The sequence below is a fragment of the Aegilops tauschii genome, chromosome 6, assembly GCF_002575655.3.
Source record: "Aegilops tauschii subsp. strangulata cultivar AL8/78 chromosome 6, Aet v6.0, whole genome shotgun sequence".
NCBI lineage: Eukaryota > Viridiplantae > Streptophyta > Magnoliopsida > Poales > Poaceae > Aegilops > Aegilops tauschii.
In genome coordinates, this window is record NC_053040.3 from 454,351,776 (window position 1) to 454,423,864 (window position 72,089).

Sequence of the window (72,089 nt, forward strand, 5' to 3'; positions counted from 1 at the left end):
CGTTCTTTTTGCTTTTTCTTTGGATGTTTATTTGATTGCCTCTTTGTTGAAACTTTGAAAATCCTTTATCTCTGCTTCTCTTTGCCTTCTTTGAGAAAAACCAAAAATTCCAAAATCATTTCTGTATGTTTCTCTTAGTTCTTCTTTGCCTTTTATTTTTTAGAAAATCCAAAAAATTTCTCTTTCGTTTCTCTTTTGTTTTTTCTTTGTTTTCTTTTGATTGTTCTTCTTGGCGTTTTTTTGTGTTTTCTTTTTGCTGTTTCTTTCGTCTTTGTGTTTAAGTTGCATACGTTAAAAAAAGTTGCAAACCCAAAAATTCCATAAAGATTTCTCGTTTGAGTCTTAAGTGTCTGTAGTGTTTTTTTGCTTCCTATTGTTTCTTCCTTTTTTGTTCTTTGCTTTTAAAAGAAACCCCAAAAGATTTCTTTGTCCTTTTGTAGTTTTGTTCTTTTGAAGTTCTTTGAGAAAATAATAATATATTTCTTTGTTCTTTTTGCTTTTCCTTTGGATGTTTATTTGATTTCCTCTTTGTTGAAACTTTGGAAATCTTTTATCTTTGCTTCTCTTTGCATTCTTTTTGCCTTATTTGAGAAAAAAATACCAAAATTATTTCTGTTGTGTTTCTCTAAGTTCTTTGCCTTTTATGTTCCAGAAAATGCAAAAATATTTCTCTTTCGTTGTTCTTTTGTTTTCCTTTGTTTTTTTCCTTTTTCTGTTGTTTCCTTTTTGTCGTTTGTTTTGTCTTTGCGTTTATTTAAGTTGCAAAAATTCCAAAAAGATTTCTCGTCTTAAGTGTTGAGGGTGAACGAATTTCTGATTGGCTCGTATGTGCTTTATTGTTGAACTAATGAAAAGACTAAAAATATTTCCCTTGTCTACTCTTTTGTACAAATTGTTAGTAGTAAAACCTGCAAAACCTATCGATGGAGAACCAAAAGAAGCAGCTAGCAGACACTGAAGTCGCGTAATCTCAAGTGTAGTGAGGGGCTCAACTGAAGAGGTTGACGAAGAAGCACAAGGCTATGAATAAAAACTAAAAGAAGTAGGTGTCGAAGTCGTGTAATCTCTGTTCCTCCTCGATCCGGTTTGGCGTCCTTCCCCTGGTTGCAGGTTTTGTGGCACGAACTTGATGTTGCTTCCCATGTTCCCTTTGGTGGCCCTTGGCCCCGGTGGCAGGTAGCGTCGTGCACACATCCTGTGGGTTAGACTAATGTTGAGTAAATCGTTAACTGGTAACTGCTCGCTGAGCTTGGGATTAGTGATTAATCGTTGAATCGGTTTATTAACTGGATTAATTGGTCAACCACTAGAAGCAAATTTTGTATGGAGGAAAAATCTACATTGCAAATAGGAGGCAAATGGCACCATTTTCTTTTCTCAAATGATCACAAATCTTTATACAATAACAATCATCCATGTGGGCATCAAAAGTCATCTATGTATACAACCACATTTTTTTGCTAATTTCTGCCTGTGTCGCAACTTTGAGAGATGGTGGCCACACGATGGCGACAGATAGAGGGAAGGTGACGGCCTCCGCGCTGGGCATCTGAACGGGTCGGTTGCCGGAGGTGGTAGGTCATGAACGAGGGGAAGTAGCGGCGTGTAGAGGGAGAAGAGGAAGCGGCGACACACAGGGGAGGAGGGAAGTGGCAGCACACCGACGAGGACCTGGTCAGTCGTCATCTAAGTCGGGAGGGGATGAGAGGAGCAGGAGGGGTTCTAAACCCTAGCTATTTAGGAGCGGGAGGGTTTATGGGCCAAATAATTAGGCTTTGTTTGCCCACAAGTTAACAGGCCAACAGCGATTAATCAGCTTGACAACAGATTAGTCGGTCTAATCGACCATTTAATCGGCCTGGCAAGTTAACGCGATGAATATGTGTTATTCGAGTCGGCCACCCGATGAGTAGCGATTAACTGATTAATCGGGTGAATTCTTGGGCAGTTGGTTAGACATTGCGGTGCCGACTGCCCCTGCTCTTGCTTCGTCGATAGATGGTGCTTGAGCATTCGGCTATGGCGCCCACCAGGGGAAGACGAGTTGTGGGATTGATACAGCGACAGAGCAACTCGTAGCCAGACAAAAGATGCTCAACCGGACTGACAGGGAGCGGAGCGTGCACGAGGGGTGTGGTGGAGGGGTGAAAAAGCCGTCGAGAGCGGACCGCCACCGCCATTTAGCTTTTGGACCTGGAGTTGAGCGGTGAGGGGATGGCGACAGGGGAAGCGAGGAAGGCCGGAAGAGGGCACCGAGAGGAGAAAGGCATCATCCACCCTACACTTGTGCGTTAGCCGCGACTGCGGGCGGTTGTGGGCAGATCCGGTGTCTGCATGTGGATCTGCTACTTGGGATGAGATGACATGCTTGTTGAGTGAGGTGTCACAACTATTGGGCCGTGTGGGTGGGTTTGGAGAGTCTGTGTTGTGCTTCGGTTAAGCCTTCATGAAGAAACGGACCAAGTGTAAATCAAAAGGCACATATTGAAGAGTAATAATATGATCCTGCACTCTGGAGTGCATGAATGCACGAACGAGGCATGAACATTAATATGCTTGGTGAGCTCATGCTTCATATAGTGAGGTGCAATCCTGATAACATATACTGTATGGTGTGACAAGAGAAGAGTAATGTAGTGATAGAAACACCAAAATCCTCAAGGTCGTTAATGAACTACACTGGGTTTGGAGAGAGAAGGAAGCCGTGTGATGTGCTCTGTCTGAGTCTTTGTGAAGAAATGGACCAAGTGTAAATCGAAAGGCACATACTAAAGTGTAGTCTGTTTCTTCGTCTTCCGGGCAGTGAGAAAACCATCAAGAAAACACAGTAAGTAGAAAGGGACGAGCGAACTTGAGCATAGGATTAAGAGAGAGACGGGGAGAGGTAGTTCCACAAAGATTTCGTAGAACAGGGGGGAGGTGACTTAAGTGGATGAAAGTGGGAGCAGAGACAAACTGACTTAGAACAAGAATGTGATATGAAATGTCTGGACGAGTGACATCTAAATAGACAAGACTCCCGACAAGATGACGACAACGCATCAGATACAACAAAGGCTCATTGTCGGAAGCACAAAGGTGGACGTTGAGCTCCATGGGAGTGTCAACAGTGACCTTATCACTAAGCGCATCACAAGTAAGAAGATACTGAATGTACTTCTCTTTGGGAAACAAAGAAGCCATCAGAGGCAGAAGAAACCTCAATTCCAAGGAAGTAGCGAAGAGGACCAATATCAAACATAAAACTATTCACTAAGACGAGCCTTCAAAAAGGCAAATGCACTTAGAGTTGTTGGCAGTGATGGTCATGTCATCGACATATAGAAGCAATGTTCGACCTTGAGCTGAAAGATGGATGTACAGTGTAGATCATGAGCATTTGGCAAAAACTAGTTGCAGTCATTGCTGAAACAGAACACTCAAATCGGACGATACAGGCTAAAGGCATAGAGATAGCGACGAAGACGCCAGATCGTGCCATCAGGAAAAAGATATCTAGGTGGTGGCTACATGTAGACCCTCTCATGCAACTCACGATTAAGAAAGACATTCTTGACATCAAGCTGAGAGACAGATCAGTGGCGAACAAATATCACAGCGAGAAGTGTGAGAAGAGTGGTCATGTGGGCCATATGAGAAAATGTTTCATCTTAGTCATAGCCATGATCCTGTTGAAAGCCACGGGTCACAAGATGAGCTTTGTTACGCAAGAGAACCATTAGAGTCTAAATCTTGTAAACCCACTTACAAGACACAAGTGATGGGATGAGCATAGGGAAGAAGGGAAATGAGATCCCACGTGTCGGTGCGTTCAAGAGCAGCAATCTCCTCTGCCATCGCATGTCGCTGTTCGGGATGAGCATGGCGTATGCTGAAGCGGGCGAGCGTAGAAGCCATAAGTAGGTTGAGCTAGAGGCGGTGCATTGCCAACAGAAGGAGATATAATAGTCGTGGGAGATGGCTCATCGAAAGATGACACATTAGAAGAATCCGCAAGATGCGGACGACTAGTGCAGTAAAGAAGAGGATTGGGTGGAATCATCGGAGAAGTATTAGGGAATGAATGAGGTGGGGAAGCCGCAGGTGATGATGACGTGGGGTCTACGACAGTAGTACAAGAAGACACATTGGAATGGAAGAGGGCAATACGTGAGTGATAGGACGCGTCAACACCATTATGGTTGGTGAGTTCATGCTTTTCATGGTTGTGCGCAATATTGGTAGCATTTGTACTGTCTGGCAGATGGACCCCTGAGATCATATTGAACAAGGTCGGAAGGACGACGAGACACTGTCTCGCTATGAGTATAAGGTAATTGGACCGTGGATTAGAGAGATCATCGGAGACGGATCCAAGAAGACCAAGTCGAACTAAGGATGAGAGATAACAAGTGATCCAAGGGGATGATGCCAATCCTGAAAATAACTGGTAGACAAGGCAACAGAGGTAGAGACTGGCGATGGTGGCAGCAGAGGGACTTGATCCAGCATCCCGTGTGCCTATGCACTCTTCGTACCCCACCGATCCGGCTTGGCGTTCTTGTCCTGTGTGCGGGTTCTGGGTCACGCACTTGATTAAGCACCCCAGGTTCTCCTACTGCGCCCTTGGCCTTGACTTTAGGTAGCGCCTGTCCTCGGCTCGTCTCGTGCATAAACCAGGTACGCGTCGACTGTCCGAGCTCCTGCTCACCATTGGTGGTGCTCGAGCGTGCGGTTATGGTGTCGCACATAAAGGGAACACGGGATGTGGGATTGCGACAGTACTCATAGCAGCCTGCAGCAAGGCAAAGAATGCCCATCCAAACTGGTAGGGAGCAAAGGTGGGCACAAAGGTGGACGTTGGCTCTAGTCTCAGACTCTCAGTAGTGCGCTCATCAATAAGAGCAGCATGAGCAAGATCCTAAATGTACTTCTCTTGGGAAATAAAGAAGCCATCAGAGGTAGAAGAAACCTCAGTTCCAAGTAGTGAAAGGGACAAAGATCAGACAATAAATCTATTCACTAAGACGGGCCTTCAAAAAGACAATGCACTCAAAGTTGTTGGTAGTGATGATCATGTCATCGACATATAGGAGCAAAGCTTGACCACGAGCTTAAAGATGGATATAAAGTGCAGAATGATGAGCATTTGGCAAAAACTAGTTGCAGCCATCGCTGAGACAAAAAATCTCAGACCATGCACGAGGGCTAAAGGCGTAGAGAGAGAATTGACGTGGATAGAAAGGACGAGGCTCATCAAGAGCAGCACGAGCAAGAAGATACTAAATGAATTCCCTTAGGAAATAAAGAAGCCATCAGAGGTAGAATAAACCTCAATTCCAAGGAAGTAACAAAGAGGACCAATAGACATAAAAACTATTCACTAAGACGAACCTTCAAAAAAGGCAATGCACTCAGAGTTGTTGGCAGTGATGATTATGTCGTCAACATATAGAAGCAAAGTTTGACCCTGAGCTGAAAGATGCTATAAAGTGCAGATCATAAGCATTTGGCAAAAACGAGTTGCAGTCATCGCTGAGACAAACACTCAAACCAGACACGAGAGGCTAAAGGCATAGAGAGAGCGACAAAGACGGCAGATCGTGCCATCAGGAAAAAATATCTAGGTGGTGGCTACATGTATACCTTCTCATGCAACTCACCATTAAGAAAGACATTCTTGACATCAAGCTGAGAGACAGACTAGTGGCGAACAAATATCACAGGAGAAGTGTGCGAAGAGTGGTTATGTGAGCAACATGAGCAAATGTCTCATCGTAGTCATAGCCATCTTCATGTTGAAAGCCATGGGTCACAAGACAAGCTTTCTAACGCAAGAGAACCATTAGAGTCTAAATCTTGTAGACCTACTTACAATATACAAGTGATGGGATGAGCATGGGAGGAAGGAAAATGAGATCCCACGTGTCGGTGCGTTCAATAGCAGCAATCTCCTCTGCCATCACATGTCGATGTTCGGAATGAACATGGCGTCACGGTAAGTGGTATTGAGAAGAGCAATGCTAGAATACCCATGGCGATCAATAAGCGGAAGCGGGCGAGCGTAGAAGCCATAAGTAGGTTGAGCTGGAGGAGGTGCGTTGTCAACAGAAGGAGACATATTAGTCGAGGGAGATAGCTCATCGAAAGATGACGCATCAGAAGAATTCACAAGATGTGGACGACTGGTTTAGTAAAGAAGAGGATGAGGATGAATCACCTGGGAAGCCTTAGGGGACGAATGAGGTTGGGAAGCTGCAGGTGACGATGACGTGGGGTCTACAACAGTCGTACAGGAAGACACATTGGAATGGATGGATAAGGGCAATACATGAGTAATAGGTGTATCGGCAAAAGCCAGGAAAGAAATATCCTCAATGAGAGAGGCCGAAGGAGAGAATTGACATGGATAGAAAGGACGAGGCTCATCAAAAGTCGCACCCCGAGAAATGCTTATCCGCCGATCGATACGATCCCAACACTGATAGCCCTTGTGCTCATCAGCGTAACCTAAGAGGAAACGTTCAATATACTAAGCAACCAGTTTGAGGGGCAAGAAGAAGGTATTAAACGCAACAAAACAAACGAAGCGTTGTGTAGCCATGCATGAGAACGACCAAAAAGACACTCGAGAGGAATATCACCCTGCAAAGGAAGGTTGACTGTTGATCAGGTTGGTGGATGTAGAAACAACCTCAACCCAAAAGTGACCTAAGAAGACACATTCAATATACTAAGCAGTCAGTTTGAGGGGCAAGAAGAACGTATTAAACGCAACAAAACAAACGAAGCACCGAGTAGCCATGAGAACGACCAAAAAGACACTCGAGAGGAATATCACCCTGCAAAGCAAGGAAGGATGACTGTTGATCAGGTAGGTGGATGCAGAAACAACCTCAACCCAAAAGTGAGGTGGAAGAGATGCGTTGATCTTCAATGCACAAGCTGCCTCAAGAAGGTGACGATGCTTAGCAAACAATTTTGAGCATCAGGACCATGACAAGAGAACTGAGAAAGTGCGTCCTGCTCAGCAAGGAATCCGCGCAATAAATGATTGATAAACTCGCAAGCAAAATCTGCATGGAAGACACAGGAAGGAGTGGAAAACCGGGTATGAAGCGTGGTGGCAAACTTCTTACTGATAGATAAGACCTCACTAGAAGAAAAGCATAAAATATATCCATGTGTGTTGAGAGAAATCATCTATAAAGATGATATAATAGCGATGTCCTCCTTTTGAGGCAAAGGGACCTGGACCCCAAACATCGAAGTGAACAAGATCAAAAGGACGACGAGACACAATCTCGCTATGAGGATAATGTAACTTAACCTGTCTGCTAAGCCAACAAACTGACAGCCTAAAGACACACCGCCAGAGACAGATCCAAGAAGACCACGTCGAACTAAGGATGAGAGACTAGAGCCACACAAGTGACCAAGACGATGATTCCAAAAGAACAGGTAAAGAAAGTAACCGAGGCAGAGAGACTGGCGGCGGTGGCAGGAAAGGGAAGGTTAAGCTAGATAAGCACCCAGAGGACCTGGGAATTACAACTTCGAGGGCCAACACCAAGTAGAGCATCCGTGTAAGGATTCTAATCAGAACATGAACATGAGAATCTGGAGGTCGAATGGCTGACAAACTGGAAGAAGTTATATGAAAATACATCCAGTACCAAGGATCCATGGAGATGTACCTGGTTGTGTAAAAAGTGGTCACTCGGTACAAGAAAAATTAGTAGCAAAACCTGTTAATGTTGAACCAAAAGAAGCTGCTAGTAGATCGCCTAACCTTCGGTGTAGTCAGGTTCTCAACTGAAGAGGTTGACAAAGAAGTACTGGGCAATGAAACTAGAAGTAGGAAGTAAATGTTTTGTTAAAGATCGAAAACCCAAATGTATTTCTCATTCTTCTTGTTTGGCTTCATTTGGTTTTTGATCTCTTTCTTTTGTGTTCTTTATGGTTCATTTCCTTCTTATTGTTTCTTTTGTTTATTTGTTTGCTTTTACAAGAAAACACAAAATATTTCTTTCTCCCTTTTTTCTTTTGAAGTTCTTTGAGAAAACAAAAAAAATATTTCTTCGTTCTTTTTGCTTTTTCTTTGGAAGTTTATCTGATTGCCTCTTTGTTGAAACTTTCGAAATCTTGTATCTTTGCTTGTCACTTTGCATTATTGTTTGCCTTCTTTGAGAAAACCAAAAATTCCAAAAATACTTCAGTGGTGTTTCTCTTAGTTCTTTGCCTTTTATATTTCAAAAAATCCAAAAATATTTCTCTTCCATTTTTCTTTTGTTTTACTTCGTTTGCTTTTGATTGTTCTTATTGGCTTTTCTTGCTGTTTCTTTTTGTTGTTTCTTTCGTCTTTGTGTTTAAGTTGCAAAACCCAAAAAATCCAAAAAGATTTCTTGTTTGCATCTTATTGAGTCTCGAGTGTTCAAAGTGTTCTTTTTTTCTTTTTTCTTCCTAATTTTTCTTTTGTATGTTTCTTTGTTGTTTTCTAGAAACCCCAAAAGATTTCATTGTGCTTTTGTTCTTTTGATGTTCTTTGAGAAAACAACAAAGATATTTCCTTGTTTGTTTTGCTTTTTCTTTCGAAGTGTATTTTATTGCCTCTTTGTTGGAACTTTGAAAATATTTTACTTTGCTTGTCTTTACATTTTTCGTTGCCTTCTTCGAGGAAAAAAATTCCAAAAATATTTTTGTTGTGTTTCTTTAAGTTCTTTGCCTTTTATCTTTTCGAAAATCCAAAAAGATTTCTCTTTCGTTGTTCGTTTGTTTTCCTTGTTTTTTTGTTGTTCTTTTTGGCTTTTCTTTGCTGTTTTCTTTTCATCGTTTCTTTTGTCTTTGTGTTTAAGTTGCAAAGCCCAAAAATTCCAAAAACATTTCTCTTTTGCCCTTATTGATTGTCAACTATTTGAGGTATTCTTTTGTTTTTTTCTTCCTATTTTTTTTGGATGTTTGTTTGTTGTTCGCGGAGGGCGAGGTGACGCAGAATCGGAGGGTGGACAGCGGCGAAGCACAAATCTTCTCGGCAAAGGAGGCGGCGGCCGAAAGAATGGAGAGCTCGCCTCCGACGTCGGAGCTATCAACGGGGAAGATGAATCCCCAAGCGCTGGGTTGTAACAAGAGGTTAGTGAAAGGCAACTTGCATCACATCATAGATTCAGGGATTTAGGAAGTAAAACTAGTCATGACTGAAGAAATCCTACAGTTAGAGCAAGTGCTGATTGGTCTCTGCATTCAGAAAAAAACATGCTATACTGTGCTTGCAGGCTGATTGCTCTCTGCATTCAGAAAATTCATGCTATGTGCCTGTGTTTTGCAGGCTGATTGCCCTCTACATTCAGAAAATTCATGCTATATGTGCCTGTGTTTGCAGGCTGATTGCTCTGTGTTCTGAAAAATTATGCAATATGTGCCTGTGTTTGCAGGCTGATTGCTCTGTGCATTCAGAAAATTTATGCAATGCATGCCTGTGTTTGCAGGCTTAGGATTGGTGCTGCCGCACCGAGCAGAACACCGCACCCAAGTTGAATCAGCGCACGATCGAGAAGGCTGTCAGGTGTTGCAGAGAGAACCCAACTGAAAACGTGATCACGCCGGTCCTTGGTACTACTTTCGACTTTTTGGGCGAAGCATACGACTTGTGTGTACATGTAGGTGAATATCATCCGGAAAGCATGGTGAAGCAGGTGTGTCATCCTTGTGTACCATTTGAGATGATGTTATGTCGTACTTCAGCGAGTCAGCAGATAACTGCTTCTGTATTGACACCTTGTGCAAGAATGAGAACCAGAGTCTGCTTGACATGAAAGTCATAAGTTAGCACAGATAAAGTGCGTCAAATGAAATCAACAGGAATGATAAGCTTAGTTGGGAGCTTCAAACTAGAGAGTGACGGGCTTACTGAGAATTCAGGTTCGATGGGGTGCCTCCAGCTTAAATAAGGGTTTTTGGTTTCTGCTTCATAATCAAGTTGAGCAAAACGGCGGAAAAACCAAGGGCATCAGTTCATGACCAATTATTCTGTTGCCGACAAGCTGGTCCCTAATTGTATAGCCTGTAATCCGAACGAATCTTGGCTCCTCGTGAACAATGAAGTTGCTGCATTGTCGGGGACATCTTTGTTAGTGCGGCCAAAATAAACAAGCTGAGGGTGATGGGTTAGACTAGTGTAGTGATGCGCATGAATACCAGGCTAGCTCACTGTCTGGTGCATCTATGAACTGCTCAAGGAGTTCAGCAACACTAGCTTATTTCCTTCAAAGAGGACTGTGATCTCAAACTTTTTATTTATGTCTTCAGTCTCTGCCTATTTTAGTTATTCCCTTCATTTTTTGTCTGACCATAGTATCTTAGGCTCTAGTTCATTTCTATTTATTCAGTCACCCATTTCTGTTAGTGTTCAGTTTTTATGTTCATTGCTCTATCTGCAATTTACATGAGCTAACTCTCTCAGTCATCACTCTTTATTCATTAGTCCATGTTGAGTCCCTCAATTTTTCCTTTTTCTTTTTTGGCAGTCTATGCTGCATGCTCGTCAGTGACCCTGTCAACAGGAAAGGGAGAGAGTAGAAGTTGAGCGGTAATCTCTTCATTCAGATGTTTTCCTTGGCAATCGTTTGACGCAGAGCGTTCTTGTCTTTGGATTTTATGGACGTTGCAAACTAACATGCATGATTCGAAAAGGGACTACTTAACGGCTGGCATTCAGTAAACTTTCTGTCGAATTGTTAGTAAACTTTTGATACAGAGCCTAGATATCAGGTTTTTTTTTTCTATTTTAGATTTCTTTTGTTTAATTCATTGTTCTTCTTTTAATTCATTGTTCTTCTTTTAATTCATTGTCATTTCTTCAGTCTATATTCAGTTTATGTGTTTTCAGTCAGTTTTCAGTCTATTATTATCATTTCAGTTTTTAGTCTTCATTTTATTTTCTTCATCATTCAGAACCCATGGATTGAATGAGGTTTCAGTGGCGTCGAATCGCACCATGATCAGATACATGCTGTGAAATCATATTTTGCGTGGGGGCGCCAACAAGCCTGCCGACAGCGATGTCACTTCCAGAGTTCTAGTGGTTGTAGCAGCCAAGAAGGAACTGCCTATTGCCGGCGGGGCTCAAGCGGTGTCACTTTCAGTGGCTATAGCAGCCAAAAAAACCAAAACCCCTCTATATTCTGATGGCAAATCTGTAAGCATCTCACTAATGAAAGAGCTTATCACCATGACGTGCACGTGTGCGTTTTAAAAATGTGAGGCTAAGGTCAACCATCAACCCAAAATGTTTCTCTGTCACTAACCACCTGAAATTTATGTACAACTTTTCAGTTTTTATTGATTGATTGATGGCTTTGTTCTTGACAATCCTTTACGAATCTACTCTGCTTTTGCGGATAGGCGAAAAAGATTGTTTTTTAGTATTTTTTCTTCAGTAGATTATTGAACGAGGTTTCAGAGCAGATTGAGAGAAAAAGAGAAATGTTAGTTCATGCTTCAGTACATTATTTTTCTTCATTACTCTTTTCGATATTTCTTGCTTCAGTACATTATTTTTCTCTTACTACATTTCTTTGTTCTTTTCATTCCGAAAAGGCTACCTTAGCAGCACAACTACGGTCTTTTTTTTTTTTTTTTTTCCTTTTCAGCTCTCAAACTGCAGCCTAGTTTTGTTGTCAGTTCTCTGTTTTTGATGGATCTGATATGGTTAGCCCTATCTAGTTTTCCTGTATGTGCTACGCCTAGTTATAACTACTTCCATCTTTTAACAGCTGTCCTAGTTTTGTTGCTCACCGGCTGGCACCTTCTTTTTCTTTTTCTCTTTTTATCAGATGTATGAATTGCACGTGGCATCACATAAATTACCATTCGAGATAAGTTCCAGTCTGCAGATTTCGGGGGACAGTATGGCTGGAATACGCTTGGTAACAGGGAGCATTACCACTGCTGTGTACAAGACCCCTAAGTAAGACCAAATCAAATTTAAGGAGGGATGGAAGGAGTTTATTATGGGGAAGGACCTAAGGTTTGGCAATGCTATACTAATCACTTTCAGATGCAGCGCATTTGAGGAGTTCATAAGGATAATGATCATCAACAAGATTTAAGAGTTGCTTGAGTTCAGTCAGGAGGATGAGGATGTGATTTTCGGAAGTATAATTCGTTCGCGGCACAACAGTTTTTAATTTGTTATTGTTGTCAGTGGAACAATGAATTATCAGTGTGTCCGTATGTATATGTTTGCTAAGCTACTGGAACCTTTGTATGAACCATCTGTTTTCAGTATATTTTTCTTCAATCTGCTTTCATGTATGTATTGTCAATCAATGGACAAGCTATGCTCAATAACATCAGTCTTTTCTCAATCATCATCAGTCATTGATTCTAATCTTTCTTTCAGCCGATCGGCAGATGGTCAACACGATAATGGGCCCAAAAAAAAGAACCCAAGTGAAAGTCAGACGTCTGTTTGTTAGACACTCCCTAAAAATATGAGGGGTTAAAAATAACTAGAAGTAGTGTGAGCCATGAAAAACCAACGACTACCTTGTGGAGTGAGAGAACGTTCAGAGATAACAATGACTACACACTGATATTTTTAAGATACGGCTGAAGCTGTGGCTGGGGACGTCCATGAGCTGGTTGGATCTCTGCTCGGCTGCCGCCGTCCGCGAAATTGTGATCGCGCCTGTATCTCTGGTGAAGGGAAGCGGATGGGTGCACGGCTAGAGGCTGGTGCAGCACGTACGGCTGGGGCTGGGACAAGTCGTGGCGAGTGAGCTCCGGCAGGTAGGTGTCCGTGGATCTCAAAAACTGACACAACCCAGCCTGCATGAAGCATATTGATGTTCAGAAAGTGGATCCGGCTGTGGAAAATGATTTTTGCTGCCAATGAAATTTTACATCTTTTCTGACGCACTTGTAGAAGCGTGGTCCGCCTTGGGAGATGAAGGTTGGGCAAGGAATCAGCGGGAGTACCTCGTCCGGCTGGGATGAAGAAGATGAGGTAGTCATCGTTCCCGAATCCCGATCTGCTTCCTGCCGACGAGGTTGAGGAAGATAATGAGAGGGGGGCAGAGGGGAACGAATCTTCCGGTGGATTAGCTGGCGTCTGATCCGTAGCCCAGGACGGGTCGGCCCGTCTGAGCCTCCTCGCGGCCTCGCGGGGGATGACGGCCGTTGCATTAAAAAAGGGGTAGTGCGAGTATACGGCTGCAAGTTAAGACATTAAGCTATAGCTTATTTTCCTTTTATTATTTTCTCTGTAAAACTATGTCATTTCAGTTTGGGAAACTAGAACTCTTAGTGACGGCAGAAGCTAAGAGTTTAATGGTGAAAAAGGCAGACACTATCTACCTGCTTGTAATATTGCCATATAGTAGCACTTTTTACACATCATATTTTCTTCAACATGAGAGACTTGATAAATGTGTGTCATACAAAAGTGGTATATTAGTTCTTTTATTTGAGAGAAGTACATATTCGAATCCTCAACGTTCAATTTTTTTGAAGAACAAACCCTAAAATTTTATTGTTATATTTTTTTAAAATCGGACTTCCGTTTTTTCTACGTAACAAGGGGCTGAATATGTATTTTTCTTCTGGTTTTTAATATTTTTTTGCAATGAAGTTTGAAACTTTCTTAGAACGAGCACCATGTTAATGTTGATTTTATAGGATTTTTTACACATTCAGTTTTGTGGCGTGGCATCTGACTAAGCGACTGACTGGACGGTCAAAACCACTGCAACTCATCAAAAGCTAGTTTGAGGAGAGGACATGGTTAAAACGTGCCGGTACTGATAGTTCGGAGTTGTAATATGTGCTTTTTCTATTAACCGGTTGCAATATGGACCGATTTAAAACGAGCAACATTCGCAATACGATTCTTGACTCCTGTGAAATAATTAACTCTCAACATGCCGTAGTGGTATAAAAACAATTTTGGCCTAATTTTTTTGCCTTTGACCTAAGTTCATTTTTTTTTCATTCCCATAATAACACGTCAGTACGTCACAGGTTTGCTTTCTTTGTCCTATTTGTTTATTTGCCTAATTTTTGCGCGTTAGTAAGTGGAGTAGTGTGAGAAATGCACAACGGTCGTAAGTTTGCTTTTACATACACTGTACTAGCTAGTGCGGCCAGGGAGTACGGCGCTCATCAGGCTTGATTCTTTCAAAACGACACCGAGGGAAGTGGGGGCGGGCAACCGGGCAAGCACCAACTGGGGGAGGCTGCATCTCTCCATCTCCTGTCGACCGTATAAGCCAGAACTTTTTATTTTGAATGAAATGACCCATGCAGAACTTTGGTTACGAATAGCACAGAACTGGATGGAGTCGAGCAGGAGAGGGTAGGCTGACAGGGACTGTGAAAAACGTTCCATCGCAGCACTTTATGTTTACGTGCGCAGTGATTTAGTATGGCAGTACGAAGAACTTTATATGGTTGAGTATTTAAAACGTGCAACTAATTAATTAAGAAAGCTTGGTAATAAAAAAACATCTACGTGAACAAAGTGTGGTAAACTGCGTACCTAACAGCTACAGTTAGCAGTCTGAGTGTGTCCAAAGGAACGCACCGTGCATAGGCATGGAGGCAAGTGGATGGCATGTGCACAGGGGAATCTATAGACATGGACCCACTAGATGTCACGTCAGAGGGAATACGGCTTTCATTTAAAAGAGTGAAATATTTGTTTGGCGTTCCTATACATCGAATACACTAGAGGTCTGCCAGCACTGTGGGTCCTAATGATTTGACCATGCGCTGGACATGCGGTCTGGATACGAGTTGAGCGCGCAACATGGTCAAGTGCAATAGGCCCGTATTCGGGGAGATATGACTACTATCTCTAAAGTTCTTTGTGCTTGACCATAAGAGCACCGCAACTAAGTATATAAAGTGCGCATCGACGGTTGTATGCGTAGTAGTGTCTAGTGATGATTATATCACGATAATTATAGGATTTGTATCACATGAACCATAATGATAGAACTTATCCATCAATATTACATTAAAGTTCTTCATGGTCAAGTGCAAGAGACCCGTATTCTGGGTACATGTGACTACAATCTCTAAAGTTCTTCGCGTTCTTCGCGCTTGAGTATAAGAGGGCCGCTACCAAAGATAGAAAGTGTGCATCGATGGTTACATGCGACGTAGAGTCTAGTGATAACAATATCAAATATAATTATAGGGTTTGTTTCCCAAGACCTCGAATGAAAAAACTTACCGATCCATATAACATTAAAGTTCTTCATGCTCAAGTGCAAGATGCCCATATTCGGGTACATATGGCTACTTTCTCTATAGTTCCTCGCACTCGACCATAAAAGGACCACAACAAATGATATAAAGAGTGCACTGACGGTTGTATGGGACTAGTGCCTAGTGATGACAATATCACGATAATTATAAGGTTTGTTTGCCAGGAGCCCGAATGGTCAAGTGCAAGAGGCCCGTACTCGGGTACATATGGCCACTATTCTCTAAAGTTCTTCGCGCTCCGCCATAAGAGGACCGCAACCAAGGATATAAAGTCTGCATCGGCGGTTGTATGTCACGTAGTGTCTAGTGATGACAATATCATGATAATAGGGTTGGTATCTCAGGAGCCGGAATGAAAAACCTTACCGATCCATATAACACTAAAGTTCTCCATGGTCAATTGCAAGAGGCCCGTATTCCGGTACATATGGCTACAATCTCTAAAGTTCTTTGCGCTTGACCCTAAGAGGACCGCAACCAAGGATATAAAGTGTGCATCGACGGTTATATGCGATGTAGTGTCTAGTGATAACAATATCAAAAATAATTGTAGGGTTCGTTTCCTAATACCCCGAGTGAAAAAACTTACCGATCCATATAACATTAAAGTTCTTCATGGTCAAGTACAAGAGGCCCGTACTTGGGTACATATGACTATTTTCTCTACAGTTCTTCGCACTCCCATAAAAGGACCACAACCAAGGATATAAAGTATGCATCGACGGTTGTATGCGACGTAGTGTTTAGTGATGACAATATCACGATAATTATAATGGGGTCCCAGGTGCCCGGATGAAAAACTTACCGATCCAAATAACATTAAAATTCTTCATGGTCAAGTGCAAGAGGCCCGTATTCGGGTACATATGGCTACTATCTCTAAAATTCTTCACGCTCCACCATAAAAGGACCGCAACCAAAGATATAAAGTGTGCATCGACAGTTGTATGTGATGTCGTGTCTGGTGATGACAATATCACGATTATTATAGGGTTGGTATCCCAGGAACCCGAATGAAAAAACTTACCGACCGATATTACATTAAAGTTCTTCATGGTCAAGTGCAAGAGACCCACATTTGGGGTACATATGGCTACAATCTCTAAAGTTCACCGCGCTTGACTATAAGAGGACCGCTACCAAAGATATAATGTGTGTATCGACAGTTATATGCGACATAGTGTCTAGTGATAACAATACAAAAAATAATCATAGGGTTTGTTTCCCAAGAGCCCGAATGAAAAAACTTACGAATCCATATAACATTGACATTCTTCATGGTCAAATGAAAGAGACCCGTATTCACGGACATATGACTACTATCTCTAAAGTTCTTCGTGCTTGACCATAAGAGGACCGCAACCAAGGATATAAAGTGCTCATCGACGGTTGCATGTGTCTACTGACGATAATATTATGATAATTATAGGGTTGGTATCCCAGGAACCCCAATGAAAACACATGGATCCATATTACATTAAAGTTCTTCATGGTCAAGTACAAGAGACCCGTATTCAGGGTACATATAGTCATGTTGAATCAAAGTCATGTTGAATCAAAGTCCTTCGTGATTGAGTGCTTAAGCACCGATCATATTGAATCAAAATCCTTCATGATCGAGCGCTTAAGCACCGGGCATGCTGAATCAATGTTCTATATCCGGGGGACTAGCTTCGTACTAATGTCCTACATAGGTCCAATTGAAACAACGAAAACTAATATATCAAAGTGATTTGGCAAGAATAATGTGTAGTTGAAATAAATGTGTTAAGTACTTTGGGGGGGGGGGGGGGGGGGGTTATGTACCACACATTGCTTCAAAGTGCTAAAAATGTCCAATTGAAACGCGGATAGCATCTAAAGTCCTTCATGATCGATCGCTTAAGCACCGGCAATGTTGAACCAAAGTCCTTCGTGATCGAGCGCTTAAGCACCGGCCATGTTGAATCAAAGTCCTTCATGATCGAGTGCTTAAGCATCGGGCATGTTGAATCAAAGTTCTTTATCTGGGGGTCTAGCCTCGTACTAATGTCCTAGAAAGTTCTAACCGAAACATGCGTATCATCTAAAGTCCTTCGTGATTGAGCACTTAAGCATCGGGCATGCTGAAATAAAGTTCTATATCCGGGGGACTAGCTTCGTACTAATATCCTACAAAGGTCCAGTTGAAACACCGAAAACTGCTATATAAAAGTGACTTGGCAAGAATCATGTGCGGTTGGAGTAAACTTGTTAAGTCCTTCAGGTTCGTGGGCGAAATTGGTTCACAGTGCTAAAAAGGTCCAGTTGAAACACAGGTAGCATTTAAAGTCCTTCGTGATCGAGCGCTTAAGCACCGGTCATGTTGAATCAAAGTCCTTCGTGACCGAGCACTAAAGCTTCGTACCATTGACCTACAAAGGCCCAATTGAAACACAAAAAACAAATATATCAAAGTGATATGGCAAAAATCTTGCTAAAGTCCTTAAGTTTCGAGGTAAGAAGACTATTGGACTTTCTCAGTTGCTTTGTAATGTACTTGCGATAGTGGTTTTTTCTATTTCTAGACAGCAGTACATCGCTTCTGATAGTGTTCTCGGTGTAAAAAAAATGAATTACTAATGTGCCCACTATTGTTGTTTCATGATGCCCAACTGAATAATGTCGTCTGTTTTACAACAATGTGTCTATTTCTGCTGCTTTATATTATGTCATTCAGTTTGCACAAACAGTTTCTACGACAAATGAAGAATTTTTGGTAAAAAGATAATTTGATAGCAACATCATAATATGAACAACAACAAGCATAAGTAGATTTTGCAGAAATGAACATCAAAGGTTCAATTTGAGTTGCACTTGTACTAAAATAAGTACCACGGCTAACTTTACACATCCACATAACATTTCCGATTTTACATATTCACTACTTCGCCACGAAATGACCTAATTTCCGACAACAAAAGAAAGCCTACAACACCAATTTAATCTTTCGAAACAGCACAACAAAAGAAAGCCTACAACATCTTTCATAACACCAATTTTTATCTTCCAACAACAAAATGAACATTCTTATCGAGCACGAAATTCTCTCATGGCCTGCAAGGCTGCACTTAGTACACTTTGGGACTTTCCTTTTGTGTCTTTTGTACACCTCCCTTTGAGGGGTATCAGGATGCGATGTGGCCCTTACCTCTGCAAATAGAACAAAACTTTGATCTTGGCTTGCTGACATTCTCATAACCTAGCTTTGCTCTTGCGTTCATTGGCTTGCTTCGATCCCTCTTGCGTGGTACTACATTCATTGAGCTTGATAGAATAGTTGCTCCTGGTATGACAGGCATATCTTGGTCATGCAGTTCAGTTGAGGCCTGATCTTGTAACCCAAGCCACCCTGCAACCATCAACTGCCAATAAGTTTCCTTTACCAATTTCTACACATACAATTTCATGAGTCAAAGACCCTGCATATTTCGGAGTTTTTTTTACGAGAAAACTTCCAATCTATTCATTTTCGATCATGGCAATACAACGAACACCAGAAATAAGACCAGCGCAGCAGAACAACAACCGCCGTCGATGAAGAGTAGCGTAGATCGGAAGGATCCAACCTGAAGAAACACAAACGTAGACGAACTACGACCAGATCCGAGCAAATCCACCAAGGATAAATTTGCCGGAGACACACCTCCACACGCCCACCGATGATGCTAGACACACCATCGGAACGGGGGCTAGGCGGGGAAGACCTTATTCCATCTTCAGAGAGCCGCCGCCGTCTCGTCTTCCTTAGCAGGACACAAACCCTATCAAAATTCGAAGAAACATCTAAAAACGAAGCCCTCCCGCCGGCAAGGGCTGGGATCCACCACGCCGCCATGGCCCTAAGGCCACCGAAGACGAGGCGGACCGGCGGCGGCGCCGACGGGAGGCAAAGGAACCCTAAGCTTTTCTTGGGGAGGAGGCTGCTCTAAACAAAATTGTGTTCTCTGCATATTTCGGAGTTGTTAACAATAATGCAAAGAAAAATTATTCTGGAAAACATTGTCAGAATGTGCACATCACTCTGATGTGGGTTCAGAAGTACTTGCTTTGCACACAACAAAGAAAATTTGCTCCAAATAATATCAATTTTCTCCAAAGAATACACCTTTTAGAAGAAATAACTGATCTCTCCGTAAATTGTATAGCTTTACATGTCAATTCTGAAAATTAGTAATCAACAATGCTAAAAAAAATTGGACTATAAGTTTGACTGAAAACAAGTAGTTGCTAGCGACTATATATTTGACTGAACAGAAACGCCAAGTTGAATGATTCCTGGGCACAATTAGAAATTTGAATCATGTATTGTTTGCCATCCTCGACGACCCCATACTGTGTACAATTACTATTTATGATCACTGATAAGCGACATATTTTGTAACATCATGGGCACATGCTATGCAAATTCGTATGTTGCTGCCAATGGTCTTGAAATCTATCCAACTACTCCGCAATAACGACAATCTGCTCCAAAGAATCAAACTTTTGACAGCAATAAGTAATCACTATATCAAATTTCCTTGCTGTGTACTCCCTCCGTTCCAAAATAGATGACTCAACTTTGTACTAACTTTGTATTAAAGTTAGTACAAAGTTGGGTCATCTATTTTGGAACGGAGGGAGTAGATGTTAAGGCCCATGGAAAATTTCAATTGATAGTGCTGAATTAATCTTCAGACTACTATTTTACTGAAAACACTTGCCTAGTCGAATCATTCCTCCACACAATTACTGTTTACTGTACAAGTCAATGTCCATTATACTCCCTCCGTTCCAAAATAGATGACTCAACTTTGTACTAACTTACAAAGTTGAGTCATCTATTTTGGAACGGAGGGAGTAATTTCCAACTGGGAAAGCTTACAAAATTCGGGTCTAGGCTACTATTTTACTGAAAGCACACACCCAGTTCAATCGTTCGCCAACACAATTTGATATATTTAGGACGCATCTATTGCCGCTGGGGGGGGGGGGGGGGGGGGGGGGGGGGAGAACGTGGAGGAACACTCGCCGCTGTCTTCCTCATTTGGCGATCTCCGATCTGGGATGCACTCCAAGGGTTATGAACAAAAGCTGTCCATGGACACAGCACGAGAGATTGAAGGCTTTGCCCGATCCGCATAATTTCTCATGGCCTTCTCCAAAGCACTTTCCTTCGCGATAATGAGGCGCGGCGGTCGGGTATCTTGCCAAGTCGGACCCTACATATATTTGAGATGTTAACCGCAATTGGAATGAAAACAAAACTGTCTAATATAGTCAAAATGTGCTCATCACTCTGACTTTGATTCAGAAGTAGTTGCAGTGTTTTGAATACTGTATGCATAGATATATGTAACAACCAATGCTCCAAAATAATTAAATGTGTAGCATCAATAGGTATGCTGCTCATAAAATTGTCATAATGCACATGTCAATGCCTAAGCCAATATTGACAGTATAAATGCCTGCAAAAAAGGCGGCAAAGTCTGACTATAAAATGTACTATAACCAAGAGCCGAGTTTATGATTCCTTGACACAAATCAAAAATTGGATCATATACGGCACCCAAAATAGACATGTTTATGATAGCTGATCATAACAGGATGTCTTGTAACATCAACCGACAACTCCTCAATAACAAAAATTCTGCTCCAAAATAAACAAACTTTTGACAGCAATCAACTGAACACGATAAAAAAAATCTCCTGCTCATGTAAGTTTACGTGTACAACACGGGCCTAGATGTCCACGTTCATTAAGCCCAAAACTAGAAACTGAACACGTCACTGACCACTCTAATTTCGGGCTGCCCAGAATCCTCAAATCTTCATCAAGCCAACAACTTTACTGAAAAAAGAGGACTACTTTACTGAAAGTTGTAGGTCGATTGAGCTAGTACCTTTGAGGCCAATTCAGATGGGGGCTCACTGTGACTGCCGGTGTTGTCAATATCTGGGGGAAACATTGAAAAAATCTTCCGTGTCTTGAACTTGAGATGTAGAACTTGAGGAACGATAATCGGTAACACCATATTTCTCTCCATCCCCGCACTCGTCGTCGTCCTCCCCTTCCTCTAGCAATGCCAGATCTGGGACGCCCTCGGTTGCGACCGGCTGGGAACAGAAGTTGCCCATGACCAGGAGAAGATGAAGACTTGAGGATTTGCTGGAGAAGACAAAGAAAGAAGAAGAGGATCTTGTGAGAAGAGAAACCTGAACAGGAGATCCGTGAAGATGCTGATTTTTCCTAACCTGTTGCGCGTGGAAGTGGATTTTCGGGACAGGATGCGGATTTTCCCCCACCGCGATTCATTGGTGAATCGTAATGAAATCTCGAGATCGAGGTGCCGGCGATGGAGAGGGCGTGGTTCCGCCGGTCGATGCAGCTGCGTCTGCCTGATGAGATTCGAATTTTGAACTGCTTCCGGCTTGGTCGATGGGGCATCCTGGTCACGGGGTAGTGGACGGGGGAGTAGGCGAGTACGGGCTAGGCGCGATCGTAGGTAGGAGGCCAGATACGATAGGACATGGTATTCGCTTCGTATTGCACTGAGGCCTCTCCCAATGCTCCAATCTGGATCGGTGCTAAGCTTGCCACGTAGGAAAAAATCAGACGTGGCTGGTTAGTTAAAGAAGAGAGAGAGCGAACCAGTAACCCCAGGAAGGAACGACTCCAAGCGCACGACCCCAGGCAGAAAGCAGTTAATTCGATCCCGTGTGAAGCGCCGCATCGTTCTCCTATTCTCCTTTTTCCCTTTCGACCCGAGCGGCGCCCTCGCCTCCTCGCCGTGCGCCGCCGCCCCAGCGCAGCCACTTCGTCACCGCGCGGTGCTGCCACGCCTCACAATCGCCGCCTCGGCCGTCGTTCCGCCTGTTTGTGGAAGCCTAGCTCCGGCGGACCCTCGAGGCTGCATGGACCGCGGGCAGGAGAACGAATTACAGACACCACTGGCGCCACAAGCTCTGTTCGCCGCCGCTGATAGCTCAAGGATAATGAATTCTCTTCACAAAAGCAAAGCTGCTAGTTTGTTTCAAAACGTGTCCGTGTTCTGTGTTCAATTCACCCCGTGCTTGGCTCTCTCCCATCCATGCTTATATGAGTTTTTTCTCTGCTTCTTGCTAATTGATAGTTTGAACAGTATGTAATTGATAGACTGAACCATAAGATGGAGAGTCTAATCTGAATAGCATGTGATCTGAACCATAGATAATTCATAGTCTGAAGTCTGAACTATGGGCAATGGAGACTCTGATATAAATAGTAGTATGTGATCTGAACGCCATCGCCTAGTCCCAGATTCTTGCAACTTTGTCATAGAAACTACAGTAAATGATCTCTTTTGCACTTCGCCCATCTAATTAAATATTACAAAACGTACTGCTATTTGATTGTAATCTTGGTAATTGAAGGAATGTAGTACTCCCTCCTTCCGAAAAAGCCTGTCCCTCAAATGAATGTATCTACCACCAAGTTAGTGCTAGATACATCCATTTGAGAAACAAGTTTGGGACAAGCTTTTTCGGACGGAGGGAGTATGACAATACTGGCAGCATTGATGCAATGGACACTGCTAGTATCAGGATACTACAGAACTATCTCCTAAGTGTTGATGCAGTGTACAACTAGCTAGAACTAAACTGTGCCACAAAAACTAAACAGCTTGCTGAAGATTAATGAATTCCCAGCTGAGAAGGGCATGCTGATCTCTGTATTCCTGAAAAGATATTAACAAGAATCTCTTGCGGGGCAACAACAGTTAGAAACGACCTATATTCTGTAAGTTTAGTAGATAAAACTACTGCATATTTCGCTGCTTACGGCGAAGCTTCTGTTTACTTGTGTTTTTATTCTTGCATCATTGTGCTCCCATTAAATTGAATAAATATATTATGCATTACTAAATATATTTGCTTAATAGTGGCAGAAATAGGCCACACAGTAAACATACTACAAAAGATCCTACAGCTAATTAAATGAAGAGAGCTTAGCTACAGGGGAGTTTGGTTGCTAAGCTATTTAATATCCTTAGCACCTCATCTAAGCACCTGTGCATTGGAGTCAGCCTGAGAAAACTGAAATCGTCAAATCCGGGTGGGGCCATGTGAGCCAGGCTCGCGCGAATCCACAAGGCGCAGCGACGGCTCCGATACTGGTTGCACGCGCAACCAGTTAGGAAAGGCCTTATTTGCATGTACATCTGCGAATACAGAGAGATATACCTGGAGTGGGGCGAATCTAGGTGAAAACAGACGATGAAGATATGAGCTCATCTGAGCTCGAGCTCAGAATAGGACTTTCGCTTTGTTTGTGCCTTTTGGTTTTGTGGGCTCTTTTGTAGTTGCAGGGACAGAGGCACTAAGCATCTTACTCTAAAAATTATCTTGTTTGTGCAGTTGCAGGGTAACTATCTGAACGCAGTGCAGAGTTTAGGTCAAATATGTCGGAGTAATTGGCCACGGGTAGCCTCATCGCCCCCCCATGGCATTTTAAGACATCGGGGCCGGCTACGCCCCTCAAGAATAAAAGACAAAAGCACCGCCTTCTTGCGGCCGACTGGTCCAAGCGGCCGGCTGCCAGAAGACGGCCAGGACCAGAAGACGGCCCCGAAGTGGGCCGGCTCCTAGCAGGCGGCCCCAAGTACCCTCAAAGTCTGCACCCATATAAGTATGATGAGACGGGGCATGGCTACGGTACGCCCTGCCACCCCCAAATCCAGGGCCAAGCGTGGCCACAGTGCGCCGTACCAGACGGAGATCTCCTGCCCGGCGCGGCACTGTTGCCACTCTGCCCATGACATCACCCACGACAGGGGGAACCATGCCCCCACGACGGGCTGTCGGTACGGCCCGCGTGCAGTGGGCCCTACTTGTCCGCGAGGAGCCAAAAGGCGGCGAGCCCTGACCAGTCGGCTCGTGGAGAGGCCGGCCCCTAACCAGGCGGCCCTCCCCTCCTTGGAGTTTGTGCGCCATTAAACCAGAAGAGACGGGGAGTGGCTACAGTGAACGCCCGCGAGGCGGCGGTACTGTAGCCACGCCTCCCCTGACAAAGCATTGCATCATTAGCAACACGGCTACAGTGCTGAGCAGCTGGCAAGACCTGCAAGCGGCGGGTGCGGCCTGTCGGCCAAGTACGAGACAGCCAGTAGGGCCCACCAGGCGGCGGGACCCAGCGGCAGGCGGAGAAGCCGGCGACCGTAGACACTGATAGCCGGGTCCTACTCCCGGCCAGATTACCTTTGTACCCCTGGGGGGTAGGCCTATATAAACCCCCCAGGGCACCCATGCAAAGGGGTCAGACTTTAGTCCATCCACCCACACACATAGAGAGACGAAGTTAGGGCTAGCCTTGTTCTTCTTCCTCCTCTAGAGAAATAGCTCAAGGAGCAAGCTTGTAGCCACCATTGTTGCTTGAGTGATCATGCGGAGACCCCACAGAGCAGGAGTAGGGGTGTTATCTCCTAGGAGAGCCCCGAACCTGGGTAAGATTCGCCGGCGTGCATGTTTGCGCCTTATCCCGTTTCCTGGCACCGGCGACATATTATTAGCCCCCTTCATGATAAGCCATCCCTTGGCATATGTCGCATGACACCCCCGACATTTGGCGCCCACCGTGGGGCTAGGTGCGCCGTCGTTCAGAGATCTGTTCTGGACGGGAACATTGTTCCTCCCTAGCGAGCGCAGCCAGTCCGGCACGCCTGATGGCGTCGACGCTGGCGCGTTGCGTGACGCTGAGCTCGCCTGCGCGGCGAGCTGCCTCACTGACCTCATCGGCGAGATCCACCTCCCCGACGATCCCGCGCCTGACGTGGGAGCAGCCAGCTCCGAGAGCTGCCTTGTCGACCTCCTTGGCAAGCTCGACATCGCCAACGAGCCGGCCTCCGACCTGGAGTCGATTGGCTCCACCGACCCGATGCTTGTCGACTCTGACACGGCATCACTTGACGCCTTCCCCACCAACGTGGTGGTCATCGACGACCCTCTCCCTCGCGCCAACAGCGGCGGAAGCACCGTCACGGAGGTGCTCGTCATCAGTCACGACGGAGCCTCTGGTGGAGGTGCCCAAGACCCGCTGCAGGCGGCGCTGCGGGATCTGTCTGCACCCATTGCAGAAGACGCCGACGCCGAGACGCTGGAAGCTCACCGCGTCTCGCTCGTCGGAAGCGCCAAGAAGTTGGCTACCATGAGACGCCTCTCGAAGGCTTACCAGCGTGAGATCGACCGCGCTGTTGGCGGCACACCGGCTGCTGGCGGGCCCAGCCGCATTGGCACGGGCCGGCAGCGCGGCGCTACCGTCGCCAGCATGTTCGGGGCAGACCGCCCTGTCTATGCCATGCTCTTGGAGAACCTACGAGCTTCCCAGGCGGCAGCAAACGAGCTGGACCACCTTGAGGGCGATGAGCGTCGCTGCATGACGGAGCACGTTCAGCAGCTCATTGACGCGCCTACCGCGCTGCAAGAGGCCGGCTGCCGCGCAGAAGATCCCGGCCAACGGGTTGAAAATCCGCTTCCTTGCCGAGAGCAAGGCGTGACCTCCCAGACGCCGACTGGCGGCGTCCGCGACAAACGAGACAAAGAGCCGGCTGCTAGCCCCAGCCGCACACACATCACCATCGAGCGCGACCAAGATGGCCGCCCACGAGCAGTGGAACGACGGGACGACTACCCGCCGCCTCCTCCTCCTCGCAGGGAGAGGCGCGCCTCCCCGCCGCCTGTTGAGCATCCGACGCTCCGCGGCCCAATCGGAGAGAATGACGCCCGCCACCGGATTGATCGCCTCAACCGATTCCTGGCGCTAGAAGAAGAAGACGCAATGGGCCCGCCTTGTTTCGGCCCCTGCATCCGCGACGAGTCCTTCCCCAAAGGGTTCTCGCTCCCACGAGACACGTCCAAGTATAACGGCTCCATAAAGCGGGAGGATTGGTTGGTTGACTACTCCACTGCAGTCAGCATAGCAAACGGCAACAAGCGCGTTGCCGTGAAGTACGTTCCGCTCATGCTCCAGGGCACGGCCCGGACATGGCTGAACTGCCTGAAGCCCCGCAGCATCAACGGCTGGGTAGATTTCACTGAGGTCTTCGCCCGCAACTTCACCAGCACCTACAAGCGGCCTCCCAATCCCCGCCAGCTCTCGCTGTGCGTTCAAGGCCCTGACGAGTCCACCCGCGACTACCTGACGCGATGGGCAGAACTGCGCAACTCCTGCGAAGGGGTGCATGAGGTCCAAGCAATCGAGTAGTTCACTGCCGGGTGCCGAGAGGGCACCTTACTCAAGCACCGACTCCTCTGCGACGAGCCGGCCACACTCGACGAGCTGCTGATCATAGCAGACAAGTACGCCACTGCCGACTCCTCCATGAAGTCGGAGCTCCGAGTGGATGCTTCTGGGAAGGTGCTCCCTCCGGCTCCTCGAACGTCGGCTGGAGGCAACAGTCGGTGCCAGCAGCCGAACGACAACAAGCGCAAAGCCCCCCAGCCGGCTTCCACCAGCCGGCAGGTGGCGACAGTTGAGGATCAGCATCCTGAAGGACAACCACTCCCCAACCGCCAGAAGGGCGGCAAGCTAGCCTGGTTGCCCGCCTTCTCTTTTGAGCAGACCCTCGATGCCCCCTGCAAGTTCCACAGCGGTGTGAAGCCATCCAACCATACAACTCGGAAGTGCCACTGGCTTGTCCGCATTGCCAAGGGAGAAGGACTGCCTCCTCCGCCTGCTGGCCCACCGGCTCCGCCTCCCCAGCAGCCGGCCGCCCGTCCAGCAGTCGGAGCAGTCCAAGATGATTACCCTGAAGAACATGGTGCTTATGTTGTTTTCACTAGTGTGGCCAGCGACCGACACAGTCGACGTCAGCAGCACCGTGAAGTAAATGCAGTTGCCTCAGCTGCTCCAGAGTTCATGCATTGGTCTGAGAAGCCTATCAGCTAGAGCCGAGCTGACCACGCGGAAGTGATGCCTTCTCCGAGTTCCTATGCCTTGGTGTTGGATGCTACCCTTGCAACCGAGAGGCGAGTTGTTCGCTTCTCTCGAGTCCTGATAGATGGCGGCAGCAGCATCAACATCCTCTACTGCGATACCATGGAGAAGCTGTGCATCAAACAAAAGCAACTCCTGCCCAGTCGGAATGTGTTTCATGGCATTGTGCCCGGCCTTTCCTGCTCACCAATCGGCAAGATCAAGATAGATGTCCTCTTCGGAGACAAGAATCATTTACGCCGTGAGACAATTTGGTTTGAGGTGGTAGACCTGGAGAGCCCTTACCACGTGCTGTTAGGCCGGCCAGCTCTAGCCAAGTTCATGGCAGTGCCACATTATGCCTACCTCAAGCTGAAGATGCCAGGTACCAAGGGTTATCACGATCAATGGAGACTATGAGAAGTCGTCTGCCTGTGCTACAGCTAGCAGCCGGCTGGCCGAGTCCCTTGTGATTGCTGCTGAGAAGAAGCTCCTAGACCAGGTGGTGGCTATGGCCGGCAAGCAGCCGGACATGTTCCCAGAGCCCAAAGAGTCAGAAACCCAGGGCTCCTTCCAGCCGGCCAAAGAGACAAAGAAGATTCCCTTGGACCCTGAGCACCCGGAGAGGCACGCTGTCATAGGTGCCAACCTTGATAGCAAATAGGAAAGCAAGCTCGTCGATTTCCTCCGTGAGAATCGGGACATCTTTGCATGGTCTCCCAAATACATGCCGGGTGTTCCGACGGATTTTGCCGAGCACAAGCTACACGTCAGAGCAGACGCCAAGCCCGTCAAGCAACCCCTCCGTCGACTGTCGGAGGAGAAGAGAAGAATTGTCGGAGAAGAGATCGCCCGCCTGTTGGCAGCCGGCTTCATTATGGAAGTTTTCTTCCCAGAATGGCTTGCCAACCCAGTCCTTGTACTAAAAAAGAATAACAAGTGGCGCATGTGCATTGATTACACTAGTCTCAACAAAGCCTGCCCCAAGGATCCGTTTGCATTACCCCGGATTGACCAAGTTATAGACTGCACAGCCGGATGCGAGCTGTTGAGTTTTTTGGATGCTTACTCAGGTTACCACCAGATCAAGTTGAACCCGGCAGACCGCCTGAAGACCGCCTTCATCACACCATTAGGAGCCTTCTGCTACCTGACCATGACATTCGGCCTGAGAAATGCCGGTGTCACGTTTCAGCGTTGCATGCAAAAGTGCCTCCTCAAGCAACTCGACAGAAATTCCCACGTCTATGTAGACGATATTGTGGTGAAGACGGAGAATCGCGGTACCCTCTTGGAAGATCTCAAGGAAACTTTTGAAAATCTGCGCCGGTTTCAGATCAAGCTCAACCCAGAGAAATGCGTCTTCGGAGTACCAGCCGGCCAGCTCCTTGGCTTCCTGGTCTCAGAGTGCGGCATCGAGTGCAACCCTGTGAAGATCAAGGCCATCGAGAGGATGGAGAAACCCACCCGACTAAGAGACGTCCAGAAATTCACCGGCTGTTTGGCATCTATCAGCCGCTTCATCAGTCGGCTAGGCGAGAAGGCTCTTCTCCTGTACCAGCTCATGAAGAAGACCACTCATTTTGAGTGGAATGACAAGGCAGATGAAGCTTTTTTCTAGTTGAAGAAAATGTTGACCACGCCGCCTGTCCTGGCGGCTCCGACTGCTAAAGAGCCCATGTACCTCTACATCGCCGCCACCAACCGAGTGGTCAGCACAGTCATGGTGGTAGAATGCCCGGAAGACGGCAGAGCATAGCCAGTCCAGAGGCCTGTGTACTATTTGAGCGAGGTGCTGTCAACCTCAAAGCAGAACTACCCTCACTACCAGAAGATGTGCTACGGCGTGCACTTTGCCGCCAAGAAGCTGAAGCCATATTTTCAAGAGCACCCAATCACGGTTGTCTGCACTGCCCCACTTGCCGAGATCATTGGCAACAGAGATGCATCTGACCGAGTGGCCAAAATGGGCTATCGAGTTGGCCACCATCTTCTACCTGCCACGCACCGCCATCAAGTCCCAAGCACTGGCCGACTTCCTTGTCGACTGGGCCGAGACCCAATACCTGCCGCCAGCTCCGGACTCCACTCATTGGCGGATGCACTTTGATGGCTCAAAGATGCGCAACGGCTTGGGAGCCGGCATTGTTCTCACTTCTCCCAAAGGCGACAAACTCAGATACACATTGCAAATCCACTTCGCTGCCTCCAAAAATGTAGCCGAGTATGAAGCACTGATACAAGGCCTCCGGTTGGCCAAAGAGATCGGCATCCGCCGGATCCTGTGCTATGGCGACTCCGACTTGGTGGTCCAACAGTCGTCCGGTGACTGGGACGCCAAGGATGCAAATATGGCGAGCTACCGCTTTCTCGTTCAGCAGCTCAGCGGATATTTTGAGGGGTGCGAGTTCCTTCACATACCACAGAATGAAAACGAGCCAGCTGATACCCTGGCACGGATCGGCTCCAGCCGTCAAGCAATACCAGCCGGTGTCTCCCTTCAGTGCCTCCGCAAGCCGTTAATCAAGCCTTCTCCAGAATATGAGTCCATCTTCATGCCGACTCCTCCCGAAGCAGTCAGATCCGACTCGGGGGCTGCAGCAGCCGGCCTGGGGACTTCAGCAGGCGGCGCGGGGACTGCGGCAGTCGCACCCGGCCCGGGGACTTCACAACCCGGCCCGGGGGCTGCAGCAGTCGGCCCAGGGACTTCACCAAACGGCTCGGGGACTGCAGCAGTCGCACCCGGCCCGGGCACTTCACAACCCGGCCCGGGGGCTACAACAGTCGGCCCGGGGACTTCAGCAACGCAGCAAGCGGCAATCGACTCCAAGCCGCCGCCTCCCAACCCAACCGCCCTAGTACAAGTGGCCATAGTGGCAGTAGAAGAAATTCAAGCACCTTCATGGGCACTGCCCATCCTCAAGTTTTTGGTGAACAGAGAGCTGCTGACCGATGAGATCTTGGCCTGGCAAGTGCAGCCCCGAGCAGGAGCCTACACGATAGTAAACAAAGAGCTTGTCAGGCGCAGCGTGACTGGAGTCTTCCAGCGCTGCGTAGAATCAGAGAAGGGCCAAGCAATCCTCAAAGATATCCACCAAGGCGAGTGCGGCCACCACGTGGCCTCCAGATCCCTTGTCGCCAAAGCCTTCCGCCATGGTTTCTTCTGGCCGACTGTTTTGGAAGATGCCAAGGAGTTGGTCAAGCATTGCAAAGGGTGCCAGAAGTTCAGTTCCAAGCAACATTTGCCGGCTTCTGCACCCAAGACTATCCCCATCACTTGGCCCTTTGCCGTGTGGGTGCTCGACATGGTGGGACCATTCAAGACAGCACGCGGCGGCATGACCCATCTGCTCGTCACTGTAGACAAATTCACCAAGTGGATTGAAGCAAAGCCAATCAAGAAGTTGAATGGTCCGACTGCTGTGACCTTCATTGCAGATATCACCACCTGGTACGGCGTACCACACAGCATCATCACCGATAATGGCACGAATTTTGCCAAGGGAGCCTTGGCCCGTTTCTGCGCGACGCAGGGCATCCGACTGGACTTAGCGTCTGTTGCCCATCCGCAGTCAAACGGCCAAGTCGAGCGAGCAAACGGCCTCATCCTCTCTAGCATCAAGCCCCGACTGGTCGAGCCACTGGAGCGGTCGGCCGGCTGTTGGACCAACGAACTGCCGGCCGTCCTCTGGAGCCTCCGCACCACTCCGAACAAATCAACCAGCTTCACTCCATTCTTCCTCGTGTACGGTGCCGAGGCCGTCATCCCAACTGACATCAAGTTTGACTCACCTCGCGTCACCATGTACATGGAAGCGGAGGCAAAGGATGAAGGAAATATGCCCTAGAGGCAATAATAAAGTTGTTATTTATATTTCCTTATATCATGATAAATGTTTATTATTCATGCTAGAATTGTATTAACCGGAAACTTAGTACATGTGTGAATACATAGACAAACAGAGTGTCACTAGTATGCCTCTACTTGACTAGCTCGTTGAATCAAAGATGGTTAAGTTTCCTAACCATAGACATGAGTTGTCATTTGATTAACGAGATCACATCATTAGAGAATGATGTGATTGACTTGACCCATTCCGTTGGCTTAGCACTTGATCGTTTAGTATGTTACTATTGCTTTCTTCATGACTTATACATGTTCCCATGACTATGAGATTATGCTACTCCCGAATACCGGAGGAACACTTTGTGTGCTACCAAACGTCACAACGTAACTGGGTGATTATAAAGGTGCTCTACAGGTGTCTCCAATATGGTACTTGTTGAGTTGGCATAGATCGAGATTAGGATTTGTCACTCTGATTGTCGGAGAGTTATCTCTGGGCCCTCTCGGTAATGCACATCACTATAAGCCTTGCAAGCAATGTGACTAATGAGTTAGTTGCGGGATGATGCATTACGGAACGAGTAAAGAGACTTGCCGGTAACGAGATTGAACTAGGTATTGAGATACCGACGATCGAATCTCGGGCAAGTAACATACCGATGACAACGGGAACAACGTATGTTGTTATGCGGTTTGACCGATAAAGATCTTCGTAGAATATGTAGGAGCAAATATGAGCATCTAGGTTCCTCTATTGGTTATTGACTGGGACGTGTCTCGATCATGTCTACATAGTTCTCGAACCCGTAGGGTCCGCACGCTTAACGTTCAATGACAATTTGTACTATGAGTTTATGTGTTTTGATGTACCGAAGGTAGTTCTGAGTTCTGGATGAGATCGGTACATGACGAGGAGTCTCGAAATGGTTGAGACGTAAAGATCGATATATTGGATGACTATATTCGGACATCGGAAAGGTTCCGAGTGATTCGGGTATTTTTCGGAGTATCGGAGAATTACGGGAATTCGTATTGGGCCTCAAAGGGTGGCCGCACCCCTCCCCATGGACTGGTCCGAATTGGACTAGGGAGGGGGGGCCTTCCTTCCTTCTCCTTCTCCCTTCCCTTTTTCCTATTCCATGTGGGAGGAGGAATCTTACTAGGACTAGGGAGTCCTAGTAGGATTCCACACTTGGGCGCGCCCTATGAGGGCCGGCCTCCTCCTCCCTCCATCCTTTATATACGTGGCCAGGAGGCACCCCATAGACACACAAGTTGATCTGTGGATCTCTCCCTGCCGTGTGCGGTGCCCCCCTCCACCATATTCCACCTCGGTCATATCATAGCGGTGCTTAGGCGAAGCCCTGCGTCGGTAGCAACATCATCACCGTCATCACGCCGTCGTGCTGACGGAACTCTCCCGTGAAGCTCTGCCAGATCGGAGTTCGCGGGACGTCATCGAGCTGAACGTGTGCTGAACTCGGAGGTGCCGTACGTTCGGTACTTGGATCGGTCGGATCATGAAGACGTACGACTACATCAACCGCATTGTGCTAACGCTTCCGCTTTCGGTCTACGAGGGTACGTGGACAACACTCTCCCCTCTCGTTGCTATGCATCACCATGATCTTGCGTGTGCGTAGGAATTTTTTTGAAATTACTACGTTCCCCAACAGTGGCATCCGAGCCTGGTTTTACGCGTAGATGTTATATGCACGAGTAGAACACAAGTGAGTTGTGGGCGATACAAGTCATACTGCTTACCAGCATGTCATACTTTGGTTCGGCGGTATTGTTGGATGAAGCGGTCCAGACTGACATTACGCGTATGCTTACGCGAGACTGGTTCTACCGACGTGCAATGCACATAGGTGGCTGGCGGGTGTCAGTTCTCCAACTTTAGTTGAACCGAGTGTGGCTACGCCCGGTCCTTGAGAAGGTTAAAACAACACTAACTTGACGAACTATCGTTGTGGTTTTGATGCTTAGGTAAGAACGGTTCTTGCTCAGCCCGTAGCAGCCATGTAAAACTTGCAACAACAAAGTAGAGGACGTCTAACTTGTTTTTGCAGGGCATGTTGTGATGTGATATGATCAAGGCATGATTCTATATTTTATTGTATGAGATGATCATGTTTTGTAACTGAGTTATCGACAACTGGCAGGAGCCATATGGTTGTCGCTTTATTGTATGCAATGAAATCGCCCTGCAATTGCTTTACTTTATCATTAAGCGGTAGCGATAGTCGTAGAAGCAATAGTTGGCGAGACGACAACGATGCTACGATGGAGATCAAGGTGTCACGCCGGTGACGATGGTGATCATGACGGTGATTCAAAGATGGAGATCACAAGCACAAGATGATGATGGCCATATCATATCACTTATATTGATTGCATGTGATGTTTATCCTTTATGCATCTTATTTTGCTTTGATTGACGGTAGCATTATAAGATGATCTCTCACCAAATTTCAAGATAAAAGTGTTCTCCCTAAGTATGCACCGTTGCCAAAGTTCGTCGTGCCGAGACACCACGTGATGATGAGGTGTGATAAGCTCTACGTTCATCTACAACGGTGCAAGCCAGTTTTGCACACGCAGAATACTCGGGTTAAACTTGACGAGCCTAGCATATGCAGATATGGCCTCGGAACACTGAGACTGAAAGGTCGAGCGTGAATCATATAGTAGATATGATCAACATAGTGATGTTCACCATTGAAAACTACTCCATCTCACATGATGATCGGACATGGTTTAGTTGATTTGGATCACGTGATCACTTAGATGATTAGAGGGATGTCTATCTAAGTGGGAGTTCTTAAGTAATATGATTAATCGAACTTTAATTTATCATGAACTTAGTCCTGATAGTATTTTGCAAATAATGTTGTAGATCAATAGCTCGCGTTGTTGCTTCCCTATGTTTTATATATGTTCCTAGAGAAAACAAAGTTGAAAGATGATAGTAGCAATGATGCGGACTGGGTCCGTGATATGAGGTTTATCCTCATTGCTGCACAGAAGAATTATGTCCTTAATGCACCGCTAGGTGACAGACCTATTGCAGGAGCAGATGCAGATGTTATGAACGATTGGCTAGATCAATATGATGACTACTTGATAGTTTAGTGCACCATGCTTAACGGCTTAGAATCGGGACTTCAAAGACATTTTGAACGTCATGGACCATATGAGATGTTCCAAGAGTTGAAGTTAATATTTCAAGCAAATACCCAAGTTGAGAGATATGAAGTCTCCAACAAGTTCTATAGCTAAAAGATGGAGGAGAATAGCTCAAGCAGTGAGCATGTGCTCAGATTGTCTGGGTACTACAATCGCTTGAATCAAGTGGGAGTTAATCTTCCAGATAAAATAGTGATTGACAGAATTCTCTAGTCACCATCACCAAGTTAGTAGAACTTCGTGATGAACTATAGTATGCAAGGGATGACGAAAATGATTCCTGAGCTTTTCATGATGATTAAATCGATGAAGGTAGAAATCAAGAAAGAGCATCAAGTGTTGATGACTAACAAGACCACTAGTTTCGAGAAAAGGGCAAAGGGAAAGAAAGGGAACTTCATGTAGAATGGCAAGCAAGTTGTCACTTCCGTGAAGAAGCCCAAAGTTAGACTAAAGCCTGAAACTGAGTGCTTCTACTGCAAAGGAAATGGTCACTCGAAGCGGAAATCCCTGAATATTGGGCGGATAAGAAGGATGGCAAAGTGAACAAGCTATATTTGATATACATGTTATTGATGTGTACTTTACTAGTGTTTATAGCAACCCCTCGGTATTTGATACTGGTTCAGCTGCTAAGAGAAGTAACTTGAAACGGGAGTTGCAGAATGAACAGAGACTAGTTAAGGGTGAAGTGACGATGTGTGTTGGAAGTGGTTCCAAGATTGATATGATCATCATCACACACTACCTATACTTTTGGGATTAGTGTTGAACCTAAATAAATGTTATTTGGTGTTTTCGTTAAGCATGAATATGATTTGATCATGTTTATTGCAATACGTTTATTCATTTAAAATCAGAGAATAATTGTTATTCTGTTTACATGAATAAAACCTTCGATGGTCATACACCCAATGAAAATAGTTTGTTGGATCTCGATCGTAGTGATACACATATTCACAATATTGAAGCCAAAAGATGCAAAGTTAATAATGATAGTGCAACTTATTTGTAGCACTGCCATTTAGGTCATATTGGTGTAAAGCGCATGAAGAAACTCCATGCTGGTGGGCTTTTGGAATCACTTGATTATGAATCACTTGATGCTTACGAACCATGCCTCATGGGCAAGATGATTAAGACTCTGTTCTCTGAAACAATGGAGCAAGCAACAAACTTGTTGGAAATAATACATACTGATGTATACGGTCCGATGAGTGTTGAGGCTCGCGGCGGGTATCGTTATTTTCTGAGCATCACAGATGATTTGAGCAGATATGGGTATATCTACTTGATGAAACATAAGTCTGAAACATTTGAAAAGTTCAAAGAATTTCAGAGTGAAGTGGAAAATCATCGTGACAAGAAAATAAAGTTTCTACGATCTGATCGCGGAGACGAATATTTGAGTTACGAGTTTGGTCTTCAATTAAAACAATGTGGAATAGTTTCACAAATTCGTGCCACCTGGAACACCACAGCATAATGGTGTGTCCGAACGTCATAACCGTACTTTATTGGATATAGTGCAATCTATGATGTTTCTTACCGATTTACCACTATCGTTTTGGGGTTATACATTAGAGACAACTGCATTCACGTAAAAAAGGGCACCATCTAAATCCGTTGAGACGACACCGTATGAACTGTGGTTTAGCAAGAAACCTAAGCTGTCGTTTCTTAAAGTTTGGTGTTGTGATGCTTATGTGAAAAAGTTTTCATCCTGATAAGCTCAAACCCAAATCAGAGAATTGTGTCTTCATAGGATACCCAAAGGAGACAGTTGGGTACACCTTCTATCACAGATCCGAAGGCAAGACATTTGTTGCTAAGAATGGATCCTTTCTAGAGAAGGAGTTTCTCTCGAAAGAAGTGAGTGGGAGGAAAGTAGAACTTGATGAGGTAACTGTACCTGCTCCCTTATTGGAAAGTAGTTCATCACAGAAATCTGTTCCTATGACTCCTACACCAATTAGAGAGGAAGCTAATGAGGATGATCATGTAACTTCAGACCAAGTTACTACCGAACCTCGTAGGTCAACCAGAGTGAGATCCGCACTAGAGTGGTACGGTAAGCCTGTTCTGGAGGTCATGTTACTTGACCATGACGAACCTACGAACTATGAGGAAGCGATGATGAGCCCAGATTCCGCAAAATGGCTTGAGGCCATGAAATCTGAGATTGGATCCACGTATGAGAACAAAGTGTGGACTTTGGTTGACTTGCCCGATGATCGGCAAGCCATAGAAAATAAATGGATCTTCAAGAGGAAGACGGACGCTGATAGTAGTGTTACTATCTACAAAGCTAGACTTGTCGAAAAAGGTTTTTGACAAAGTTCAAGGTGTTGACTACGATGAGATTTTCTCACTCGTAGCGATGCTTAAGTCTGTCCGAATCATGTTAGCAAATTGCCATATTTTATGAAATCTGGCAAATGGATGTCAAAACTACATTCCTTAATGGATTTCTTAAAGAAGAGTTGTATATGATGCAACCAGAAGGTTTTGTCGATCCTAAAGGTGCTAACAAAATGTGCAAGCTCCAGCGATCCATCTATGGACTGGTGCAAACATCTCGGAGTTGGAATATACGCTTTGATGAGTTGATCAAAGCATATAGTTTTATACAGACTTGCGGTGAAGCTTGTATTTACAAGAAAGTGAGTGGGAGCACTACAACATTTCTGATAAATATATGTGAATGACATATTGTTGAACGGAAATAATGTAGAATTTTCTGAAAGCATAAAGGAGTATTTGAAAGGAGTTTTTCAAAGAAAGACCTCGGTGAAGCTGCTTACATATTGAGCATCAAGATCTATAGAGATAGATCAACACGCTTGATAAGTTTTTTCAATGAGTACATACCTTGACAAGATTTTGAAGTAGTTCAAAATGGAACAGTCAAAGAAAGAGTTCTTGCCTGTGTTACAAGGTGTGAAATTGAGTAAGACTCAAAGCCCGACCACGGCAAAAGATAGAAAGAGAATGAAAGTCATTCCCTATGCCTCAGCCATAGGTTCTATAAAGTATGCCATGCTGTGTACCAGATCTATTGTATACCCTACACTGAGTTTGACAAGGGAGTACAATAGTGATTAAGGAGTATATCACTAAACAACGGTCAAAATTATCCTTAGTAGAATAAGGATACGTTTCTCGATTATGGAGGTGACAAAAGGTTTGTCGTAAAGGGTTTCGTCGATGCAAGTTTTGACACTGATCCAGATGACTCTAAGTCTCAATCTGGATACATATTGAAAGTGGGAGCAATTAGCTAAAGTAGCTCCGTGCAGAGCATTGTAGACATAGAAATTTGCAAAATACATACGGATCTGAATTTTGGCAGACCAGTTGACTAAACTTCTCTCACAAGCAAAACATGATCACACCTTAGTACTCTTTGGGTGTTAATCACATAGTGATGTGAACTAGATTACTGACTCTAGTAAACCCTTTGAGTGTTGGTCACATGGCGATGTGAACTATGGGTGTTAATCACATAGTGATGTGAACTATTGGTGTTAAATCACATGGCGATGTGAACTAGATTATTGACTCTAGTGCAAGTGGGAGACTGAAGGAAATATGCCCTAGAGGCAATAATAAAGTTGTTATTTATATTTCCTTATATCATGATAAATGTTTATTATTCATGCTAGAATTGTATTAACCGGAAACTTAGTACATGTGTGAATACATAGACAAACAGAGTGTCACTAGTATGCCTCTACTTGACTAGCTCGTTGAATCAAAGGTGGTCAAGTTTCCTAGCCATAGACATGAGTTGTCATTTGATTAACGGGATCACATCATTAGAGAATGATGTGATTGACTTGACCCATTCCGTTAGCTTCGCACTTGATCGTTTAATATGTTACTATTGCTTTCTTCATGACTTATACATGTTCCCATGACTATGAGATTATGCAACTCCCGAATACCGGAGGAACACATTGTGTGCTACCAAACGTCACAACGTAACTGGGTGATTATAAAGGTGCTCAACAGGTGTCTCCAATGGTACTTGTTGAGTTGGCATAGATCGAGATTAGGATTTGTCACTCCGATTGTCGGAGAGGTATCTCTGGGCCCTCTCAGTAATGCACATCACTATAAGCCTTGCAAGCAATGTGACTAATGAGTTAGTTGCGGGATGATGCATTACAGAACGAGTAAAGAGACTTGACAGTAACGAGATTGAACTAGGTATTGAGATACCGACGATCGAATCTCGGGCAAGTAACATACCAATGACAAAGGGAACAACGTATATTGTTATGCGGTTTGACCGATAAAGATCTTCGTAGAATATGTAGGAGCCAATATAAGCATCCAGGTTCCGCTATTGGTTATTGACCGGAGACGTGTCTCGGTCATGTCTACATAGTTCTCGAACCCGTAGGGTCCGCACGCTTAACATTCGGTGACGATTTGTATTATGAGTTTATGTGTTTTGATGTACCGAAGGTAGTTCGGAGTCCCGGATGAGATCGGGGACATGACGAGGAGTCTCGAAATGGTCGAGACGTAAAGATCGATATATTGGACGACTATATTCGGACATCGGAATGTTGCAGACCCGTTGACTAAGCCTCTTTCACGAGCAAAACATGATCAGCACCAAGGCTCCATGGGTGTTAGAATCATTACTGTGTAATCTAGATTATTGACTCTAGTGCAAGTGGGAGACTGAAGGAAATATGCCCTAGAGGCAATAATAAAGTTATTATTTATTTCCTTATATCATGATAAATGTTTATTGTTCATGCTAGAATTGTATTAACCGGAAACGTAATACTTGTGTGAATACATAGACAAACAGAGTGTCATTAGTATGCCTCTACTTGACTAGCTCGTTGATCAAAGATGGTTATGTTTCCTAGCCATTGACATGGGTTGTCATTTGATTAACGGGATCACATCATTAGGAGAATGATGTGATTGACTTGACCCATTCCGTTAGCTTAGCACTCGATCGTATAGTATGTTGCTATTGCTTTCTTCATGACTTATACATGTTCCTATGACTATGAGATTATGCAACTCCCGTTTACCGGAGGAACACTTTGTGTGCTACCAAACGTCACAACGCAACTGGGTGATTATAAAGGTGCTCTACAGGTGTCTCTGAAGGTACTTGTTGGGTTGGCGTATTTCGAGATTAGGATTTGTCACTCCGATTGTCGGAGAGGTATCTCTAGGCCCACTCGGTAATGCACATCACTTAAGCCTTGCAAGCATTTCAACTAATGAGTTAGTTGCGGGATGATGTATTACGGAACGACTAAAGAGACTTGCCGGTAACGAGATTGAACTAGGTATTGAGATACCGACGATCGAATCTCGGGCAAGTAACATACCGATGACAAAGGGAACAACGTATGTTGTTATGCGGTCTGACCGATAAAGATCTTCGTAGAATATGTGGGAGCCTATATGAGCATCCAGGTTCTGCTATTGGTTATTGACCGGAGACGTGTCTCGGTCATGTCTACATAGTTCTCGAACCCGTAGGGTCCGCACGCTTAACGTTTTGATGACAGTTATATTATGAGTTTATATGTTTTGATGTACCGAAGGTTGTTCGGAGTCCCGGATGTGATCACGGACATGACGAGGAGTCTCGAAATGGTCGAGACATGAAGATTGATATATTGGAAGCCTATATTTGGATATCGGAGTGTTCCGGGTGAAATCGGGATTTTACCGGAGTACCGGAGGGGTTACCGGAACCCCCCGGGGGTTAATGGGCCATAGTGGGACCTTAGTGGAGAAGAGGAGAGGCGGCCAGGGCAAGGGCCGCGCGCCCCTCCCCCCTAGTCCGAATAGGACAAGGAGAGGGGGGCGGCGCCCCCCTTTCCTTCTTCTCCTCCACCTCTTTCCCCCTCTTCTCCTAATCCAACAAGGAAAAGGGAGGGAGTCCTACTCCCGGTGGGAGTAGGACTCCTCCTGGCGCGCCCCCTCCTGGCCGGCCGCACCTCCCCCCTTGCTCCTTTATATACGGGGGTAGGGGGCACCCTAGAGACTCAACAATTGATCGATTGATCTTTTAGCCGTGTGCGGTGCCCCCTTCCACCATAGTCCACCTCGATAATACTGTAGTGGTGCTTAGGCGAAGCCCTGCGTCGGTAGAACATCATCATCGTCACCACGCCGTTGTGCTGACGAATCTCTCCCTCAACACTCGGCTGGATCGGAGTTCGAGGGACGTCATCAGGCTGAACGTGTGCTGAACTCAGAGGTGCCGTGCGTTCGGTACTTGATCAGTCGGATCGTGAAGACGTACGACTACATCAACCGCGTTGTGCTAACGCTTCCGCTTTCGGTCTACGAGGGTACGTGGACAACACTCTCCCCTCTCGTTGCTATGCATCACCATGATCTTGCGTGTGCGTAGGATTTTTTTTGAAATTACTACGTTCCCCAACAGGCCGGCCTCCTCCTCCCTCCATCCTTTATATACGTGGCCAGGGGGCACCCCATAGACACACAAGTTGATCTGTTGATCTCTCCCTGCCGTGTGCGGTGCCCCCCTCCACCATATTCCACCTCGGTCATATCGTAGCGGTGCTTAGGCGAAGCCCTACTTCGGTAGCAACATCATCACCGTCATCACGCCGTCGTGCTGACGGAACTCTCCCGTGAAGCTCTACTGGATCGGAGTTCGCGGGACGTCATCGAGCTGAACGTGTGCTGAACTCGGAGGTGCCGTACGTTCGGTACTTGGATCAGTCGGATCGTGAAGACGTACGACTACATCAACCGCGTCGTGCTAACACTTCCGCTTTCGGTCTACGAGGGTACGTGGACAACACTCTCCCCTCTTGTTGCTATGCATCACCATGATCTTGCGTGTGCATAGGATTTTTTTTGAAATTACTACGTTCCCCAACAATGGAAGCACGAGAAGACAGTGTGGATCTGCTGGAAGAGGGCCGGTTGTTGGCACTCAGCCGGTCCGCCATCTACCAGCAGTGTCTGCGCCGCTACCACAGTTGGAAGGTCAAGCCAAGATCCTTCCAAGAGGGAGACCTCGTGCTCCGGCTGATCCAGCGAACAGCCGGCCAGCACAAGCTCTCGGCCCCTTGGGAAGGCCCCTTCATCATCAGCAAAGCATTGGGCAACGACTCCTACTAACTCATCGATGCGCAGAAGCCCAGAGCACGCAAGAGAGACGATTCGGGCAAGGAATCGGAGCGCCCATTTAACGCAAATCTCCTCCGAAGATTTTATAGTTGATTCAGTATGTACCACGCTACCTTGACATCGCGTCCCTCGAGGAGCACTCGGCGGCTATCCTTTTTATCTATATGATAAGTTCTATGCCTATGAATGTGTTATTTCATTATTTTGCCTGGCACCGGGTTCGACCAGTCGGCCCGGGGGCTTGCCGCCTTGTACTATGCGAATGCTACCTGCAGTTGGACAAGTAGTGTGCCGAGACCTAAGCCCTCTCTTGCCACAAGCCGCAGCTCGCAGAGCGTCTGTCCGGCCGGCAAGAGTTAAAGGCATGGCACCTTGCCCACACAAAAAATGGCTAAGGACCAAAGCATTTTCATAGGTCGAGCCGGCTCCTCGCCTCGCCGACCGGCTGCTGAGCAGTCGGCCGGCCGGTTTCTAACTTAATTTGCTACACTCTACCAACGGCTAAAGTACTTGCCTTCCCAAAACGGTCAAGTACTTGACCCAGCCGCAGACCGCAGAGCGGCTGTCCGGCTGGCAAGACGACAGCCAAGGGAAGGCGGCAAAGGAAAAAGCCAAAGGAGTAGAAAAGCAAGACAAGTCGGAAATCGGCAAAGACAATTTACACAACAAAAGGCCCTTGGCCAGCATTTAATGAAGTTTGAATACACCGCCAGCAGGTGGAACTGCGCAAGTCTAAACATTTGTTCAAAGAGATTACAAAACAGGAAAGAAAGATAACTTGGCCGCCTAGGCCAGAGGAGCAGCAGCCGGATCAGAGGGGTCGACGGAGGTCGAGGCTCTGGGTGGTGGAATGGCCATCTGGTTGGTGTCATCTTGGTTGGCATCGGCGGCAGTCGGCTCGCCGGCGTGCCGTCCGTTGGTCGAAACCTGGACAGGCTGAGGCTGGCTGTCGTCTCCATCGTCCGGCGCATCGTCTTCGCCGTCCTCGTCCTCATCTTCCTCCTCCTCGCCTTCATCGCTGGAGGCGATCTCCTCCACTAAGTCCTCGCCGCCTTCCGGGTTCAGCCCGAACCAGTTGGGCGGCACCTCGGCGCCCGCTTCGTCTAGCTCGGGGAGGAAGACACTGGTTTCCGTGTACTCGGCGATCACCGCAGCGCGGTGATAGAGCTCGGACGCGACCACATCCAGTTCCTCGCCGGGTTCAATGGAGCATGGCCAGCTGGTCTAAGTTTAGCCCAGGTTACCATCCCTTGACAAATTACAAGGCTTGGTGTGCACCCGCCCGGGCGGAGGAGCCCTTCCACGCCTTGATGCGACCGATGGCCACCTCCAACCAGTCGGAGGTCCAATTGACGGTGCACAGAACGGGAGTACCCGGCCAGAGAGCGGAAACCTTCTGGGCTCCGGTGCGCTGAAGACAGCGGAGAGCCCAATGCGTCGGCTGGAGACGAGCCTTGATGGCGAGCATCTGCTCGGCGAGAGTCCGAGGGGCGTTGGGCGCGATTGTTGCACCATCCAGCCTCCGCTCGTCACGGCGAGCCTCGACGGCTTGGCTGGCGGCAACGGAGTAACCAGGGGAATACTCTGCATAAGAAGAAAAAAGAAGTATGAAGCCAGAAGCCGGCTCATACGACAAGTCGGCAGGCGGAAGAAAGAGAAGGACAACTCATCATCGAGCAAGTCCTGAATTTTGCCGTAGCCGTCCGACAAGGCCTTCTCCTTCTCGACCCAGTTCGAGCGTTGAGTCTCGAACTCGGCCTGAAGGGCCTCCTCCGCGTCCTTAAGCTTCTGCAGCTCCGCCTTGTGCTTGTCCGCCTGGTCAGCCAGCTGCTTGGCCAGGCGGTCTCGCTCTTGCTCCACCTTGAGGCGCTCCTCCTCCTTGGCATGCAGCGCGGTTTGAGCCTCGCCCAGTTGCTGCCGCAAGGCGGCATTGGCTCCTGCAGAAGACAAGAAAGAAAAGAGCTCAGCAAACCAACAAAGAAAGAGGTAGTTGCCGGAAGATCCGGCCCGACTGCTCAGCAGACGGCCTGAATCTCAGGGGCTACACCCCGCGGGTGCGCTGGCGCGCCCCCGCGAGACTAAGGATTGAGAGATTCAATGAAAGAAAAAAGAAAAAGTGGTCGCCAGAAGATCCGACCCGTCTGCTCAGCAGTCGGCCTGAATCTCGAGGGCTACACCCCGTGGGTGCACTGGCGCGCCCCCGCGAGAAAGAAGAGCGTAGTGCTTACTCCGACTGTCGGTCAGATCCGCGGTCCGCTTGGCCAGCTCCTGGACCTGGGAGTTGAAGGTGGCCGCACGGATGTTGTGGTAATCCTGCAACAGAGACAACAGAAGAAAAGAAAGGGTCAGCGCTCAGAACTTACCTTTAAGTTCCGAGCCGCCTGCTCAGCAGCCGGCCCGGAACTCGGGGGCTACACCCAGTGGGTGCGCTGGCGCGCCCCCACGGAAGATTGCAAAGATTGAAAACAAAGTATAAGGAACATACCCGGATGGCGGCTCGCGACGCCAGGAACGTCTGCGTGTAGTTCTGGAGGGCGTCACCCTGGGCCTGAAGCAGGGACCGGACTTCCTGTGCAGCCTTATTCAGGATACCCGTCCCGCCCCCGGACGTCCACTCCCGCGGGACGGCACTAGTGGCCTCCGCTTCTGGAGCCGACGAGCTCGAGGCCCCGATCTCCTGAGGCCACGGTGCTGAAGTCGCCTTCGCAGCACGCCGGCGCGCTGGAGTGTGGGCCACGGGGGTCGCCCCCCCACCAGCTCGCCACCGACTTGAGGCGCTGGCGGCACGACATGCCAACTGCCCTGAGCCTCGACAGCCGGCTTCTGCTGGGACACCTCCATCCTCGGGATGACGACGTCACCTCCCTCCTTCTCCGCTACCGGCTGGTCATTGCCGGCTCCTCCAGTCGGCGCCGGGATCTCTGGCGCCGGAGGCATGGAGCGGAGCGGAACGACAAGTTGTGGAGTCTGGCCACGTGAGGCTGCCTCTGCTTGTGCCTTGGCGGCCGCATCCGCCTGGGCCTTGGTCGCCTCCTCCTCCCGGGCCTTGGCCGCCGCGTCCGCCTCCTCCTGCGCCGCCATGACCACTTTCGCCTTTGCCTGCTCCGCCTCTCCTTCTCCTCGCGCGCATCCCGCGCGTTCTTCTCCTTCGCCTCCCGGAGGTCGGCGAGTGGGTCTATGCGGTGGGTGTTGGTGGAGCCCTCCGTTCCCCCGATGATGGAGGCGGAGGCCGACCGCTCAAGAGAGAGCGGAGCCCTGTTCAAGCAAGACAAGGCGAACTTAGAAGAAGTTTGCGAAAAAGACAAAGGAAGACACAAGGAAGGACGAGCTCTTACGCAGACACCGTCGGTGGCTGCTTCGGGGCCCTCTGGAATCGGCCCGCCTTTGCAGCAGCCTCCTCCCGCCTAGTTGCTGCGGCCGAGCCCTTGGGTTTCTTTGGTCGGCCGCCTTGCAGCTGCGAGCCGGCTCGGCGCTTTGGCGTGCCGCCTGGTGCGGTCGGCGCCGCTGAAGAGCTCGCCCCCGCCCTGTTGGCGACCGGCGGACGGCACAGCTCGGCCTCCTCCTCATCGCCATCCGGCCACGTCACAACGCCGCCTCCTCCACCGGAGCCGCCTGCCCCGTCACCACCACCTATGGCGTCGTCTTCCTCCAAGGCGGCCGCCCCCAAGTCGGGGTCGTCCGCGTCACTCACCGCTCGGTCTGGCAGGTACTCCTGGCCCTACGCCAGGGCGGCGGCTGCCGGCTGGGTCGTGAGGAGCTACGACATGACCGACTGATCAGTCAGCAAAGCAGAACCCGGCAGAAAAATAAAAAACCAAGAGTTAAGAAGCTTACCGCAGGCGGCGGGAGTGCGCGGGAATATGGCCGCTTGCCGAACTACCACTCTGACTCCGAGAGTTTGCAGTTCACGATCTCGTTCACCAGGCGGTCCACCTCCGTGGCCGGCATCTCCCTGGTGGACATCCGGCACGGGTCTTGACGCCCGCTCATCTGGCTGATCTTATGAGGCCGGCCTTGAAGAGGGAGAACCCGGCGCTCCACGAAGGCGGTCAGCAAGTCGGAGGCTTTCAGGCCCGCCGAATCCGTCATCACCTTAAGCCAGGCGATGATGGCTATGGAGGCGGCCGACAGATGCCTCGGCTTGAAGGTCCAGTTGGTGCGCGGCTCAGCCGGTGGGCCGGCTTCGTAAGCCAGTAGGTTGACAAAGTCCAGTGCTAGGTTGACGTTTTTGAGGTAGAAATATGACTTTTGCCACAGCTTGACCGACTGCATCAATCTGATGGACGGGAAGCGGTTCCCGGCTCCCGAGCGCCGCTCTGCAACGAAAGCTCCACATTGAGCCGCCTCGCACTTGGCGGAAGTGCCGAGCTTGGTGTAGAAGAACTCTCCCCACAGCTCGAGAGTGGGGAGAACGCCTTGGTAGCCCTCGCAGAGCGTGACGAAGGCCGACAGCAGCACCACCGTGTTCGGTGTAAGGTGGTGTGGCTAGAGGTTGTAAAATTGGAGAAAAGAGCGGAGGAAGCCGCTTGCCGGCAGGCCGAAGCCCCGGAGGAAGTGCGAGCAGAAGATGACGCACTCACCTTCCTCCGGTGCCGGTGAAATCTCCTTCGCGGGCGGGACGCGCGCCCGGACATAGCCCTCGCCGGGCAGCTGCCGCGTGTTGCAAGGTGATGTGGTCTTCAATGACGTTTGAGCCATCCCACTCACCAGACCGCCCACGCGCCATGGAAGCCCGAGGTCGATGGAGGCGCTGTGCGGCGACTAGTGCGCAAGCTCACGACAAGGCGATGCTGCGGCGAAGAGGCTGGGCTTGGTGACGACGGTCCGCGGCAGCACTTTAGTGAGCTACGGGAGTGCGGCGGCGGCAGAAAGGAAGAAGATGGCGAAGGGAGAGGAGGGCGTGCGTGCTAGTGCCGTTCCCCTCCTCCCCCTACTTATAGCCCCTGGCTGCGAAGCCGAGGGGACGGGGTGTGGGGATCGTGGGATTAACTGCGCCCACGTCCCCACGACCCCGCGTCTACCGCGCAGTAACGGCGCACAATTACTGCATCGTGGAATCCCAACCGTTTGCCTCGGCCGCAGCGGATCCGTGCGCGTGCCGAGGCCTGGTAGTGGTGGGCCCCGGTCTGCAGCAATGTCCCATCGCGCGCGTGGGCTGGCAGGCGGCCTGGCCGGCTGGCGCCATGTGGCGCGCAGATAGCTGGCGGCGAGCCTGGCGCCTGGCTGGCGCGCCATCCAACTCCCGCCACGACGTTTCAAAAACCACCAGGCGGCCCGCCTGGTCATGTCCGGCTCCTGGCAGTCGGCATTCCGGAAGACGGACGAAGCAAGACCAATGAAGCACTCGGAGTAGGAAGCCGCTGAGGCCCCTCGCCTCTTCCAGCCCCGGCGCCCCATCAGCTTCGGGGACTACTGTCGGAGTAATTGGCCACGGGTAGCCTCATCGGCCCCCCATGGCATTTCAAGACATAGGGGCCAGCTGTGCCCCTCAAGAATCAAAGACCAAAGCACCGCCTTCTTGCGGCCGGCTGCCAGAAGACGGCCAAGCCCAGAAGACGGCCTCGAAGTGGGCCGGCTCCTAGCGGGCGGCCTCCAGAGAGGCCGGCTCCTAGCAGGCGGCCCCAAACGCCCTCAAAGTATGCACCCATATAAGTATGATGAGACAGGGCGTGGCTACGGTACGCCCTGCCACCCCTAAATCCAGGGCCAAGCGTGGCCACAGTGCGCCATACCAGACGGAGATCTCCCGCCCGACGCGGCACTGTTGCCACCCTGCCCATGACATCACCCACGACAAGGGGAGCCATGCCCCCACGACGGGCTGTCGGTACGGCCTGCGTGCAGCGGGCCCTACCTGTCCGTGAGGAGCCAGAAGGCGGCGAGCCCTGACTAGTCGGCTCGTGGAGAGGCTGGCCCCTGACCAGGCGGTCCTCCCCTCCTTGGAGTTTGTGCGCCGTTAAACCAGAAGAGACAGGGAGTGGCTACAGTGAACGCCCGCCAGGCGGCGGTACTGTAGCCACGCCTCCCCCGACAAAGCATTGCATCATTAGCAGCACGGCTACAGTGCTGAGCAGCCGACAAGACCCGCAGGCGGCGGGCGCGGCCTGTCGGCCAAGTACGAGACAGCCAGCAGGGCCCACCAGGTGGCGGGCCCCAGTGGCCGGCGGAGAAGCCGGCTAACGTAGAGACTGACAGCCGGGTCCTACTCCCGGCCAGATTACCTTTGTACCCCTGGGGGGTAGGCCTATATGAACCCCCCAGGGCACCCATGCAAAGAGGTCAGACTTTAGTCCATCTACCCACACACATAGAGAGAGGAAGTTAGGGCTAGCCTTGTTCTTCTTCCTCCTCTAGAGAAACAACTCAAGGAGCAAGCTTGTAGCCACCATTGTTGCTTGAGTGATCATGCAGAGACCCCGCAGAGCAGGAGTAGGGGTGTTATCTCCTAGGAGAGCCCCGAACCTGTGTAAGATTCGCCGGAGTGCATGTTTGCGCCTTATCCCGTTTCCTGGCACCGGCGACATATTATTAGCCCCCTACATGATAAGCCATCCCTTGGCATATGTCGCACGACACCCCCGACAAAATAACACCCGTAACCCTGTATATGGCTTCATTGGAAAAACATTGTAACCCTATATATGATCTAGCTTGTGGATAATTTTTAGCTGTATACCGATGCTGATGCAACTATGGAATGATTGGGAACTACAACTACTGGTGCTCCCAGGCTTCACGCTACAGATTTTCATCTTCTTTTCTGGTGGCTTCCGGCGGTGCAGCACCAACTCAGGACTGAGGCTTCTGGTTTCGTTGGCTTACTTGCTACAGTATCTGACATGGTCGCAGTCTAAGTTATTGGCCAGCTTTCACTGCTTAAAAGTGATGTGCCTAGAGCTGGAGAAATGCACCGGCTCTCGTTTTTCTGGTCGCCTTTCCTCATTCATCTTGGTGTGATTCTACTTGTGTGAAAACAGGTCAATTTCCTGATCTAGAAGGCAAGCTGGAATTGGGCTGTCTGACAGTTCTGAAGTGCGCTTTATCTAGCGCACCAGGTGTCAGAAATCTATTTGTTGGTTGCAAGCTTGCTAAAATGGAAGGCAACATATAGAGAACATTTACTGGAGAGTGGCCATAGAGTGGACGAGCTCGCTTGCTCCTGCTAGGTGGACCAATGGAACAATCAGGCGTTGGTAGGTGTATTAAGTGCGGCCGTAGGAGATATAAAAAGAAGTGCGGGCATAGGAAGCAGGGAAAGATACGCAGCGTCCAACAGTAGTATACGGTGACGGTGCCATTTAATATGACTGCACGATGACGGTAGAACGTGCACATGTTCCGGCACCAACCGAGTGACTTCCCAACGTTATCAGCTTGGCAGTTGTCTGAACCATCTGAAGAGTAAACCTAAGTTGATCTTGATCCAAAGCACTAGAGGATATAATAACAAAATGAAATTTCCTAAGTTATTCAGGACTTTTGGTTCGCTGCACATTCTTGCACCTCTGATGCTTTTGTGCAGCAATCTACCCGCTCGATGGAGAAAGTGTACAGGGGCAATCTTGCTAACCAAGTGTAGTGAAATACTAAAAAAAGCAAGTGTAGTGTAAAATAGGGACACTTCCTAGATTCCCATGCTATCTGCAAGTGCCTAAACTAAATGAAGATTTATATTTCCCCTCTGTCTATAGCAAGCAGTCTAAAACAGCAGATCCTTTTGGCTTTTAGGGAAAAGAGTGATTGGTGGAACTTGAGCTTAATCTGAATATTTTCAGTACATGTTTGTGGTGGTAGTAGATATGCAGATCAGCATATGGTTTTGCTGGAGAAAGACACAAAAGGCTTGAAGGGAGAGTGGGAGACAGGAGAGCGCCGATTCAATAGCCCACATTTTAGCGTGCGATTTTTTTGGAAGACATGTTTCAGAGATGGAAACACAACACATCATCACCGTAGATTTCTGTTTATTAATAGTATAAAATATCTGAAAACTTTGTTTTTTCAGTTCAAAACTAGCATAAAACCCCCGATTGTTGCGTCTCTCACATCACACATCCAAAAAATCTAAAATATTTTCAGAATAGTCGATGATATATTTAGGTTTTACTGTAAAATAAAAAATAAACAAGTGAAAGTTTCACTTTGCAGAAAGATAATCTGCTTGTTAATTTGTAATGAGATATTTATCTTCCTTGCAAGTGATACTCCCTCCATCCAGATTTATAAGTCTGGTTCGGATTTGTAGGTCTTCGATGCGACTAGCAAAATATGTGTTATTTGTCAAAAAAATTAGGAACTTAATCGATGATGAACTTCTCAAAAAGCGAGTTTTCCATTATCATGATTGAAATATACCCAAATATGAAAATTTGTCGTCTTTCAATATTTCAAATACATGATAATAAACTAATAAACATAGTAAAAATTGCCATGACACACTGAAAAAAAATCCACCTATATGTAATATGAAATTGCCATGCTACATACAGAACAACAATTTGTTATGGTATAGTCAATAGATTTGCCATGGCACACTCAATAAATTTGTGGTGGTACAATACACAAAAAGCATACACAGGATAAACTTGACATGGTGTTAGTACAAGAAAACATGCACAATTAAAATTTACCATCGGCCATGCCAACTTTGGAAGAAAATGTTCTATAGATCATGGGAAACTTATAAAAAAAGGTTTGTACTTGTAAAGGATTTTTATTTGTTATATAAGACATGAAAAATTGTTGGGAAACTTGTAATCATCACATGAGAACTCGTTGGAAAAAGCTTAATTTATCACATAGCAAATTAGGAAATTATAGATGTCTATATGTAGGCAATATGTCAGTGTACAAAAGAAGAGGCGCACCTTTGTACCCCTTTACCTGTGCACGGGCAGTCGGAGCCGCGCCCACGGTCACACCAAGCAGAACAGGGGAGGTGAACCGAGGTGAAACCGAAGCCCAAGACAGCCAGAGCAACGCCAAGACCAAGACCACAAAGAGCAGAGGGGCGGAGCAGTTTTCCCCCGGCAAGACCATTGCCGGGGACGGCCTCAGCAGCCCCGGCAAGACCCTTGCCGGGCAGCACGCCCAAACACCAACAGAGCGAGCCACCCTTGAGCCCACATCCCCAACACCATCAACCACGTTGGGCCAGGGCTCGGGAGGCACCTCTGTGGTGGCATGCAGATCTTTGTGAAGACAAGGAACACTCAAGATCAGATGAGGATTAGAAGACGACGATCCTCGGCAAGATCCTTGCCGAGGAAGGCCACCAGACCCCCGACAAGATCCTTGCCGGGGACGACAGCGCGCCACAGCAAGACCCTTGCCGGGCCACCCGGCAAGGCCCTCACCGAGGACGCCAGCAGGGCCACTGCCAGGCCCGCACCAACCAAGTTTCCACCGCCGTTCGCATGCAGCTGCCAGCCCAACCAGCTGGGCAGGCACCTGCGTGGCAACATGCAGCTCCCAGGCCAACCCATCAAGCGCATGCGTGGCGGCATGCAGATCTTCGTGGAGGCTCCACCACCACGCCACCTCAGCTGCCTGCCTGCCTACATGGCGCCACACGCATCACTGGCCGGGGCGCGTGTCGAAGCGAGGAGGAGCGGCGACGGACGGGACGGGCCTCGCCCCTGTCCCCAATAAAGCCAGGGGACACCTCAGCGGCGCATTAAATGCGTCTTGTCCTGTAATACGAGCGATAAGCTCATAATACTGTATGCCTTTCCACCTCCTGTATGCCACGGTGGCAGCCCCCTTAGACTATAAAAGGAGGCCCATGGCATACTGGAGAAGGATTCGGCTCTTTGGGACCACGCACCCCACCATAGCTAGTTCGAGAGCTCAAGAACTCTCTGAATACACCCACCAAAGCAGGACTAGGGTTTTACGCATCCTCGCGGCCCGAACATGGGTAAACGATCCTTGTGCTGATTACTAATCCTGCTCTTCTCGCAACCCTGCGCCCCGGCAACCGCAGTAGGGATTCTTGTGATCCCATAGGTGTCGTTCCACACCGACATCTTTGGCGCGCCAGGTAGGGGGCGCAATTGTGAGAATCTGGTCTAGTAGTTAGCCTAGCAGTTCTTCGTCGCCATGGCTCCCAAGAAGGAAACAGCCAGGAGAAAAGAGCGCCGCCTGCGAACGCGAAGGACGCCAGCGCGGCGACAAAAAAGCTAAGTCATTCAGGGCCTTGAGTTATTTCCTTTTATACATAAGGTTATCGTCCTCGGAGATCTTGCCTATGTATGGAAAACCTGCACGCGAAGGGGCCCTCCCGCGATTGGCAACGCCCTTGTTCTGTTTCGATTCCGCTCAACAGCTCAAAGCGGCCGCGTCGAGAGTGGCGGGGTAGCCTTCCGCACTTGGCAACGCTCCCGACTCTGACTCGAGTCAAGCTCGACAGTTCGGGCGGCCGCGCTAAGGGCGGTAAGGTGGTTCGCCGGCAGCAAGCACACCTGGCAGGCCAATGGGGATCCGTCCCCAAGACGCCGCCTTGGGTTTACGCGCCGGCAAGCCTACCCAGTTACGTAGGGTGGACATACAAGGAACAATCGAACGGGAAAATAACATGCATAATATCAAGAATATTGCAGAGTTATATTACATCAAATCGTTGGTGCGGTTCTAACTAAAGATAGAAACTGTCTTGGACATGAACCTGCAGCATTGATGAAAAACGGGGTGCCTAATCCCGGCGCTGGCCCTCCACCCTCAGAATTCCGCCGACACGGCTAATGATGGGCTTGATGCGCTCCCTTTGCGGCGCGAGGTCAGTATCCTCCGGCAAGCTCTCCAGCGCGGCGTCGAAGTCGAGGTCGGGGTACCAGTATGCCACCTTGGTGAGAACCTTGGTCATGGCACCCTGGCAAAGCCTCCGGGCCTCGTCGGCCAGCAAAGCCGCCCGGTTGGCGTGAAGCTGCTCCAGGGCCCCGAGAACGCACTCAAAGAACAGGGTCAGCTTGGCGTTGGTGGTCCCGCTGCGCTCTGGGGCGTACCTCATGTTTGGCATCCCCATGGTAGCCAGCTACGCGGTGATCCTGCCGACGACGTCCTCGAGGCGGCCGATCCAACGGTTCACACCCTCCTTGAAATCCTTATGCTCGGCGGCCTCGTTCTTCCGCAGCTGCTTCTCGGTCTCCAGCTCCTTGGCCAGGGTCCCCTCCCGGGCTTTGGCCTCCGTGAGCATCCCCTCAAGGCCCTCCAGCTTCAGCGTGAGGTCCTTGATGGACTTGTTGGCCTCGGAGAGCCCCCCGGCCTTGCTGATGGCCGCGCCCTGCGCATCCGTCAGAGCACCGTTGAGCGTGTCCTTCTCCTGGGACAGCTTCAGGGCCTGCTCCTTTAGCCCGTCCCGCTCCACCTCCAGCTCCCTCACCTTGCCAGCGTGGACCAGGGCCTGGGCATCGAGCGCCTCTTGGTGCCTCTACTCCAGCTCACGGGTCCGCTGCAAGACAAGCTTCCCCACCTCTTCATCCTTGCCGCGAAGCGTGGCGGCAAGCTTCTCCTCGCGCGTAGCGAGGTCCTCCTCCTGGGAGTTCAGTGCGGCCTCGTGCTGGGTCCGGGCGGCTTCGGCGGCAGCGGCCAAGTTCTTCGCCGTCTCTTGGGCCTTCTCGACGTCGGCCAGCTTCATGATGAGCTCCACATCACGCTTGGCCAGCTCGCCCTGGGCGGCTTTCAGCTCGTCGCGAGCCTGGCGGAACCAGTCCTGCGTCTCGGCGACACGCTTCTGGAGGTCCGCCTCCGCTTTCTCCACCACCGCCGTCCTGGACCTGACTTTTCCAGGCAGGCACGATGGAGCGCCTGGAGCCTCCGGAAGTTGGCGCCCATGGCCTAGAGCAGCCGCTCCTCCTGGGAGCCATCGCCACCAACGCTCGGCTCGTCGACGACCTCAAGCCCGGCGGCGGCAAGCACTTCATCGTCGAACACCTCTCCCTCGACGGGTGTCCTAGTGCTCGACGCGCCTGGAAGGTGGACGAACAAGTCGTCACTGACCCTCAGGTACTTGCCGGAGCCGGAAGCAGCAGAGGAGGAAGGCTGGTCATCAGCCACCTCCTCCTCCTCCTCGGCAGCGGCCCTGCTGGCCTCCCCGGTAGGCCCCATGCCGGTCTCCTCAGCGGCGGCCTTGCTGGCCTCCTCGGCAGGCCCCTTGGTGGCGTCCACAGCAGCGCCCTTGGCGGACTCCTCGGCGGCGATCTTCTCGGCGTCCGCCTCAGCGGCCTTGGCGACATCCTCGATGATGGCGTCCACGTCCTCTGGGTTCACCGAGGAGGAATCTGGACACCAAAGAAGGGAGTGAGGCAAGGCCAAGACGAAGAGCCAGAAAGAAAAAGGAACAGAGACGAAAGGCGAGCGACTTACCAGCGCCAGTGCCAGGCTGGGAAAAAGAAGTCCCTTCCCCGCCAACATTTGGCGTCGAGGCAAAGCCACCAGCGCCCAAGTTCTCCTCCTCCTCCTCCATGTGCGTGGGCTCGGTGCTTGGCGCCCTTACCAGGGACGCCCCTTGAGGCGGCGTGGCGATGGGGCCGGTGTGTTGGGAGTAGCCCTCTGCGGCTCCTCCTGCTGCCGCTCTCCTCCTGCATACCCGGCAAGGTCAGCACCAAAGTATCGTACCCCTGACACATGTCGACGAGGGAAGGGTAGTGAGCTTACGCTGGGGGCTGGGCCGGGGGCTGCTATCCGGGCTACTCAGCACCACCAATGGCGCCCTTGAAGTACCAGCCGGGGTCTGGCCACCCGCCGAGGTTTTGGCCCTCTTCACCCTTTGGGCCAGCGTCTCCGCGTCACTGCCAAGATGAATACAAGTCAAGACAAGCGGCACATATTGAGGAGGCAGAGATGACGGGAAGGAGCCAGATACTTACTCGTCGTCCACCTCCTCCTCTGCTGTTTTCCTCTTCCTCCTCGGGCTGAGGGATCCGTAGTCGAAAGTGACCCCCGCGTCGGCATCTGCCGGAGGAGGGGAGGAGGGCGGGGTCTGCGTGCGCTTGGGCGAAGAAGAAGCAGATGCCTTCTTCCTCGCTGCCGCGGCCTTCACCACCTTCGTCGCCGCCGCGGCCCTCGTCTGACGCACAGACTCCTCCGGGGACTTTGGCCGCCGCGCGGCCCTGACGGGCTGCACCGGCTTGCCGGAGGTGGCCCGCCGCAGGACTCGCCCCCTCCCCATGGCCGGAGGGTCAACAGCCCCGGCCTCCTCTTCCGATGACTCGTCGGCCGCTTCCTCAACCAGAGGAGCCTCGGTGCCGGCGCTGCTGGCTTCCCCGGCGGCTGCCGCCCATCGGGCGAGCTCCTCCTCCTCCGCGGCAGTCGCGGCCTTGTCCTCCACACCACGAGCGCTGCCGGCCTCCTCGGCGAGCTACGCCTCCCTCGCCCTGGTGGCGATGTAGTCCAGTTCCGCCTGGGTGGTGTCCTGGACGAGCAGCCGCTCGGCATCGGCGTTGATGCACCCCTCGTGCAGAGTGTCAAAGAACTGCTGCACCTCGACGTCCTCCGGCTCCTTCCAGCTCGGGTCAGGGCCATGCGCGTTGCAGTCCGGCATCATGGCGATGATCTCGGTCCGGCGCGAGTTATTGCACAGCGGGACCACCCCTGCCGGCAGCTTGAACAAAGGCCCCTTGAAGACCTTGCCGGCCTTCGCGGCGTCCCTCGCGACCTTGCCAGTCCGCTCGACCTCGCCGTCGCGGCCCACATCGAGCTGGAAGAACCGCTGGCAGAAATGGGCATGCCCCATCACTGTGAAGTTGTGGTCGAGGCCGGGGCGAAGCCGCATGATGTCGGCGCGGTTCGTGAATAGCCAGGCTGGCCTCCCCTTGTTGTGCAGTAGAGCGATCCAGCGGCGGACGAAGTCCGCCCCGATCATCTCAAGGGTGAGCCCGGCCTCGGTGAGCCGCAGGATCCTGGTGGTGGCGACCGTGGGCTTCTCGTCATCAGCGTCGACGTCACTCCAATCGCTTCTGCGGACCGGCGGCGCCCGACGAACTTCGCAGAACGCCAGCGGGTCCTTCTGTTCGATCCAGCACCACCGGCCCCGCCATTCTTCCCACCTCTCCTTCATGGCGCCCTCCGGATACGCCCCCTTGGACCTTGGGATCCAGGTGATGCAACCGGAGATGGCGCCCCCTGGTTGGATCCGAGGGGAGAAGTAATGGCGAAAGAGCGCCGTGTTGGGGTGCACCCCGGCGAAGCCTTCGCAGAGGTGCGCGAAGAGGGCCATGCACGCCACAGCATTTGGGGTAAAATCCAAGAGGCGGAAGCCAAAGGTGTGCATGATGTCGCTGAAGAAATCGGAGAAGGGAGGACAAAGCCCGCAGGAAAAATAGTCAACAAAGAAGGGGTACCGATTTGGGGCAGCCTTGGCGCAGTTGGCGGGATGACGCGCGTGGCTGGATGCCCCGACTTCTCTCCCCCTGTCTTCACCCCCCACAGGGGCCTGAAGGCTTCCCGAAGCTCGAGCACGTCAACTGTCGAGGGGAAGAAGGCGGACTGCGTCCGCTGCACCGCCAGCGCACTCTCCGGCGGCTCCGCCGCTCCGACATCCTTAGCCACACCCTTGCCCTTGGCGGATTTCGGCGCCATGGCGGCTGGGGGAGGAGGGCAAAGCAGAGGGCGGCGGGAATGCAACGGAGGTGAGCAAGAGTGAAGCTTAGGGAAGAAGAGGAAGACGAGCGGAGGCTTCTGAGATTGGGATTGCGCGGAGGGTAAAGGAACAGTGCGCTTGCGGTTATCCCTTTTTATGGGGAAGCCGCGGGTCGCGCTGCCCATTTACTGCGATGTGACGCATGCGTGCGGGAACTGCCCCACGCATGTTGCCCACGTCACGCGCACCCCTCCACGCCGCGCCACGCCACGCGCGGGTCGTGTGAAGCACAGCGCGCGAAAAGTTTCACCGCGGTAAAAACCACCCCGCCTGCCCGCGCACCGTTTTGGGCCTGGCCCAACAACGTGTCGCGCTTATGTGTGGCCCAGGCCTGGGGGCTCCTGTCGGTGTACAAAAGAAGGGGCGCACCTTTGTACCCCTTTAGCTGTGCACGGGCAGTCGGAGCCGCGCCCACGGTCACACCAAGCAGAACAAGGGAGGTGAACCGAGGTGAAACCGAAGCCCAAGACAGCCAGAGCAACGCCAAGACCAAGACCACAAAGAGCAGAGGGGCGGAACAGTTTTCCCCCGGCAAGACCCTTGCCGGGGACGGCCTCAGCAGCCCCGGGAAGACCCTTGCCGGGGCAGCACGCCCAAACACCAACAGAGCGAGCCACCCTTGAGCCCACGTCCCCAACACCATCAACCACGTTGGGCCAGGGCTCGGGAGGCACCTCTGTGGTGGCATGCAGATCTTTGTGAAGACAAGGAACACTCAAGATCAGATGAGGATTAGAAGACGATGATCCTCGGCAAGATCCTTGCCGAGGAAGGCCACCAGACCCCCGGCAAGATCCTTGCCGGGGACGACAGCGCGCCACGGCAAGACCCTTGTCGGGCCACCCGGCAAGGCCCTCACCGAGGACGCCAGCAGGGCCACTGCCAGGCCCGCACCAACCAAGTTTCCACCGCTGTTCGCATGCAGCTGCCAGCCCAACCAGCTGGGCAGGCACCTGCGTGGCAACATGCAGCTCCCAGGCCAACCCATCAAGCGCCTGCGTGGCGGCATGCAGATCTTCGTGGTGGCTCCACCACCGCGCCACCTCAGCTGCCTGCCCGCCTACATGGCGCCGCACGCATCACTGGCCGGGGCGCGTGTCGAAGCGAGGAGGAGCAGCGACAGACGGGATGGGCCTCGCCCCCATCCCCAATAAAGCTAGGGGACACCTCAGTGGCGCATTAAGTGCGTCTTGGCGCATTAAATGCGTCTTGTCCTGTAATACGAGCGATAAGCTCGTAATACTGTATGCCTTTCCACCTCCTGTATGCCACCGTGGCAGCCCCTTTCGACTATAAAAGGAGGAGGCCCATGGCATACTGGAGAAGGATTCAGCTCTTTGGGACCACGCACCCCACCATAGCTAGTTCGAGAGCTCAAGAACTCTCTGAAATACACCCACCAAAGTAGGACTAGGGTTTTACGCATCCTCGCGGCCTGAACCTGGGTAAACGATCCTTGTGCTGATTACTAATCCTGCTCTTCTCGCAACCCTGCGCCCCGGCAACCGTAGTTGGGATTCTTGTGAACCCATAGGTGTCGTTCCACACCGACACAATATGTAGGAAATTTTGTACTTCAACATGGCAAAAATCAATTTAAAGATGTCTAGTCGGCATGGAAAATACAGACAATAAAAGGATGAATATGTGTAGGGAAGTGTAAGAAAATTGTACTAGTGATATGGCAAAAAAAATTAAAATGTCATGTCACTAGATCAATCATTCTTGAATTTTCCATGACGCAAAATAGAAATGCACCTACATTTTCCTTAAATTCAACAAAAAGGTTCCATGTTAAAACATGTTGTATAACATACCTAACTTAGGGTAGTACACATGATGGCAAAAATATGAAAAACGTAATACAAAAATGACACGACAATTTTACCAAAATTTGCTCTATTTGTCATGGAAAAATGCTGAAAATATGTGTGTTGCATGGCAAATTTAGGAAAAAAATCTCATTGAACATAGCTAAAGTGTGTGTGTGTGTGTGTGTGTGAAGGTCACATGGCAACGTTCGCGAAGTCCGATGAGGAGCGACTTGGTTCCGTGCGGACCCTGACCTCGAAGAGGCCTAGGCTCATGACCTGTCGCTACCCAAAGCGGAGACAGTCACGTGGCGCCTACGCCGCCTCGACGGGGAGCTCGTGAAGATCGGAGAGGAGTGGTCTCTCAGCGGGACTGACGGTGCGAAAGCAGGGGCATGGCTTAGGCTCCCAACCAGGGTCAGCGTTGGCCATGGCCGCCCTCTGCACGACACAATAGGAAGCGGAGCGGATCCTCCAGGGGCGCCAGGCAGTGGTCGAGCAGAGCTGCCGCACCCCCATGCCCTTCTATCATTGGACAGATCACTCCGACGGCGACGACACCACTGGCGATGGAGGTGCCGTCGGCCAGCGATGTCGCGCATACGAGGTCACCGTTTGCTACAATCTAGTTTAGTTCTTTTATGTTTACACACAAAATATGGTTCGATTTATGTAAAATATATCGAACTTATGTACATTTGAATGAATTCGCCGTGTTTGCATGAATTACCTCCAAATTAGTTTGAATTGCGGACAGAGGTTTGCGGGAAGAGTTGGAAGACTGGCCCCCCATATCACTGTCCACGGACGCATGGAGACGCATTCATTGACAGATAGTGTGTCTGTACGTTGGAGATGCCCTTAGCTCTATTGCTAGTTTTGCGTCTAAGAGCATATGCAGCCGAATACACCCAATCTGGACCATCAAACGTCCGTTGACGCGCCTAGATCCGCCTGTGGACAGTGACCAATTACAAATCTCAAATCGACACAATTACATGCAACGTGAAACCTAATCTAGAGCGGAGATCATCTGGCTCTGCTGTATCCATGTCCGATGGCCGGCTGCGCCCCTCAGAGTGAAGGTGCGGTCGCCAGCGAGGTAGAGTAAGACATGGAACATGCACTAGCTCACGGGACTCGAGGCTTCACTGTTGGGGATATACCCCATGGTATGACCTAGCTAGGAATGACCCGGAACCACATGGCAGGTTGTTATCAGACTAGTTGTGTGGGTCGTAAAGATTATGACGTCCAAGGCCCAGGAGGCAACTCGTGGAGTGGGCCGGCTCGACAAGGAGACAAAGGAAACTCCCTTACTTGGAAGGTAAGATAAGTAAGAAGTAGATTAGGTCACGAGTTGTACTTCGACCAGGACACTGTTGTAAGCCCATGGCCTTTACCTGTATATAAAGGAGAGCCCCTGCGGTAGGAAAGATAAGCTACAAGCCGTCAAGTACTAGGTTAGCCAAGTTGCACCCTTGTAATCGAGATCTCAAGCAATAATCAATCAAGCAGGAAGTAGGCTATTACCTCCAACGTGAGGGGCCGAACCTAGGTAAACCCTTGTCTCTCGATTCCGATCAACCCCGTTCAGGCTACCAGCTAGCTGTGATGGCCTCACGACTAAGTTCTTTCATGAGGACATCTGACGTGACAAAACCACGATAGTTGGCGCCCACTGTGGGGCTATCGCTTGGTGGTGTTGAGTTCTTGGAGGGAGCTCTCCCAGGGATCGAGGGATATGTGATCGGCCGGATGACCAAGAGTCGCCGCGGCAAGCTCTACATTGACGATTCATGATGGGCCCCGAGGCTGACTCTATTGAGTACGGGTACCGGGTACCCTTTGGCAAGATCCATGTATTCATCGCCAAGATTGGCGAGTCAGGACCCGAGCCGGACATCTGCACCGTCATCATCGAGCCGGCTCAGTGCTCCCAACCCGGCCGGGCTCAAGCCGTCCGGAAGCACGTCTTCATCGGCTTCACTCAGGGAGTTGATCTCGCGGACAACTCCGCGTCCGGCGGGGACACTCTTCTCTATTCTAATGGCGAGTCTTCGGTCGGCAAAACCGAATCGATCCTTTCGCTTATGATGGTGGGCACGGGGGCTACTCTGATGATGAGCCAGCCCGGGACACTGTCAACACACCACTCCGGGCTACCGTCTATATGGTAGGCACTGCTCCGGCTCTTAACACCACGGCGGCTGGCGCTACGACGAAAACCGGCACCTCAGCGCCAGCTCTGGGAGCGGACGGCTCAAGCTTTGGCAGGGTTGGCAGCCGCCTTAGAAACACTCCTTGAGACGCCGGTGCCCGCGAAGAATCGGGCAGAAGGTAACGCAGAGGTGACTAAACTTCGCGAACAGATGGCAAAGGTCCAGGCAGATATCAATGCTAAAAATGCTCGCATGGTGGAGCTGTGGACTCAGGTCCATAATGAGGTAGAGTGCGTGAAAACCGAAGCCTGGCGCATGGGCCTCCGTCATAGTGTTTCAGAGGCAGTTCATCAGAGGATACATATGAGCTGTCTGCCACCTGATTTTGAGCCCATGCGACTTTCAACACGCGGCAAGACACGCCTATTCCGGGGGCTGGGATAGGAGCCCCGGAAGAACTAGTTATACCCCAATTAACCTGGGTCGCACCCCCGAACAGAGATAGACAGCCACCACCGGTTGAACCTCATCAGCTGGCTCAACATCCCCAGCATGAGCCAGCCCCTCGCCCTCTAGTTGTTCAGATGCCTCTGCATCGCTTCTTGATGCTCGCAGGTCACTTCTCCAATCCCGTTGATAACCTGTTGGCAGCAGTAACCAACTTGGCAGCGCTTCCAATCACAAGGACTACGCCAGTTGAGATCGAGGCCCAGAACGCCATTAAGATGTTAAAGACTACGGTTGCCCAGCAAGCAAACTACTCTTACAGTCAGCAATGGCTCCACTCGACCTTGCACCGGAGCCGCAGCAGGAGCCGCCATGCTGAGTCACCAGCGGTCTCCAGCAGCGCTCATCGGCGACGTGAGCTGTCACGTGACCCGTCTCGACTTGGGGGCTCGGACGCTCAGGCAATCATTGACACGACTCGGGCTCAACGTGTAGCGGAGGCAGCAACCGCGGCAGCGCAAGTACCGCCTGCTAGAACCCAATTAGCTTCAAGTATCAGAACCATTGGGATACCCTGTCTAGCGCCGGCTCTACACAATGAACACATGCCCAAAGATTCCAAAGGGCCCCGCAAGGTCCCCAATTACATGACTCATCTTGAGCCGGCTGCTTGGATCGAGAGCTACGAGATCGCCATGGATATGTTGGATGTTAGTGATGCAGTTTGTGGCAAGTACCTGACTATGATGTTGGAGGGGTCGGCCCGTACATGGCTGAAGAACCTGCCCCCCAACTCCATCAACACATGGGAAGAATTGAAGGATCACTTCATCAAGAATTTCCAAGGAACTTGCAAACACCCGATGATGATTGTTGACCTGCGGCATTGCGTCCAACACGAGGGAGAGTCAGCTCATCATTGGTCGCGCTGAGTTGCAGACATCATTCACTCCTCTAATAGTATAACAACTGCTTAAGTTGTTTTGATCCTGGAAAAGAATTGCCATTTTGACCCCCGCGCCGTGACTCTACATACTTCTCATGCGTGATCGCCCGTGACTTTGATGTTACACAGACATTCCCCCACTGTGCAACCGTGTGCTGCCGAATGCCACCAACCTACAGCACTGTGTGCATCTGGCCTAAGTACAGGCGTGACTCTCTAAATAAGTATTCGAACCAATGTCTGTGGTGCCACACACCCGTGCCTTTAGAGACTTCACACATGTGCATCCACAATGGTGCTTCCCTACCTCAGTATTCGCAAGAATGCCTCTCCTACCACACCACCATGCATCCAGAGGGTTGAGACCGGTGCCTCGCGAAGCCCCACGCCCCTACCGTGACTCTTACGTGCCCATGATGCCAAACATGCGTGACTCTATAGACTTCACAACCATGACTCCCTAACTGCGTATTCGGAAGCATGCCTTTGGTACCACACTTTTGTGCATCCACAGGGTTGATACCCATTCGCCTCGAGAAACCCCACGTCCGTACCTCTGGTGGCTTCACTTCCGTGCCCTTCATGCCTACATCCACATGCCTAACATGTCACACCCCATGACTCTTACGTGGTCGCGGTACCACGCCCGTGTGGCTTCACAGACGTCACAACCGTGCATCTCTAACCGACCATTCGGACACATGCCTCTGCCACCACACTCTTGTGCATCCACAGGGTTGATACCAATGCATCGAGAAGTCCCAAGTCCGTGCCTGTGGTGCTTTCACTTCCGTGCCTTCCGTACCTGCATCCACGTGCCTCACATGACACTTGTCGTGACTCTTACATGCCCCATGGTGTCACACCCCCGTGGCTCTGGACACTTCAAAAGCGTGCCCCTCTAACTGAGTATTCGGACCTCACCTCTCCTCCTCGGTCCACGTGCCTCTGGATGCTTGTGGTGCCTTCACTTCTGTAGAGGCTTAACTTCCATGCCTCCGGCCCCTGTAGTGACACAGGCCCGTGGCTCTAGAGACTTCAAACTTGTGCCTCTCTAACTGCGTATTCTGGCCCATGCCACAGCTGCCACACTTTTTGTGTATCCTCGAGAAGCCGCACGTCCGTGCCTGTTTTCGCGGCTCCGGTGCATGCATCCACAACCGTGCCTCCCTAACTCAGTACCAGCAAGCATGCCTCTGCTACCACACCACAATGCATCCACAGGGTGGAGACCGGTGCCTCACGAACCCCACACTCTTGTGCATCCAGAGAGTTGATACCCGTTTGCCTCGAGAAACCCCACGTCCGTGCATGTGGTGGCTTCACTTCTGTGCCTTTCGCGCCTGCATCCACATTCCTAAAGTGTCACGCGCCATCACTCTTACGTGGTCGCCGTACCACGCCCGCGTGGCTCCAGAGACGTCACAACGGTGCCTCTCTAACCAAGCATTTAGACACATGCCTCTGCCACCACACTCTTGTGCACCCACAGGGTTGATACTCGTACCTCGAGAAGCCCCACGACCTTGCATGTAGAGGCTTCACTCTGGTGCCTCTGGTGCCTACACACCCGTACCTCATGACGTGGTTCTCTAAATGTCTATTCGATCCCATGCCTCTAGAGCCACACAACATTGGAATTTCACAACCGTGCCTCTCTAACTGATGCTTTCTAAATGTACTTAGTGTTTTTGGAGTACTGGAGCTATTATCCTTAGCCCGCCAGTGCTTAAGAAAATGCCAAATGATGCTTCTTATATTAGGATTTTTGTCGTAGTGCTTATTAGTTTTTCGGCCCGATAGAAACTGATTTATTTAGTATTGAATATTTTGATCGGCTGGAACTTACTGTATTTAGTGTGATGGCACCTTTTTTGTTGTCATTATTTTTCACTGTACTTATGGGACTTCTTTTGTGGCAGTACTTGTGTGCACAACTAAACTGTATTTAGCGTCCAAGACTGCTTTGTATTTTGTTCTTCTTAGAGCGAAGAGCAACATAACTACTTCTAGAGCCACTGTCGTGTGAAAATAACTTGTTCAATCACATAAACAAACTACGAAATTGACATAACCAAACTTGTTTAACCTAATACACATGACATTAGAAACTGGTTCGTTCTAACAGAAGTAAATTACAAACTTGAAACAATAGAAAGGACAAGCACAAACACAAGCAACTCCAGGGCCAGATTTTTTAAGTTTTCGTCATCACTAGTAGCCGCAGTAGGGATCGTCATAATTCTTCTCTGTGTCTTTTGCACTCTCCAGACCTTCTCTGATGTTTTCAATTTTCTTCCATGACTGGTATGTGGCGTATGCATCTATCGGTGCATACTCGATGAGGTAATTTGGCTGTGGGCTGATCCCCCCCCCCAGTTTATGGTCTTCGTCCCTGTCAATATTTTTCTTCATCTTGTTGTAGAAAGGATGGATCACGCTGCCTGCAACATCAGCCAAAGAGCAGAACCTCTTTCTTTCCTTGAACGGAACTCTCCACTTGCGCTGGATGTCCATATACTTGTCGGGGTTGATCTCCAAACCGTATTTCTGCAGCTTCTATTTGTCACCTTCAATACTGAAGTCGGCAAAGGTGTACAACTTGTCCTCCTTCAGGAACGGGCGCATGCTCTTGGGCCTGCAAGGGGGATGACAGATTGAAGGTGAATCCATCAACTACTATACAAAGTTCAGAAATTAAATTCAAGCACAACCTGTTATTTTTCTTTTGGTATTTACACTTGAGTCAATGATCTATCTGCTTCTTAGCTACTTTACTTCATAAATTCAAGAAATTGTACTATTGCATCAAGAGCAGAAACTACGCTAGAACATCAAGTTCAGAAAATAATCTCGTACATCAAATTCATAAACTGATCTGGTGCGTCACGTTCAAAATCAATTCTACTGCATCTACTTCAGAACTTCACTAGTACATCAAGTTCATAAACCAATTTAATCAAATTTCAGGGTGCATCACTAATTAAACATATGCATGAAGAGGTTCAATTTGTAGGATGGTTCACCATTTTGTTGCCGCGGTGATGTGGTATACCAGGCAGAGTTCCTCCACGCATAACTGCAGAACTGCTGCCCTCTATGGAGGTTCGTCTTCCCTGGTATACTCCACATCAATGCCGATGTACTGAGGGTACAAGCCGCCGACCCTCTTCCTGATCCTGGTGATCATCTTGTCGTCTGGATTGCTGGTGCATACGACATCCAGCTTCTCCTTGCCGTGGATGTCAACCTCCTTGAGGTACCTGGTGTAGTCGAGCTTCTGACCGAGGACCTGAACGTCGTCGACCTCGGTGGTCTTGTCAGACGTCTCACCACGGGGACGCTTGGCAGATGGTTCCTCTGCCATTACCCTCCTCCAGCTATGGCGGGCTTGAGACAGAGATTGTGGGGAGTTTCTAGTTGAGATGGAGCGGCAATGGTGTTTTCGGAATTGAGCGGCAATGGAAGCGGAGTTGCCTTTTTGTGGCATGGTTTGGGTCATGGAGGAAGCGGTTGGACGCGGCCTCGTCGTGGTAGTGGGGGTGGTAGACATGCGCTCGCCATTGCAGTGTGTCGGGGAAACCGCCGAGTGACAGTGCTCGCAGTTGCAGGGAAAAAGCAACCGTCAAAGCATCCGTTTAAGCACGTACAAACGTTTTTGCATACGTCGTTTAAGCACCTACTTCACTGGCCCGCGTAGATAGTGTGCACCGCGTTGGCTACTATGTTGAACTGCATGCACCTTTCCCGACGCACGCCACTGCTACCACACTTTTATGTATCCAGAGGGTTGATAGTAGCTGTGCCTCGAGAACCCCACCTCCTTGCTTATAGAGGCTTCACTTCCGTGCCTCACATGCGTCCACCCACGTGCTTCATGTGACATGGACCGTGCCTCTACGTGCTTGTGGTGTCACACCCCCGTGGCTTTGGCACTTCACAACTGTGCCTCCCTAACTGAGTATCCGCAAGCGTGCCACTGCTATGACACTCTTGTGTATCCAGAGGCTTGATAGTAGCAGTGCCCCAACCCCTCGTCCGTGCTTATAGAGGATTTACTTCCGTGCCTCGTGTGCATGCATTCACATACCTCACGTGACATGCTCTACGTGCTTGTGTGGCCACACGACCGTGACTCTCTAACTGGGTACTCGGACGCATGCCACAGCTACCACACTTTTGTACTTCCAGAGGGTTGAAACCCATGCCTCTGCCCCCACGTCCCTGCATGTACAGGCATCACTCCCGTGCCTCTGCCCCACGTCCCTTTTTTGCATAGGCTTCAATGTAGTGCCTCTTGTGCATACACAGCCGTGCCTTAAACAGTGGCTATTTAAATGTCTATTCAAACACATGACTGTGGTACCGCACGATCAATGCTGTAGAGACTTCACACATGTGGACCCACAACCGATCCTCTCTAACTAGGTATTCACACCCATGCCTCTACTACCACACTTTCAGACCCATGACTCTTACGTGACCGTGGTGACACACGCCCGTAACTCTAAAGACTTCACAACCGTGCCTCTCTAAGTGAGTCTTCGGATGCATGCCTCTGCCACCACACATTTGTGTATCCACAGGCTTGATACCAGTGCCTCGAGAATCCCAACGTCCGTGCCTGTAGAGACTGGACTTCCGTGCCTGTAGAGGCTGGAATTCAAAAAGTGAGTTGTTTTCTAATTTTCTTTTTTTTGATAAAAGGACTGTAAGGGAACCCCTATGGTATAATTGGTGCAACAAACCCAAATTGCAAGTACCACGCCTTGAACCTAGGTGAGTGGGAAGGCATCAACCCCTTCCCACCACTAGGCTATGCCTTAGTCTGTGAGTTGTTTTCTATTGCACCTAAAAATAGTTGGACCGAGGCCAAAAATAATATAAAATTTTATTTCTCACTGACTCTCACCTCCAAAATTATTTTATTATCCTGTGGCAGCAAAATTATATTTAAGCGCATTTGTAGAGAGAGCGAAAGCACACAACTTACTGCAGCCCAACTGAAGGCAGTATTTGGTCCAAGACCAGCATAGACGAACATACCACATCATATAGAAAAGAGAATGCTCGATGATATAGCAGAAATCTGGGAAAGCAGACAAGATTCAAAAGAGAGTGATAGAGTAATATTAGGCCCAAACTTTGCAGGGGTAAATTTTTAAAAACACAAACTTGTATATATTGGAACGTCTGCTCTTTTATATTGTTACACAACTGTTTTTTCTGACAGCTTTTTCATCGTAATTATTGTTTGCAGCGTATACTGGATTTAAAGAATCACAAAACTACTATTAGCAAATTTAAAACTGAATGGCAAAGAACAAAGAATCAACTGGTTGCCATGTATCTCAAAGAACATCAACGGAAAAAGCTCTCAACAGCAAACATGGTAACATCCCTTTACTCCACAACAAAATCACAAAATATGCGTTCTATCATATTACTTTATATTAAACTGTCATCTGAGCAACAAATATTTTGTACGCAAATATTAATTCCACTCGAGAAGGATCACCGATACGTGCTATATATGCCGGACAAATATAAAAACAAAGTTCACATTATTAATCCTCGAGAAGCAACTCCAGTGGAATTTGAGGAAGAAAAGGTAGGCATAGATCATTTGGATCCATTTGAAGCAGATCGAATTCTTTAGGAAAAGGAACAAGCCGAAGAGGAAAGAAAAAATAGTTTCAGGAATATCATGTTCATAAGTCGGCAATCGTAAGCATTTCTAAATAACGATCTTGTCAGTTTTACAAGTTGCAATATTAAAACAATTACAAAACGCAATTCCGAGGTACCTAGGATTAAAGAAGTCTTCAACGCCATACAAAGAAAAACAATGAATCCCAAGAATACAAGATGGCAGTTTCGTGTTGTGCAAGATGTTCCACTGGTAGAAAAGGGCGAATCACCATTTGCTATTCTAAAGCTTGCATTCCTCTACAATGGTGAAAAGTTCATCGAAGACCTGGATGATTTGACAGTAAGTTTTCAATGAAAAATTTCATAGGATGAAGTGGAAGACTGGAGGGCAGAGGCAATGTACATTCTTTTACTTAGCGAGATGAATCAAGTCAAAGCTAATGAAATGGGTGACGAGATTAGCAAGATCTTCAGCAAGAATGAAGACTAAAACTTTTGATTTAGGCAGCGAGCCTAATTCCATCAAAATGTGACAAAACCGTTTAACAATGACTCATATTTATATGTAATATAGTTACAAATTGCGTGTTCATGTTGAAAAGAGAACATCATCAGAGAGTGCCACTACACTATAAACAACATCGCCTCTTTTTAACTGTGCGACAGCAGTGACTCCCAAAACGAACTCCTATGCATGACTCTGGAGACCACCCGCTCGTGCCTCTGGAGGCTACATGGCCCCGTGCCTCCGGAGAATCCACACATGTGCATGCACGCACATACCTCTAGTGCATCAACCGTGGCTATTTGCTCCGCACACGTGACTGCAGATGTTTCACAGCCGTGCCTCTGGAGGATCCACACATGTGCATGCACGCACATACCTCTAGTGCCTCAACCGTGGTTAGCTGCTCCGCACACGTGACTGTAGATGCTTCACACCCGTGCCTCCGGAGGATCCACACATGCGCATGCACGCACATATATCTAGTGCCTCAACCATGGCTAGCTTCTACGCACACGTGACGGCACATGCTTCAAACCCGTGTTGTGAACTTCTTATAGAATATGATGAACTTCAGCAAACAAACACATGCAAGAACCAACATGCTGCACGACCAACACGTTTTTCAACCTATGCACCCCCTTCAAGATGTTTATGAAAATTTAAACGAGCCGAAGGCGAGCAGGAGGTTCCCCCGCGCCGGAGGCGCCTTGTGACACCAAGACGGAGAACGCGTCACACGGACCAACACACACTGCGACCTATGCCCCCCCTTCAAGATGTTTATGAAAATTAAATGAGCCGAAGGCGAGCAGGAGGTTCCCCCAGTCGGAGGTGCCATGTGACACCACGACGGACAACGCGCCGCACGAACCAACACGCCGCACGACCAGCACACACTTCGACCTATGCCCCCCTTCAAGATGTTTATGAAAATTAAGCGAGCCGAAGGTGAGCAGGAGGTTCCCAATGCCGGAGGCGCCGTGTGACACCGCGATGGACAACGCGCCGCACGAACCAACATGCTGCACGACCAACACACACTTCGACCTATGCCCCCCCTTCAACATGTTTATGAAAAGTAAACGAGCCGAAGGCGAGCAGGAGGTTCCCCGCACCGGAGGCACCGTGTGACACCACGACGGACAACGCACCGCATGGACCAACACGTTGCATGACCAACACACACTTCGACCTATGCCCCCCCATCAAGATGCTTATGAAAATTAAACGAGCCGAAGACGAGCAGGAGGTTCCCTGCACCGGAGGCGCCGTGTGACACCACGAGGGACAACACGCCGCATGAACCAACACGCTGCACGACCAACACACACTTCGACCTATGCCCCCCTTCAAGATGTTTATGAAAATTAAGCGAGCCGAAGACGAGCAGGAGGTTCCCCCGCGCCAGAGGCGGCGTGCTCCAATTTAGTAAAGTTATACAAACCATGCCTCTTAGTATACACCTATGCCTACAGAGAATTCACACATTGGCATTCACAGGATTGAGCGATGCCTCCGTAGTCATCACGACCGTGCGTCAAATCATGCCTTTTCTTCGTTTGTATGAAAAAGTTGTTGTTTTTGCCTTACTTGAAAGGTCACAGTTGATAGTGTTGGTAGGCCCTGCCCGTAACTACCCCATAAATCTCCATTTCCCAGAAATATAATGGGAACAAAATGGGTTACAAAAAGGAAACAGGGAACCAACGCGGTTGGCCGTTATTTTGTTGTGCTATCGCGCGAAAAGGGAAAAACCAAAAATTCTAGTAGTTGGAGGGTTAAACTACAAAACGCACGAAACCACACACTGGAAAGGGAAAACCGGGAACCAACCGCGCCGGCTGGTTTTCCCTTGCGGGAGCGCTCCCAACGCGACACTTGTCACCCGCGGAGCGCTCCTGAACCGCTTGTTCCGAGCGCTCCGAAGGAGCGCTCGTTAACTAGTTGCTCTCGCTTTTACTACAGAAGTGGCAATGCCATTTTCAATCTGGCGCTTATCATGTCAAATAGAGCCATTTGGTACATGGCACACATCCCTCTCGAAATAACGGGCCAGTTCATGTAACTGCAAAGTAGCTGGTTGTTTATGTTTTTAGGAAGCTTCTAGTAGCTTTCAGTTGATCCTTCATGTTTTCCCTGCTTGGTTTTTATACGATTTATTGTTGTTTTTTTGTTCAGGTTTTGTTGTTTTCGCTTTCTATTAGTTTTTCCAAAAAAAAAAAATTCTTGATTTTTTATTCAAATTTTTGAAAAATTCAAAATTCATGGGCATTTTTAAAATACAAATTCTTTTTTCAAATACACTATTTTTTCAAAAATCATGATATTTTGCAGATGCATGTCTTTTTTTAAATCCACAAAAATTTAAACTTCTTGAACCTTTTTCAAATTCATGACATTTTAAATTCATTATTTTGTTCAAATTTTTGAACTTCTTAAAAATGGAACACTTTTTTCTAATCAATTATTCTTTTATTTTTTCAATTCAGGATTTTTTTGTCGAATTCTTGTTTTTTATATGTTTTGTAGCAGTACATAAAAAACTGGAAACGGCCGAACGACCAAGACAACTTAGAGCATGTACAATGGTGTTATCTTAGGAGTGCCATGTAGGATAAATGATGAGGTGAAGGTGAGAGAACTCATAAGAAAAGGTACGTCAATTCAACCTTGGTTTTCTAATTCTTGCATTCCCTTTCTTAATGGCAATGTCCAACAATAAAACCAAACCATAATCACAGATTAAAAGGATGTATGCACTCATGAAGAAGCATTACGAAGAAGCGGAACTACAAGCCAACAGTGAACCAAACTTCTCGAGGATAGCAGAAACACCTAACAGAATTTGCGTGCCAAAACATCAGGGTACCCAATGCGGACACTTCTTGGAGATTTTTTATGGACTAGAACACCCAAGATGGGCCAAAGCAGCACCTGGGGGGTGCCCCGAGGGGGGCACAACCCACCAGGGTGCGCCTGGGGGCCCAGGCGCGCCCAGGTGGGTTGTGCCCACCTCGGTGGCCTCCCGCACCCTCTCTTTACACTATAAATTCACAAATATTCCAAAACCCTTCGGGGTTAACCTAGATCAGAAGTTCCGCCGCCGCAAGGCTCTGTAGCCACCGAAAACCAATCTAGACCCGTTCTGGCACACTGCTAGAGGGGGGAATCATCTCCGGTGGCCATCTTCATCATCCCGGCGGCCACCACGATGAGGAGGGAGTAGTCCACCCTCGGGGCTGGGGGTTTGTACCAGTAGCTATGTGTTTAATCTCTCTCTCTCTCTCGCGCGCGATCTATATCATGGGCTTTGTTAATATAGATGGATCATATGATGTTTCCCCCCTCTATACTCTTGTTGTGATGAATTGTACCTTTACCCTTTGAAGTTTTGTCTTGTCGGATTGAATATTCAGATATGAAAACACATGATGTATGTGTTGCGGTATGAATACTTGAGCTGACAATGGGGTATCGTATTGATTCACTTGATATATGTTATGGCACTCAACTTGCGGACTCCCGAGGTGACGTTGGAGTAATCTATGCATAGGGGTTGATGCATGTTTTTATTATCTTTTCTCCGATAGAAACTTTAGGGTCTCTTTGTAGTTCTTTGTGTGGATTGAGTATTATGAATATGAATTTTCTTTGGTGTTATTTTAGTATGAACTCTTGATTAGATCGGCCGGAAAGAAGAGCTTGCGTTATTTTAGTACGAACTCTAGGATAGGTCGAACGGAAAGAATAGCTTTGAGGTGGTTTCGTACCCTACAAACAATTTCCATCTTTTGTTCTCCGCTAATAGGAACTCGAGAGTGATTCTTTATTGCACTCTGAGGGATAGTCATGTGATCCAACTATGTTAGCATTGTTGAGAGGTTGCACTAGCGAAAGTACGGACCCTAGGCCTTGTTTTCAAGCATTGCAATACCATTTTTGTGTCCGTTTACTACTTGCTACCTTGCTGTTTTTATTTATTCAGATTATAAAAATATATTTCTACCTTCCATATTACACTTTTATTACCATCTCTTCGCCGAACTAGTGCACCTATACAATTTGCCATTGTATTGGGTGTGTTGGGGACACAAGGGATTTCTTGTATTTGGTTGCAGGATCGTTTGAGAGAGACTATCTTCATCCTACGGCTCCCATAAATTGATAAACCTTAGGTCACCCACTTGAGGGAAAATTTCTACTGTCCTACAAAACTCTGCGCTTGGAGGCCCAACACGTGTCTACAAGAATAAAGTTGCGTAGTAGACATCACGTCTCGAGGCGGAACTTGGGCAGGAGCACTTTTGCCCTCCGACGGAGCGATTCCGCCGGAGGAACTTCCCTCCCAGAGGGGGAAATCATCGTCCTCATCATCACCAACAACTCTCCCATCTTGGGGAGGGCAATCTCCATCAACATCTTCAACAACACCATCTCATCTCAAACCCTATTTCATCTCTTGTGTTCAATCTTGTTACCGGAACTATAGATTGGTGCTTGTGGGTGACTAGTAGTGTTGATTACATCTTGTAGTTGAT

At 49.0% G+C, this 72,089-nt stretch overlaps 3 long non-coding RNA genes across 4 annotated transcripts; 1 reads left to right on the plus strand and 2 right to left on the minus strand.

Moving 5' to 3' along the window:
- Window positions 1-8,811: 8,811 nt before the first annotated feature.
- LOC120966614 (uncharacterized) lies at window positions 8,812-13,136 on the minus strand. 2 transcript variants are annotated; one of them, XR_012188148.1, is made up of 4 exons: window positions 12,883-13,136; window positions 12,526-12,807; window positions 9,887-10,083; window positions 8,812-9,778 (listed from the first exon to the last, which is right to left on the minus strand). It is a non-coding gene; the product is annotated as an uncharacterized lncRNA (long non-coding RNA). The 2 variants fall into 2 exon arrangements; XR_012188147.1 differs by lacking the exons at window positions 8,812-9,778; window positions 9,887-10,083 and having other exon boundaries at window positions 12,508-12,807.
- Window positions 8,828-12,347, plus strand: LOC109768255 (uncharacterized). The gene is made up of 6 exons (XR_012188146.1): window positions 8,828-9,108; window positions 9,465-9,671; window positions 10,503-10,564; window positions 10,930-11,173; window positions 11,811-11,944; window positions 12,035-12,347. It is a non-coding gene; the product is annotated as an uncharacterized lncRNA (long non-coding RNA).
- A 7,002-nt stretch (window positions 13,137-20,138) lies between the features above and the next one.
- LOC109768261 (uncharacterized) lies at window positions 20,139-22,258 on the minus strand. Its single transcript, XR_002234064.4, has 3 exons — window positions 21,505-22,258; window positions 21,153-21,418; window positions 20,139-20,471 (listed from the first exon to the last, which is right to left on the minus strand). It is a non-coding gene; the product is annotated as an uncharacterized lncRNA (long non-coding RNA).
- Window positions 22,259-72,089: the final 49,831 nt, after the last annotated feature.